Source organism: Dermacentor silvarum, chromosome 5, assembly GCF_013339745.2.
Source record: "Dermacentor silvarum isolate Dsil-2018 chromosome 5, BIME_Dsil_1.4, whole genome shotgun sequence".
Lineage (NCBI taxonomy): Eukaryota > Metazoa > Arthropoda > Arachnida > Ixodida > Ixodidae > Dermacentor > Dermacentor silvarum.
Genome location: NC_051158.1, coordinates 132,837,610 through 132,898,557, shown reverse-complemented (window position 1 = coordinate 132,898,557; position 60,948 = coordinate 132,837,610). Strand labels below are relative to the sequence as shown.

At 45.4% G+C, this 60,948-nt stretch overlaps 1 long non-coding RNA gene across 1 annotated transcript; it reads left to right on the top strand.

The window, feature by feature from the left end:
* Positions 1-20,977: 20,977 nt before the first annotated feature.
* LOC125946013 (uncharacterized) lies at positions 20,978-27,286 on the top strand. Its single transcript, XR_007467316.1, has 3 exons — positions 20,978-21,081; positions 26,266-26,425; positions 27,174-27,286. It is a non-coding gene; the product is annotated as an uncharacterized LOC125946013 (long non-coding RNA).
* The last annotated feature ends 33,662 nt before the right edge of the window (positions 27,287-60,948 follow it).

The window sequence follows — 60,948 nt, the reverse complement described above, 5'->3', positions numbered from 1 at the left end:
TTTTACACGCAATAAACCTCTTCAAAATTGGTGCAGCGGCTGTCCCCGCCCTGAAAACCGAGTTTGGTGTCCAGCCACTCTGGAATATATGGAGGCGCCGGAGGACCAGTGGAAGATGTAAGTTGCCTCCTTTTTCCCCCCTCTACCCTGATGAATCCACTTCCTTGATTGTTATTGTGAAATAAACGTTTCAGCAACAGCATAAATACATGAATCAGAAATCCGGAAAGTGTGTTTCACGATTACACTAATTTCGATCGTGAAACCTGTACCTTGGGTTAGCCCACATTTCCTTGAAGTAGGCAACTGCTTATGAGGCGGCGGCGAGCGAAATGCTGCCGCCCTTTTCGCCCGCACAAAAAATGTTTTGCCTACAAATGCAAAAACGCCATTGGGGGCACGTTGAAAAACCCCTAGGGGTCAGGATCAATCCAGAGTCACCCGCTATCTCGTGCCCCTTAATCAAATTGTCGTTTTGACACGTAACATTCCCGAATTCAAGGAGACAACTGCTTAAATTGTGAATAGCTGGTTATTTGCGATATTCCGCATATAGCAATTGGTTTATGCAGCTTTTACTGAAGATATGAAGTGCTAAGATTTAGGTCTCTCTGGGGTGGTTCTCATGCCCTTCGAAAATTGTCCTCTATAGCCCAATTATAATTCGTAAAAATGGAATTTATAAGGCATGCCCTCGGACTCGAGAATGTGTTTGATTGAGCTGTAGGTTTAATTGAGAAGGTTGCAGTGAGTCCAATAATTTTTTAATGCTTTCTCAGTAGGAGTGTCAAAGTGTAAAAAAAAAGCGTATGTGTGTGTGTAAATTGTTGAAAGCGAGTCATGTGGTGCAGTTGTGCGTGTGTGTGCGTAAGACTTCGCTCCTCGAAAGGACAGGACTTGTGTAAAGTGACTTGTTGAACAACACTTTGCAAATGTGGTGAACATGGTTTAAATAATGGATTTGAGACCTGCAAGGAGTTGCGACATTCTAACGCATTCCTCTTACATTTACCACGGATTTGCCACTGAATTGTACAACACTCTGGTGCTGTTTGGCCAGAAAAGGCAAGGAAACAATAATTAATCAAATTTGCTTCATTCACACTATTTATAGCCAACTTAGTAGCCCAAGTCACTAGTGTGATCGAGTATATATTTGCAATGTGGCACTAAGATTACTCATTACATTCAACTTAGCCGCTTTCATAGCTGGTAATAAACTTAGTGAGCACTAAAAAAATATTAAACAATAGAAATACCGCTGGCGCAGCACTGGCAACAGTGTATGAGCAGGCAAACGTATATGTGTGTGGAAATTTCAATGCAATGAACTTTCACTACAACATCTGTGGTATGAGGCTTTTTTTTCTGAGTAAGCTGTACCGAGTCCATACTTTGATTTTTCTCTTGCCAACCAAAATCACCTTTATTGCCAGTGATCTTGTCTCTCGTTCTGGTAGCATTTTTTATGTGGAACCAAAAATGTCATTTCTTGCAGGTCATCCAGATGACAGCCTCACAATTCGCAGCCTTTGTGCTCTCCATCAGAAACCCATCAGGGGCAAGCCACTTATGTTTGTCTTCAGACAAGACAACATTGTAAGTAGATATAGGCGTGTAGTCGAATATTCTGAAACAAGTGTCCATTTAATACTGTGAGGCTCCTTTGATAGCCTTAGGTTCATATTTTGTGCAGTTGTGTGTATGCAGTTTTTAGATATTGCCGATGGCGGAGTGCACATTGCAGATATGACGACTATGAAGTATATACTTGCAATTTCATCATTGCCTTTCATAATGAAGTTTTTCTTTTGTGCAAGGTTATTCAGAGATTGGGGCATTTCAGCATCATATTCTGTATTGTGCATTCAGTGCTAATTTCAAGTTACCCTCCTCCTACCAATTTATTTGCTGGAAAAGAGTATTTGTTTACCCTCTGCAATGCGATTCTTATTTGCTCATTGCGTGCGTCAAACCCCTCTACCTTTAATTATCACATAATTATCACAACCTCAAAATTTCGGCTGTTATTGTTTTGAAAACAGTATCAAAATCAAAATGTGCTAGATTGCTATCAAGACTGCAAGGGAATTGATGAAATTGCAAGAAACCGTGGCTTCTTATGGCAGTTGAAAACCTCTTTTCAGCAAACCATGTGCCTATTTCGTTTACTGAGCTGCTCATGAAATTCGCATGCATGTTCGATTTAACACAGTCGTTACAGGAGAAGAGAAAAAAAAAGATTAACAGGAGCACTTTTCATGAGGATGCAATGCTTTTGGATATTCTCCAGGTGGCAAAATGTACATTTAGGAGAGAGAGTGACCTGGAATCGGAGAGGGTGGGGCAGGGAGCCAATTTGCAGCCATTGTGACTCATGCATGTAGTGGCAACACACGATGAGAAATGGTTGTGGCACTGCGGTCTAGTAAATAGGTCAGCACTTACATAAACTCCCCCACAGTGAGGGAGAAACGTAGGATATATTGTCCATTAAAGATGGTGCTTTTAGGAGACAGCAGGAAATTTTAGGCTCTAGTTGAGCAGCTACAATATGAAGGACCACGTAAATTGTAGGAAGCCAACATAAACTGAGTAGAAGGACATACGTCACTGTTGAGAGCACGAAGTAGAAATTCGGAGCATCAGGAAGGATTGTAAGTATAAATAAGGGAATAGTACTTGTCAGCGTATTGCCTAGCTAACAAGGGCAAAAAAAAGTTGGCAGGACGTTCTATATTTTCCAGGGAAATGTGCTAAAACACTGATTCTTACTCAGTCAGTAAAGAAATATACAACAATAAATAAAAATAACTACGTATACAGAAAAGGCCTTATAGACTGCAGTGGAGAGTTGGACATTGTTGAGCTAGATGCAAGTACTGCTTTGCTACTTTAATGCAGGGCAGGTGAGAATGCAGTTGGGGGTTTCGTCATTTTCGTCTGTTGTGCACTCTCTCTGTACAATAGTGCTCTTCGTCTCGGAGTGTATAAATGTTGCGTTCAAAACAATTCTCATGCCTTGAGCACAGCAGTCTTATTCTGTCTTCTCCCATGAAGTCTTCTGCTGCAGTGCTTCTGAAGTGTAATGCACAACTACATTGCAGATTTTATATTGTGAGTTTTATATTGCGGTCACATTCATGCTCCTGGAGAAATGCCCATTGCTAAGAGATGTCGTTGGTAGAGTCTACATTTTATGCTCTTATTTTCCATAGTGAAAAGGCTACTGTATATTCATTTTTGCTTCTATGCATTTTGTATTTAAGATGACTTAGTGATCGCAGTTTCTAAATTTGAAAACTGGAACGTTTGCCCAATTGAGTTGTGTTCGGTCACAATAATTAGGGGTGTTGTTTTCAGAAGCTTGTTGCCTTATCAAATTCCCCGCAGTGTATAGGATCGTAATGAAATGTAGAGTCAACTTTCATGATTGTGTTATTTTGCTATGCAGGGAGCAGGATTCCAGCACAGCATCTCCTGCACTTATGGTCAAGATGCTCAGACAATGGAGTCCCTGTTCCTTGTGGTTAACCGTGAACAGTATTCTCGCTTTTATGAAAGCTAAAGGTGATTTCCTGCATAAACTAGGATTTTGTAGCTCAAATGTATACACTTTATTCTAATTTGAAGCAACTAATATAGGCTGTTTAATACTTTTATACTGTTTGATACAATCATTTCTTGTTGGAAAATATTAAGCATGATGTTTAACATTTATTCATGCATTACTGGCTGATGCATGATGGCCTGTGTTTAAAAAATGTGAACTCGCACATTCGAAGCTTCATTCAGTAACCAGAGTATGGATGATTTAATAAACATTATTTGCTCATTTATGTACAGGCCCTAATCTTCCATTATCGCACCAAGTACAAATAATTTAGAAATTGGCAATGTATCATCCGAATGTGGCCAGTAGAGTACCTTAATGAACAGTGGTTTGTTTTTATAAGGCCGCCATTGATACGGCACTTCGCACCTAAACAGTAATAAATCTGGCATATTTAGGCTGTCTTGCAGTAGAAAAAAGACCTTTTCAAGCAACATATTTTATAACAGACCATGCATTGCCTTCGCATTACAAAATTTAAGGAAACCAGAATTGTAATTGGAAAATCTGCTACACAGCATTTTTAGCTCAGAGAACTCTATTTACATTTAAAAAAATGATTTAGGTGGGAAAAAATTTTCTTGCTCAAGGAATCTTGTTGAGGAGCGAAAATTCATCTTGATGCTCCTGGATCAAACCTTATTTAAAGCAAGTTTATGTGTGAAACATACGGTGTTTCAGTATATCAAAAATGTGCGCCAGTCAAGCTTTATATTGACTTTCGAAATCAGCTTTTTACAATGATTTGCCATGACATTGGTGTACAAAATAACAGGGTGTGTTTCTTGTGTGCTTGCTCTGCATTTCATGTACTTCCCTAATTGACCTTTGCAATATATATATTTTTTCAAGGCCACCAAAACTAGAATTTTTGTACCTGAAATCTAATATTGAAAATTTATTCCTTTAAGTGGCACCAAACAGGCTGTTTTAGGGTTACCATATATACAGGTTGTTTCAGTTAACTTAAGCTAAACATTAAATAAATGCAAATGCTACGTAGCTGGACAGAACCAAGGTAATGTTGTTCGCCGTTGCTTGGAGATACTCAGACTATTTTTTGTACTCGGCCTAATTCGATAATTACACCTAATTATTTATTCAACTTCTGAATTATAATTAGATGAAAAGTGTCAATGAGTAAATTGTAGAGCAACATGAGAAACTCCCAATACAGCTTTCTGTTGCTCAATACGTGCAACATAAAATGGTTTTTCCGAGCGTGAAAGAAGCCCGTGAATATACGCAAAATTTTCGTTCGACTGGCCGCTCGACGCACTTTATGTGTACTCGCGGGCATCTTTCACGCTCGGAAAAACACTTTTGTGTTGCACGTATTGAGCAACAGAAAGCTGGATCGGGAGTTTCTCATGTTGCTCTATACAATCTTCTAATTGACACTTGTCATATAATTATAATAGTTGAGAAGTTGAATAAATAATTAGGTCTAATTAGGCGGAGTACAAAATATAGTCTGAGTATCCCCAAGCGACGGCAAACAATATTACTTTAGTTCTGTCCACCTACGGAGCATTTGCATATTTTTAATGTTTTTCCCAAGTTAACTGAAACACCCTGTATATAGGACAGATTTGATCAGTTATATTTAAAAAAACATTTTTGTAGGAAATGTAAATTTTCATGTACTTACAAATGTATTTGGTGATTGCATATTTTAGGTTGTTATGTATGTATTATGTAGTTATGTATTCGAGCATGGAATAAATATATTTACTTTCCTTGAAAATGCAGTATCATATATGTCTTGCTGGTTCGTATTGTATTTTACATGAATATGTAAAGCGTAATAACCATTGATGTAGATATACACGCTCAGAAGTTATAGTTTGCTAGGTTGCATTTGTGCAGTGAAGACAGGTTTGACCCTGAATTACTAATATTTATTGTCATCCACACGTATAAATGTTGTGTACGCCTATCGAAACTTCAAGCTTGGCTATCGGACGCCGTCCTTGGTAGCTGAACTTGAACCTTCTGGCACACACGTCGTGACACGAGTTATGCCTGGATCGCTCTATATAGTCATAATTCAAGGTATGTACAGCTGAGCCTGCCTTCCCTATACTGTAGAAATAAAGGGTGTACACCCTTTCAACACCTATGAAAATGGGTGTTAATGAGGACTAACACCCTAACACCCTTCATAATTTTTGCTGGACAACCTTCCTCTAGGGTGCTATAATAGCACCCCAACTGTAGGGTGTAGGAAACAGCACCCTTAGGGCGTCCATCTGGCGACAAACTGATTTACACCCTTAAGGGTGTTAAAATGTTTAGTGTGTGTATTCGTAAATTATGCACTGCAATAGCAAAACGGCCCCTGTTAACCAAAGAGGCAGCTTGGCAAGTCCGAGAAGAAACAAAATTGGAAGACGAGGGGTAGTGCTGCGGTGAAGCTCTATAGCACCAGGCTCACTGTGATGTCTTGAATTTTGACAAGACCTACTCGGGTCTACTTGTTTATCTGGTCAAGCATGACTTCATTCTAAAGAAGCGAAAAAATAACCTTAGGAACTTTTAAGTACTTCCCCTGTCTTAACACATCCTGAATATGAGGGAACACACTGAAATCTTTTATACTACCACATTGATGCACCAGTACGACATTAAAAAAGAAAAAAAAAACCATTTGGCCTTTATATTCTGCAGTAAAAGTCAACCTAAGTCAGTCTAAGATGACTTAGTTTTGCTCTTTAGTGTCCCTATGCTACGTATACTGAAAGGCAGTGGTTAAGCTGTTGCTTCATTCATAAGGGGCATCATGTCGAAGATGACATGTGCATGACAACTATAAGGACATGCCATGACGCATCACAGATACAGTAATTGTGCCATCTCTCATCTTCCATGGCACAGCTTGAGATAATGTAAAATTGAGTGTGGATTAATGTGGTGCTTCCATTGTGCTAATGCACACGAAAAGGCTGCTCCAGTGACAATGTGCATGCTGCATGCATAGGTGCAGATTTATATAATGTGTTCACGCTAGCTTTCCACATGTGTGGAAGCAGCCAGGGCTGCTTCCATTAAGATGTGAGGCTTAGATAGGCAAGGTGCTGAATCATGACCAACCTGCCCTATTGTGTAGTCACTGTCAGGCTTAGCCCCAAATATGTTGCAATTTAGGCAGAACTACATTGCTGCACCTCACTGCAGCTCATTTTTCAAGCGTTAGGCATGTTGTTATTAATGTCTTGAAAGAGTGCTGCATTCACTCAAATGAATAGTTGTCAGCAAGGGATTTGTTGCCTGGAAGCTGATGGGCATTTCAGTAGTGCCACTGATGTGGTGGCACAGTGACTGTGAAAAAAAATGAGATGGGCAGCAATATGCACGTCAAGGTGATCACAACAGAGAAGAATAAACAACGAAATAATCTAATATTTGTGCATTATTGCACAAGAAAGTAGAGAAGGGGCCCAATGTGAATCGACGGTTTTCAGCACACAGCATTCTTGATGGCTTCTGTAGCCATATTGCAAACCAATTCAAGGGTGGCTACATGACAAAATATGGCGCAGAGTTCACATTCCACAGAATTAATTTGCAGAGCCCTTTTACATGTAGCAGGGTTTACATTCATTGATCAGCGCATCAATGATAGAATGCATGAACATTGCTTTTGCTGCCCATGAGTACACAGGTTGTCATTTATTCTTTCATTGTTGTGAATGCAGCTATACCTCCAGTTTTTATGATGTGCATGAGATGGGAAAGGCATGTATGTACAACTCTTGAAAGTGAGCTTCTGGAAATGTACTAATTAAGAAACACAGCTCCTGACATGCAAGCATGACATCTGTTTTTCTCACTGATAAAGAACGCATACATTTAGAATAACCTAGGAACCTTGTTAAGGTGAGATGTGGCTGCAGGGATCACGCACATACAAAACATACAAAACATTTAGTTGCGATATATCCTTTGAATAACCCCAGAAAGCCTAAAACCCATTTTGCTAAAACAAAACAAAAAACAAACAAATAATAAAAAAGATTAAAAAAACAACTTAAACTTTGTCACCTAGAAAGTACATTTGTATCCTCCCTCCACCTGAAAAAAAGTCTTTATAACTTAGTAATTAATTATAAATTGATTATCTGAGCTACGTGCAATTTAAGCTATGGTTCAGTGTGTCGAAGACACTAGCGTGAACTTTGCAAACTTTCCCACCCTTACATCAGCATTTCGAGCTACCGAACTCTTGTGTGTCAAAAATGCCATGTTGGGCATTGTGAAGATAAACTAATATCTCCAAGTCTAACTCTTGTTCTGTCACTTGTTTTGCTTCTGTCCTCCTGGATTTTATTCTGGTTTCTGTTTTAAAACAAAGCAGCTCTATTTAAAGCATGCCAATTACAGAAATGAATTGCGAATATATTTGAGTCAGTTTTGAGAATATATTAAGCTAGCAGAAACAGGGCACTTATCACTGGAAAACACCAGAATGGTGGCGCTTGTTCTCTTGAGATCGAAATGATGCATTCGTCCGTGCGGCTGCGTGAACTTTGGGAAATGTCACCGTGTTTTCAATGTGCTGCCCTTTTTGGTTGCATCGCTCGCACGCAAAATAGCCCCTGTGGCCAACAATACATTTGACGTAGCTCCTTGCAGGAGCATCGCAAACCATGGCTCCAATGCTCACCCGAACATGAACATCTCCTATGCTTAACCCCTCACAGGTTAGGTCGGAGACTTCTTGCACATAAGGCTCTAGGTAATCCTGCAGACATAGCGTCTTCCCTGCACCACAGTACACACTGACAAGAAATGGCGGTGATGCATCCACATTTGTATGCGGCACAAAATGGACCAAAAGGCAAGCTGGCTACTTTTGTAAAGAGGGACTCCGTCAATGTTGCCTTGTAGCTTCAGTTCACTTAGAACTATTTGCCCCGGCTGCAACACTTGACGAATTCTTTCTGCAAGGCCAAAGTGACACAAATGAACCATTTTGCTCCACCTGAGCTTTGCGCTCAGTTTTAAAAACTGTCCTAGCATCTTTTGGAAGGTCAGAGATGCCTCTTCGCCGCCAGAAATCGAGGACATCGTTAATGCATGCATGCGTCATATTGTCACCCAGCTAGTATAGCTAGAACAGTTGACCAGCAACAGATAGGCAAAAAACACGTCAGCCTTTAATAATGGCTGGACCTCGGAGAGCGCACGCGCAACCACGAACTTCGTCATTCTCGCCTCAAGGGGCCAGTGTCACCACGTGCCAACTTATTTCGCGTCATTGCTCCCCTCTCGAAGGCGACCGACCCGGTCGCTTCAAGGGCATGGGGCGAGCAATATGGGCAAGAGTGCCAACATGAAGAAAAAAAAAAGACATACAGGAATGTACACAATGCTGAAGCGGTTTGTGAGGGTTGCTTATCCCTCGCGTGCGTAGTACGGCTTCATCCGTACTACGTGGACGACTTCAGCACGGGGACGGCGTCGGTTCGAACTAGGATCAGAGCTTTGAGGCACCACCTCATAGTTCCCATCACTGAGGCGGCTTACAACTTCGTAGGGGCCGAAATAGCGGCGCAACAATTTCTCCGAGAGCCCACGGTGTCGGATAGGTGTCCACACCCACACGCGGTCACCTGGTGAGTACTGGACGTTCCGTCGGGTCCGGTTGTAACGGCAGGCGTCGGCATTCTGCTGGGTGCGGATGCAATTCCGAGCAAGCTGGCGAGCTTCCTCTGCTTTTTCGACGAACTCTTCAGTGGTGTCATTCCTTTGTGGTTCCGTGATCTACCGGGAGCATGGCGTCTAAGGGGGTTGTAACGCGACGTCCGTAAACGAGCTCGAATGGTGTAAACTCGGTGGTCTCTTGCACAGCGGTATTGTAAGCAAACGTCACGTATGGCAAAATTTCATCCCATGTCTTGTGTTCCACATCAATGTACATGGATAGCATGTCGGCCAATGTTCTGTTCAGGCGCTCTATTAACCCGTTAGTCTGGGGATGATAGGCTGTGGTCCTTCAGTGGTCAGTATGCGTCAGCGTGACAACTAGTTGCAACAACTCCGCTGTAAACGCTGCACCGCGATCAGTAATGAGCACAGCGGGTGCACCGTGACGAAGGACGATGTTGTGGACGAAGAAGCTGGCGACTTCAGCAGCAGTTCCCCGCGACACAGTTTTTGTCTCCGCATAGCGAGTTAAATAATCGGTTGCCACGATTATCCACTTGTTTTGCAAGGAAGACGTGGGGAACGGACCAAGAATGTCCATTCCCACTTGCTGGAACGGCGCCGGAGGCGGATCCAAAGGCTGAAGGAGGCCGGCAGGCTTGACGGGTGGGACTTTACGCCTCTGACAGCCACGGCACGTTCGCACATAGCGCTGAACCGACGAAAATAGGTGTGGCCAATAGTACTTCTGCCGTATGCGCGCTAATGTCCTCGCGAAGCCTAAGTGACCGGCACAGGGATCGTCATGACACGCCTCTAAAACTTCCTCGCGCAGCGCCGTCGGAACGACGAGAAGGAACGTTTCTTGGCTGTTCTCGAAATTTTTCTTGTACAGGACATCGTTCCGCAGGCAGTACGATGTCAATCCTCGTGAAAGTGGGCGTGGGACAACAACGTCAGCTCCCTCGAGATGTCGGATGACTGGAAGCAGTTCAGAGTCTGCACGTTGGTAGTCAGCCATGCCCACCACGTCTACGACACCAAGAAACGGCAAACCTAGCTCCAAGTCGGAGGGTGTCAAGGGAATAGGAGAACGTGACAAGCCGTCAGCGTCGCTATGCCTACGGCCCGATCTGTAGACAACAGTCATGTCGTATTCCTGGAGGCGGAGGCTCCAACGAGCGAGGCAACCTGACGGGTCTCGTAGATTGGCAAGCCAGCAGAGCGAATGGTGGTCACTGATCGCTCGAAATGGCCGGCCGTATAGGTAAGGTCGGAACTTGCTGATGGCCCACACGACTGCTAAACATTATTTTTCGGTGGTTGAATAATTAGCTTCTGCTTTTGTGAGACTACGGCTCGCGTACGCAATTACACGTTCTGCTCCGTCTTGCCATTGAACCAGAGTAGCCCCGAGTCCTACGTTGCTTGCGTCTGTGTGAATTTCAGTTGCCGCGGTGTCATCAAAATGCGCCAGCACTGGAGCGGATTGAAGGCGTTTGCGCAATTCGGTGAAGGCCTGCTCTTGGTCTTCTGTCCAGGCAAAGGGCACATCTTGTCGCGTCAGTCTCGTGAGAGGTTGAGCAATCCTCGAGAAGCCTTCAACGAAACGGCGGTAGTAAGCGCAGAGGCCCAGGAACCGCTGAACAGCCTTCTTGTCTTTAGGGTGAGGAAACTCGGCAATGGCAGCGAGCTTTTCTGGGTCTGGTCGTACTCCTTGGGAGCTGACCACGTGGCCTAAAAACTTGAGTTCCCGGAAGCCAAAGTAACATTTTTCAGGCTTGATGGTGAGGTTTGCCTTGCGTATTGCGGTAAGGACACTTCGTACTCGGGTGAGATGTTCATCGAACGTGCTGGAAAACACAACAACGTCGTCTAGGTACACTAGACACGTCTGCCACTTTAGTCCGACGAGTACAGTGTCCATCATTCGTTGAAACGTAGCAGGAGCGGAACAGAGACCGAAAGGCAGGACTTTAAATTCTTATAGCCCGTCGGGAGTCACGAAGGCGGTTTTTTCACGGTCACGCTCGTCCACTTCGATTTGCCAGTACCCTGACTTTAGGTCTAACGAAGTAAAGAACTCAGCATGACGCAGACGGTCCAAAGCGTCATCGATCCGTGGCAGGGGGTAAGCGTCGCGTTTGGTGACTCGGTTAAGCCGTCTGTAGTCAACGCAGAAGCGGAGCGTGTTGTCTTTCTTTTTTACTAGTACGACAGGCGACGGCCACGGACTTGTCGACGGCTGGATGACGTCATCATTGAGCATTTCTTCAACTTGACGCAGTAGCGCACCCAGGATCTCTGCCAGGGGGGGGGGGGGGGTTGACAGTTTGCCAATACCATCTAAACAACACTAATTTCGATTATTTCACGGGAAATTGTCAAAAAATGCGCTCTTTGCGAGTGTGCAGTTGATTGCGCGTCTTACATCTTAGTTGCAGCACTCAAGTGCGTAAGGAAAGAAAGGGGGTTAAACAAAAGGGGGGGGGGTTAAGTCAGCCTCAGGGGGGGGGGGTTACAACCCCCGAATCCCCCCCCCCCCCGTCGGTGCGCCACTGACTTGACGCTTAATCGCCTCCCGCTCCATAGGTGATACGCGGTACGGGTGCTGACGAACAGGCCGCGCTGACTCCTCTGTAACTATCCGGTGTTGCGTAATGGAGGTGCGCTGGACTTTAGATTCCGTGGAAAAACAGCCAGAGAATTCTGTCACTAGGTCCAGTAGCTGATCCTTCTGTACATCTGCTAAGTCAGCATTGATGTGGACGCGGGTACTCAGGCTGGCGTGAGTTGTTGCATCCGTTGAAGTCACTTGTAACGTGCCGACATCGGAGAAGTCAGCAATGTCGTGCAGAAAGGCCACAGCTGTACCTTGAGGGACGTGCTGATACTCATGGTTGAAGTTTGTCAGCAAAACATGCGAGCACTTATTCTGTATTCGAACAGGGCGCCGGGTGATGCAGGCGTGTCTTTCGAGCAACAGCGGGAGATTTGCCTCGGCAATGCCCTCATAGTCGTCGAATGCGTCGCAGGTTACGAGGGTCAATACGCTGCTCCTTGGCGGCACCGTGATGTTCTCGTCGACAATCCTCAAGGCGTTGACATACGTGTCGTCAGTGCTGCTCCCTGCTAAGGCCTGCGCCGTTGAAAACGTTACCAGCGACTTTTGTAAGTTTATGACGGCTCCATTAGCCTGCAGAAAGTCCATTCCCAGAATTAGGTCCCTCGAACAGCTTGGGAGGATAACGAAATCTCCGAGGTACGTAAATACACGAATGCTCACTCGCGCTGTGCATCTTCCTACCGGTGTTAGCAGATGGCCTCCTGCAGTGCGAATCTGCGACCCAGTCCACTCGGTAGAAACTTTCTTCAGCTTGCAGGCAAGGTCCATGCTCATAACTGAGGTGTCCGCTCCAGTGTCGATTAACGCTGTTATTTCTCCGTCGTCTACGGTGACGGGAATGTTCGACGTTATTACCTCTCGTACGGTGTTTGACTGCGTCTGTACGTCTGCGTCGTTCTGTTTTCGTCGTTGTCGTCGTAGTGGAGGATCTTGCGCACAGTCGACGTCAGCGGCCTCACCTCCGGAGGTGGCTGAACTCAGTTCTCCCGAGCCGCCGGGCTAGGCGAGCGCCGTCTGAGAGCGCTGCGAGAGAAGGCTTGGCTTGGTGATGGTGACCTGTAACAAGCAGGAGACGACGAACGGGGCTCGTGCTATCGTTGATCACCATTGCGACGATTCGCGACGAAACTGTCTATTTCCGGCGGCTGCTCACCAGGTCGTGGACGAGGTGCATTTGGGGCGAATCCTCGGAGCCCCACATGACGATAAGGACACATTCTGTAGATGTGCCCGGCTTCGCCACAATGGTAACAAAGGGGCTTGTAGTCTGCGGTGCGCCAGACGTCGCTCTTCCTAGTTCTTGCTGCGGCCATGTGCGGTGTGCTGCGAGGCCTGAAGCTAACGTCCAATTGCTGAGCGGGGTGCACCATGCTATACGCACTTGAGGGTGGTGGACGGCGTACTGCGTCTGCGTAACTCATTTCAGGACGCGGTCTCTGCTGTGGTGCCTCGCACTGTTCAGGAACATGGACGGCTGTCGGACCTCGGCGCGCACCATTTCCGCAATGGAAAGTTGTCCCACAGAGGCAGCGGTCGTCTGCATCTTCTGCAGTTCCTCCTTGATGACAGCCCTGATGAGTTCTCGCAAGGCGCCGACGTCGTTGCTGAGGGTAACGGCAGAGAGCTCCCTTGAAATCACGGCGTCGCGGTTGTATTGCCTGGCCCGCTGTTGAAGGGCCTTTTCCATGGTGGTGGCTTCGTCGTGGAACTCTGCCACTGTCGTCGGCGGATTTCGAATGAGGCCAGCAAAGATGTCCTCTTTGACGCCGCGCATTAGGTGGCGCACCTTCTTTGCTTCAGTCATAGAGGGGTCCGCACGTCTGAAGAACCGATTCATGTCTTCTACGTACGCCATCACTCGCTCATTCGGGCCTTGAATTCTCGACTCCATTGCTAACTCCGCCCTCTCCTTCCTGTCCGCCCTGGCGAAGGCATTGAGGGACTGCTGACGAAATTCTTCCCATGACGTTGACGTCAGTGTCGCCTCGTGGTTCTCAAACCATATTTTAGCGGAATCTTCAAGAGCGAAGTACACGCAGCGAAGCTTACGCTCGTGTGTCCAGTCGTTGACGTTGGCGACCCGGTCAAAATGGTCAAGCCAGTCGTCGGCGTCCTCTGAAGCACTCCCGTGGAAATGATTCGGCGCCCGGATCTGATTGACGACCACGTGCGATGTTGCAGTAGCGGCAGGAGGTGGTTGGTTCGTCATTCTACTCCGTTCGGGTAGCAGGCCGTGCTGTGGCTGGAGTCCTTGGAGACGTCGGCTGGTACGTACGTGCACAGGGGTAAGCTCGGCCGAACTACTCGCCGGGCTTAGGTGTGGGGTACGCTCCGGAGATCTTAACATCGACCGTACCCAGCACCTCCACCAGAAATGTCACCCAGCTGGTACAGCTAGAACAGTTGACCAGCAACAGATAGTCAAAAAACACGTCAGCCTTTAATAATGGCTGGACCTCGGAGAGCGCGCGCGCAACCACGAACTTCGTCATTCTCGCCTCAAGGGGCCAATGTCACCACGTGCCAACTTATTTCGCGTCAATATTATGTTTGGAAGCAATTACAGCAAGCTCTTCACTTGCAGACAGTTCGGAAAGTACATGAGAGAGCGTTGGAGTACAAGTGAAGGCTATTCCCTCATCTGGCCCAGTGAAGCTGTCTGAAGCGAGAAAGTCATCAGACTCATCACTTGAATCGCTACCTTGGGGACCTCCTTTGTCACTTGAGCTGCTATCAGTCGCTGTGCTCACATGAGGACGTACCCGCACTATCTGATTGGCTTCTTGTCTGCAGACGTCGTCAACAAAGGCTTCACTTCTCGAACGCTCGTTCAACCGTTTGAACGGAGGCTCACCACCGTCATCCATGGAAATTGAACTTCACAATTGTCTGCTGGTTCCAGGCTTCGGAGGCGAAAGTCGCTCTACACGAGAACTGTCTGCAGAGGTGAAGCTTGCAGCTTCGTCGTTGGACAAGGAAGGCCAACAAGCTGCGCGAGTCCTAGCTCATTCAATATCTTGTTGTATTCCTTTCTTACGACTCGACATTTCCTCCACTTGGAGGGCATGATGAGCGAGAGGAATGAGTCAGATGCCGAAACCGCAACGCTGTAGCCCGTGCCGAAAAACGCAAGACGACGGCGAGGCGAAAGCGTGGACAGCAGCAGTGCAGTGGGGCAGTCATTCACAGCAAGGAGCAGCCGACCTGCCAACGCATGAGCCGAATTGAACAGAACCATGGAGGAAGAAAATTTTTTCCTGGAGGAAGAAAAATTTCTTCCTCCATGAAGGAAGTTTTTATTGCGATAGCAATTACATGGACACTTCAAGCAGATTTCTGCCGTCGTCGGCGTGAGGTTCCGTATAAAGTCGAAGGGCGATAAAATCTTGCAACCGGGCGCAAGAGGAACTGGCGACGCAATCTCCCACGCGAAAGGAGCAAAGCGGGAAGGAAGCGCGGAAGGGAGGGGGGGAGGGGGGTGGAGGCGGCTTCTACTCTGCCAACAAATGCGCTCATGTACTTTGCGCTTTGCGCTTGGTTCTTTATTATGTTTGCGCCGGTACGGGCTGCCGGTTTTGTCGCGCACACCGTATCTTGCAAGCGACCTCCAAACGGCTCTACCCTTTGTATGCTGTGCATTCGGCCGCTCAGTTTTCCCTTGAAGTGATAAACCGCACGAACCTTCGCTCGCTCGCTGCGGCAGCTGCGCTTGCTGCCAGCGTTTTGACAGTGGCTGTCAGCGGTCATCGAGTGTGATCTATTCATGTGTGCTTGTGCGCGCGCTGACACCACGCTTGTTAATTCAGTTAGTAAGTGAATGTATCCAACTTTATGCAGCCGATAAAGCTACTATCCCTACTCCGAATAGCTCTCTGCTAATTCGCTATCGCCATTGATGCTTCGCCTTTCGGGCGAAACTGCGACATTTTTTTCCCGTTCTTCCATGAAGCGAACGGATTTTTTAAAGGCCCTTTCGATTCGCCTGCACCACTGTGAATCAGTTCGCGCACCAATTCACGAAAAGCGCGGCACACGAAACGAATGCCCAAGTGCAGACCCGGTGCAGGTGTGTGTTTTGTCCGACCAATGTGCACGGCTTGCGTTAAATAGGTCTTGAGCTGCTGGTGTAATCGGCTTCGGAGACGTTATATACCCGCGCTTGCCTAGACACGGCAGATAGCCGTAAGCTGGGTTTTAACGGCGCTTGTGCATGTGTGTTGTGTCGTCAGCTGCGCTGCTGCTTCGCACCTGTACCACTGTGTATTAGAATATAAGGTATGTGTACATTCTAGGACACTGTACCTGCACGACTGCACAAAGTCGGCACCGACAGTAGAAAGGGCGCAGCAAAATCGAGAACCAGCCCTGCACCTTTCCTGTATATTTTGAAACGAAAGGCGGATTTCTCATAGGGTGTTCAAAGGCGCCATTGCTGCACCGCTGAAACGAATGAGCTGTTAATACAAGTGAATAGAGCATGTCAAAGCTACGTTCGATTCACCTACACCACCTGCAAACCGTAGCGAAGCAGCCACTAGTACACTCTACAGCCACGGAAAGCCAGATTGCGGATCGAATTAATACAAGCATTAATATACATTTTTGTAGTTTTTGTCATTCAATGATTCTGGTGCGACCCACGCGACTTGAACGCGCTTCCGGTATGCTTGTTTTTATTGCATATCATCCGCCCTAATTAATGAAATAATAATGTACTTTTGCACTGGCGATTCGAGAGGTGACAAAAAAAAGAGAGCGTCGGTTCCTCGATTTCCTCTCTCTCCTTTCGTCCCGGAATTTGCGCTATCGCCATCGCCATCGACGACAGCCTTGCCTTGTGCGCAACGTGGTAACCTAGGAGACTGAAGTCAACGTGTGCGTGAGTATGCATTTTTAATACGATAGATTTCTTGTCGTGATTGTACCTTATGTGCATTCTCATCTACGGGTCAACGTCGTGTGCGAGTATTTGCGTAGTTAATGGCGCGTGCCAAATATGCAGCGAGCGCACGTGTGGCTAGGCCGATCGGTCGCGTACTACGTGCGCTCGAGATGAGTTCAATCATGCGCGCATGTTATATACTCCGGAATGGCATTGACCAGACCGCTTTTTTGATGCACAGAAAGACGCTGGGCGTAGATTTCATGCACGACTTGCGCGATATAGCTACACTATATATAGATCTTGAATGAGGTCTGTCGGGGATCTATGCGCGTGCTACCCAGCCACAAGCACTTCATCTCCTGCATCGTTTAGGGCAGCGGAGTCTACACGCAACCGTGCCGGCCAGGAAATAAATTAGCCGTTTTCGGGAGAAATTCCGACATCACTGCTGCGGTGGTGCCAAACAAAGCCATGTGGATTCTATGCGAACATTAAAGCACACGAAAAATAATCTAAGAGACTTCTTTAGTGCTCGGCGTGGCCTAATGGCTCCCTGTTCGTCCAGTACGAGTGGTGCGTGTTAGTGCCACAATATGAGATCATGTAACACTTCGCTTCAGCCACGTGTTGTTCACAACTTAGCGTAAACTTTCACCGCCTTCCGCTAGCTTTGCTCTCTATGGGAGACGAGCTTAATTGTACCTCGTGCAAAAGGATACATGCTCTAATGAAACCGCCGACTTCGCATGCTTGCACAGAAAGCTCCAGCCTTATGCAGTGGATCGACCACATGAATCAAACGGCGCATGTAAATAGCGGAGCGCTTGTGGCGCACGTGGATCTTTAGCAAAACCTCTAAAACAGATTCGGTGCATAGAAAAAACTTCTCAATTGCAGCGCGCCCCGTACTAGCCGCGGAGACTAGGCGCAGAATGGCTCCTTATACGCGCGGCGATTCTGATGTCATGCCAGCTTCCTTAGGCAGAAATTATGAGATAATGTGCAGCAGTCAACACGCTTCTCGGCAAGTCATGAGGTGGTTTACGTCAGTAGTAATAGTTCTGCACCTAACTTTTGCACCAATTGCTTATTCGTGACAGTCGCGTTTCCACACATACGATTTTTGTTCTTCGTGAGACCGAAATTTCATTACATATAAAAAATTCATGGGTGTTAAGTTTCGTTAAGCAGCTGGTCAGGGAGGTTTGCCGCATGTTGCCTGCTCCTGGAACATGTGGCAAATCTCCCTGACCAGCTGCTTTCTGCAGCTGCCAGCAGGCAGCGACACAAGTTTATGCTAGTGCTCTCGTTGCAGCAGGTCACATTACCCACAAGTGAAGGCAAGTTTTCACTTTTTTTCTTCTAAAAACACCAGGCAATTAACTGTGGTAAGTGTCATACTCAACGAAGGCGACCCCAAATTGTGATCGTTCTGCAAAATTTGAGCAAGAACAGTGCAGTGATGAGTGCAAAACCTTTTTTCGAACAGGTGCAGCGAAATTATTCAGCACCCTGTAGAAGTTTGACGTACATATCACGGCTAACCTTATGCTCGGCTGTCTTAACTGACTGTTGAACTTGTACCTTGAACTCGTATATAGCAAGTAAATCAAAAGAGTAGTATTGCCATCTCATTCAAACAGTTTAAGTTCAAGATTATGAGTTTATGAGGGCAGTAACTGCAATGTATTGTTGCAGCCCTTTCACTGTCTCATGGCTGTATTAAGTGCTCATATGCTAAATGTACCAATTACTGTACCCCGCTTTCCTTTTGTTTTGACCTAATATTGTGTCGTATTAATACGGTTCTTTTTTCTCGTATTACTGCAACAGCTAACATTGGATAAGTAGGAATGACATTGTGTTGTACCTAATCCTTGTACCTGTGACCACTACCCTCTGTAACAAAAAAAAAAACCCTGATGGTATAGTGTCCCAGCTGTTATGTAACAAGCTTTAAAAATACACAGATAATTTTACATAAATAAAAACCAGTGCATGTTATTCAGAGTCCAGTTGAGAGATGGCCAGTAATTTATTAGCCCTTGGCACCTAATTAGTTATAGCTAACTCTTTTAATTTAGTCATCTATCTGTTAGCGTGTTGATCAGGAAGTTGTATGATATATTAGAGTGAGATGCTTTTAGCAAGGTCCACATCATGTTTTTTTTTCTCTCGTGGAGAGAAGCCTGCAAGTATGAAAACTGACATGCGTCAATGCACCCGTGTGCAAAAGGTTGCTGTGCCATCCAACAGTCTCAGCGGCGAAAGTTAACTGTCCTTTCTGGGGTTTTACGTTCCAAAACCAGTTCCGAGGAGCTGTTGGGGAGCTGTTGGTGCGTTGTGTTAAGAATATTTCTGTTATTGTCAATGACTGGGCCAGCTTGTTTACCCACTAAGACAGTTTCAGGGCCCTGCAGTTCCATGCACATGATCTTTTTCAAATTTCATGGGGTGGGGGGGTTCATTGCCGGAAAAAATAAGCAAACAATGTGTTCCTCGCTGGAAACGGTTTGTTTTGGTGTCTCTTATGATGCTCATCTCCCAAATTAACATCTTGACAATTAGAAAAAATAAAAAGTTGGCTCATTACTTTGCTACTTGGATGACGTGCATCATGAATACTAGCACTTTTTCAACCAAACTCCAAAGAACATGCACTTTGTTTTGTTTGTGTAGACTGAACAGTAATTTACTGATGCAGAAGTACTTTTCTCTTTAGTGTCCCTTTAAGACCACGATGGTCAGGACCAACACAGTTCGTTTGCCTCCCCCCCCCTTTTTTTCTTTAAAGTTTATGTAAGATGCACTCTGTATAGCTGTTGAAAATGTTGCAATTATTGTTGACAAGCACCATTGTTGCACATACAGGAAAGTAATCAAGCCTTTGCTGTTTATTATTATGCATAATTTTCCCCCGCCTAGCTTGCAATGCCTACATCTGTAAAATTAGCAATGGCTTGAATATTAATAGCACTCTTGTCATTTTATGGCTGATATCTTGCAGGTGTAAACCTGCCTTAGAAGGTTGCATAGTTTGGTAAACATATAACTTTAAAAACTGTGCACCAAGAGGCTTGCACCTTTTGGCCGGTTTGAATGTTGCCATCCCAAGTTATACCAAATGCAACCTGCATTTTTGCATTGAAAGGGGTATGTAATAATAAATGATTCATTGTTTATTGAGATTTGCAGGTGCTTGACTGTCTCCGATATGTCATAACATTGACTGTTGGTGGCGGTGGGTGCAACTGAAAACTTGCAAAGAATATAAAAACAATGACAAACTAATTCTTTACTGTCATTCTACAGTTCCTGACTTATGTTAACTTGTACCACTGATACTTTGACGTCATCAAAGCTGTGCCAGCTTGTTCACAATGTCTGCGCAGTTTGCTGTGGGCATTCACAGAGGTCACAAATATCTTATTAATGACATTTGTCCGTTGAATGTAGCCTGCACAGCTTAAAAGGTTGCTTGTCGTTCTAGTGTCTATTATAATGTGTTTTGAATATTTTTACTTTGTTCAAAGGCACTTTGACAAGGCAAAGGGGAGGGCCAAGAAGGCGGAATGCGAGTTGGCTGTGGACACCACGGAGCTGTCGGCTAATTGCTAGTGTTTTTTTTTGTTTTTTTATGCTCATGCTTATGTGAAAGGGGAAGGCAAACTTGGAGCAGGGTTACATTTACAGAGCAGTCGCTCTGCCAACTGGACTGACCAGGAAGCTAGAGGTGACAGCTTCAGCCTAAAGTGGCAAGTCGAAGTGCATGCAACAAACGTTTTTTTCTGGAAAAGCTGCCGGTTTGAGGGGTTGAGTCTTTTAAAAGATGCGACTTATAGACCGGAAAATATGGTACTCCCCATTAGACACACTAGAATCGTTCCACCTCTCCTCCTATTGCAGGAAGCACCCTTGAAAGTCTTTAAGTACCTATGAATTTTTGTCACCGAGACCTGTACAAATCCTGATACTTTGCATTTGCCAGAGTGCTCTGAAACAACCAAAGATGCCATAAATCTACCGCTTCTGCTGTGAAGTAAATATTTTTGTGTTTCAGCGATGCTGCTGCGGGTGCAGCTGGAGGTGCGGCAGCAGAACAGGGACGTCCTGCATGAGCTGCAGCAGCTGAGGCATGAAGTACGGGTCGTGTATGAGAGGCTGGATGAAACTGAGCCTCTCGACAAGACCCGTGCAGTGTCTCAGCCTGGATTGTCGACGGTGCCTCCAGTTCTTCCTCGGCTACCTGCCGACAGTATTGAAGAATTAGAGGCAGCCGTGCGGGATGAGGCTGTGGCTGCCCCCTTGGTTTGTACTGACCTTTTATTTGTAATTATAAGGCTATGTAACATGTGGAAGTTCTGTGCTGTTTCATGAAACATGGTGTGGGTTCTATGTGATCTACTTTGCATCGCACACACTAAAGAGTTCATGGAAATAATTTGTTCCCTGCTGTATAGTTTCTAATGACATATTTGGACTGGACCTTAGTTTCTTTAACATGCATCTAAATCTAAGCGTACACTAGTGTTCTTGCAATGAGACCTCATCGAAATGTGACCCTGACTGCCAGAATCAAATCGTTGAGCTTGAGCTCAGCACCGCAACGCCATAGGCACTGAGCTACCATAGTGGCTTGCTGAATCGGTGATTTCCAACAGCTCTCCGTAGAGATACATTCATGAAGCAGGATAAAATCGTTAAGTTAATAAAAATCTATTGCTGATATAAAATGCAAACTGTGGCAGCTTTCTATAGAAGGACACAATGTAGAGCACTTGTGAATAAATTCGTTTTGTTAGACGAGTTGGCACATCGTGAATGATAAATAGCAGTGCAAACAATTGGGACACAGTACAGGAAAAGGGGTGCAATGATGTTCTGTATATACTGTGTTTACCTCATTTTAATCTACAGTTTTGTTTTCTAAATAATAGAGTTTGAAAATTGCATTGCAGTTGGATATGTAATGAAAACCACATTTGCAGCAAGTCTAGTGTACCTGTTGTCGAATTGCCTCATTGCGCTAACATTTTTTTTCTTGTGCTACAAGCCCATGAAACAAACTCCTAAACTATCCAGTTTCATGCAATGGTTCAAGGCATTTTCTAGAGCACTAGCAATTACTTTAAAAATGTAAAGCCACATAACATGTGGCCCCTGTTACTTTTTATTCCACTACTCTGATTTTTCGGTGCTTTGTTTTATCTACCACTATTCTACATTATGTAAGAGAATTTATGCCCTTCATATTGAATAAGTGAAATACCCTATTTACTTATGTAATGGACACGCTCGCATAATGAACGCACCCGCAACTTTCGTCGTCAAAATTTCAAATTTTTTTCTCCCGTGAAATAAACACACCCTGAACTTGCTGCCGTGAAGTAGGAGAGACACAGTACGATTCGGCGTCCGATATGGCATTCAGTGGGTACGATTGTATCAGACGCAGAATTGTACGTGTCTCTCCTACTTTTATTGCGGTAGCATAATATGGACACTCCAGGTGCATTTTTGAAGTTGGCGCCAATGATCGCGGCTTTATCCCGCGTTGGAGGGAAGAAAGCGGGTAAGAAACGCGCCGTATTTCGTCGTGTGCATGGCGCCGTTGGGAGGGGACGGAGGCGGCACAGCAACTGCACATTGCACGTCCGGGCGTGCCCTACTTGAAAACGATCTGCGTCGGAGGCTGAGTCTAGGTGCGACGGCGGCTTATACTTTTGAGCGTACTCCGTTATCGCCGCTCAATTTACGTTGAAGCGATACATGGCATGAAGGTCACTTCGCTCGCTGTTGCTGCAGCGCTTCCTCACACCAGCATTTCGACAGTGAGTGTCCGCGGTCATCGAGTGTGATTGGATCATGTTTGCCTGTGCGCGCTGACACCATGCCGGTTAAATTACTTTGGAAGTTTATACGGGCGATAGAACTACTATCCTTGCTTTGTATAGCTCTCTGCGCATTTGCTATCGCAATCGATGGTTCGCCTTGCGGACGAAATTGCGGCTTTCTTTAGAGGTGGCCGCGGAAAAACAAATCGTTCAAAATTTTACCCTGCATAATAAACGCACCCCCCCCAACTTGCGCATATTTTCAAGAGAAAAAAAGTGCGTTCATTATGCCGGTAAATACGGTATTGTAATGAGGGTGCCCCATTTTCCATGCCTTAATGACAAGGGTTGGGAAAGTTGGTCAAATTGCGAACAGCTCGAACCATTGCATTGAACATTCATGGCAAAAACAGATGCTGGCCATAGAGAGAACACGGCCCACGAGAAAGGGAAATAGCATTGTTTAATGTTTTTTCACCTTGGTTGCCATCCGTTTTGTTTTTCGACATGCTTTTTCCCACCCAGTTTAAACCCACAATAAATGTAATGCAGACCAAAATAGTGTTGTTGAAGCGGTTATATGTACTGCCTTCCCCATGAAGGCTTGTTCACTGACATAGTCGTTGGCCATGTGCCTGTCGTAGCTAAATGAAATCAATAATAGTCAGTGAACAAGGCTTCTGTGTAGAAGCCGAAACATCCTTTCGACAAGCAAGTCGACGCAAGTGTCAAACCTTCCGATGTCTTACGTGGTTGCCTTCTGTGCCATGATGTTATGAGAGGGAGAAAGCTAAACGAAACCTGGCTGTAGAAAAACTAGTATAAATGAGGTATTTAGTGCACTCTGGGGTTTGCCAGTATATTTCTGGGGTTTTAGAGTCCGGAACCTTTACGTAAAGGGACAGACAACTCCTCGGAACATGAATTGAGAAAACCGCTTGTGCAAAAATGACCTATCCTACTGGTTAAAATAAGCCATGTGTTTCTCATTAAATGTGGATTTATATTTTTAATTCTTCCCCAAAAGTTGCGAAAAATGACCCTTGGCGCCCCACATGGCAAAAACATGAAGATGCATAAGTGGCCTGAAGAAGAGGGAAAACTGGTACAACTTGGTATTGATTCATGGTAAATAAGGAACAGCGCACTGAAAACGTAGACGAAGGGAGACTTGACACACCACAAGTGCTGACTTTCAACTGGAAAACTTATTGAATGGACGAGTTTATGAACACTTGAACTGTGCATGCACTTGCAAGGCAGTGAACAATTCATGACATGCACTCGTGGTTAGATCAGGTGATAGTAAACAAGAATGAATTAAAAGAAACATCACACTGCTCGGCTGTCAACGATTTGCGGGGTCTAAAAAGGAAATTTCTCTTTTTTGGAAGACTATTGTAGGCTGACTAATGCACCTTGGTCCTGCTTTCTGTATTCTATAGGCCTCGCAAATTTCATGAGTCAATTGGTCTGTGTGGCGAAAAAGAATCTCGGTCTGAGAGAATTCTGCAGTGCACCTGAATTGCCAAATGCGAGGTGCAAACAGTGCATTTTGGTGCTCCCTGAGGCGCACGTTTACACACCGCCCTGATTGTCCCACGTACACTCGGCCACAGGTGAGCGGGTTGCTGTACACGATTGCAGTGGCGCAAGGCACACGCATATTTAGTGTGCCTTACAGGGCAGACTTTTTTTGCATTAGCACCTTTCTCCACACATTTTGTAACTGCTGTGCAGATGCACAGCTGTTACAAAATGCACAGATGCACAAATGCACAGATGCACAACAGTTACAAACCCACTTTCTGGCTGAAAAAAAAAATCTATGGCATGCCACGATCCCCCCGCCCCCCCTACCCCTTTTTTTGTTTCAACCTGTGCGAACGCTAGTGGTTATAGCATGTTTCAATTCTTGCACGAACTTTCCACAAGACAGAATGCTATTGGCGTCTTAAGAAAAGCTTGTGCGAAGAGTAAAGTTTGGAGAGTAAAGATGCGGCACCAAGAAGCAAGCCGTTAGCCATACATCCACTAGCGTTCGCACAGGTTGAGGGGGGGGGGGATCGTGGCATGGCATAGATTTCTTTTGTTCTTTTCAGCCAGAAAGAAAGTAGGTAGCATCTGCCCTGTAAGGCACACTAACATCTGTGTTTGCCTTGCGCCACTGCAATCGTGTACAGCATCCCCCTCACCTGTGGCCGAGTGTACGTGGGACAATCGGGGCAGTGTGTAAACGTGGGCCTCAGGCAGCACCAAAATGCACTGTTTGCGCCTTACATTTCGCAACGCATTGCCATGACTGCGCGTGCACTGCAGAATTCTCTCGGACCGAGATTCTTTTTCGCCTCACAGACCAATTGACCCATGAAATTTGCGAGGCAAATAGAATACAGAAAGCAGGACCAGGTTGCATTAGTCAGCCTGCAACAGTCTTCCTAGAAGAAATTTCCTTTTTAGACCAGGCAAATCGTTGACAGCGGAGCAGCGCGATGGTTTTTATTTTTGTTAATTCATTATTGTTTAGTATCACCTGATCTAACCACGAGAGCATGTCATAAATTGTTCACTGCCTTCCAGGTGTATGTGCAGTTCAACTGTTCATAAACTCGTTCATTCAATATACTAGTTGAAAGTCCGCACTTGGGGTGTGTCTACGTCTCTCTACGCTTTCAGGACACTGTTCCTTATTTACCATGAATAAGAGGCCTATCACATGGCTTTCTATTATTGTAAGGGGTTCATGGAAATGCAGTCCACATTTTTCTGTTATTTTTTTACCTTACAATATGCTGATAAGCCTTCGTTTGTAGTGAAAGTGGCACTGCCTTTGTTTTTGATGAGTTGGCTTGGTAAGTCTAACGACAGAATAATGATAACTGGGGCCAGCAGCCATGATGTAGGTGTGTATTTGGGGGAAAACGCTGTACAAATGTAATAATATCTGTACGACAATGCAAACTTATTGTACCAGCTTTATATTTTCAAAAGTGGTTGAAAAGGCCAAAATGTAGGCAGTTAACTGCAGTTGCACTGACTCCTGTGAAAGCAGAATTATAGGCTGCTTTCACAATTTGCGAAGCTGCAGGTGCAAACATTGCTGAGGGTTAACTTTTGGTTACCACAAAACTACGTCTTTAAAAACTGGTTGTCAGTCGCTTTAACGCAAAATGTGAAGGTCTGAAAATATTATGTCGGTATGCCTTTAAGCTGTTTTGTGCCACACGTATGTAGATCTGGCTTTCCTGCACTCTAATGTCACATCCCCTAATTATGCATTGGGAATTTGCATGGGAGTAGAATTGGTGCGCTTACAAATGATAGTGAAAGCTTGGAGAGGTAGTTACTATGAAACATAGTTACTGTGCTAAGGGTTATGAAACACAAACATGAAGTTTACAGAACAGACAAGACCTGATGCACTTCGTGTTTGTGTTTCTTCCAGTAACGCTTAGGTGTTGTAGAGCACATTTACAATTAAAGGGCATTGCGTCACAAACCTCTTCCAGCAAAAATGTTTTGCTTTGCACTCAGCTAAAAATTCACTTCACTTGGCAATAAATTAAATTCTGGTAGTATTGGGTAGATTTTTCAACTTGAAAACGTTGCCGCATACAATGCTCATTTCCACATCTCTGGCAATTTTTTACTTTTGCAGCGCAAGCACCTCCTGCAAATAGGAGGGAAGTCACTGCGCGAGGTGGCATCGTATGCCATGAAGGCTGTAATGGCACACTCCGTCCAAGTGCTTTACAGCCTTCATAGCAGGAAGGGGAAGAGGGCATTCATCAATTTGAAGTTATGCCGGATAGTCACAGGTAAAGCTTCCTCAGTCATCCTTTTGCATTGTTGAAGTATTGTGCATACAGCCGAACTCCTCTACAGCGAAATGGCTTGCATAACAAGAGGTTGTCCTTGCCAAAATCGTGTCTTTCATATAAATTGTCAACTTCTACAACGAAGAAATTTGGGCGTCCCTGTCGGCTGATTTTATTTTTTACTATGAAAGCCACATACTCAGTCACCACTGCCCTTGCAGAAATTGCGAAAGTGTGCTCTGCACTAGCACCAATGGCAGCTTAGGTGAATTGCTTGACGAGCATGCCGATGAATTGCATCACACCAGGCAGCTTACACGTTTACCATCAGCGGGTGAGGCAGTTGAATATGTCTCGGTTAGTAAAGACATGGTGTGATCATCACTGATGACGTTAACGCTATGTTAGGGTGGAAAAACAAGAATGTCAACGAAGGCAACAGGGATGAAGATCCTGTAAATGGATCAAGAATTTTCATGGCGGGGAAGGCGATAGCATTTAATTATCCGCAGCATTACTTTGCGTATCCCGCATTTCGCCGCTGAGCATGCTGTGAACCTCGATTCAATAAGGTTGGCTGCGGTTGCAAATTCTGTCGGATAAACTGTGTGCTAAAGACTTAGCAACTTATTTCACCAAGTTTCTTGAAGGTTTTCTTTTGTTGAATGTGTTTGCCTGCTCTATTGTGGGTGATCTTTACGGTGCATGCTGTATGTACTAATTGTGGTCTTTGCATGTTTGTGTGCAGATGTCATCTGTGCGAAAGGGAGGGGGGGGCGACCTGACACAAGCACAGGACTTCATTAAGTGGTTGCCAGGGTCTGTGGACAGCGGTGGTGGCAGGCAAAGGCGTTTCGAAGAAACGTTTGCAGCATAGCAGCCCGATGATGCCTCCCTTCGGGGCAGGAATCATTGCCTGCCCACTGCTGCACTCTCCCTGCCCCACCCTTGCCCTCAGGTTCCTGGCAAGTCCACCGTCGGCCCCTCCTGTGCGGCTGCTGCTGCCCCTGCTCCTTCCCCTGCTGCTGCCCCTGGAGCTGAGCACCCCTACTGATGCCTGCATCAGTTCTAGAATTGTATTGTAAATAGTAATGTAAATAGTATACTAAATAAATTATATTTTCGTTTACGCTTTGCGTCTGTCTGCAGGATGTTTCCTTCCCGCACTTATTTCCATCACGTTTTCTTCGCTACTAATTGTATAGGCGGTAAGCTAGCATACAAGCAACAGGATGGCTGAGTACAGGCTATGCTTGAAACATACTGGATGCAAAATGGCTGAGCACTGGATATTCTTGAAACTCATTGGATACAAAATGGCTAAGCACTGGGTATTCTTGAAACACGTCGGATACAGAATGGCTGAGCACTGGATATTCTTGGAACACGTTGGATACAGAATGGCTGAGCACTCGATGTTCTTGAAACATGTTGGATACAGAATGGCTGAGCACTGGATGTTCTTGAACGACTGGATACAGGATGGCTGTGCACTGGCTCTATGCTTGCACTACATTGGATTCTACAATGGCAAACTGTACGGCCAATCTTGGCTCGAACAGTGGGTGGACCTTGGATCGGGTTGCACTTTGCCATGATGCCAGGATTGGGCCAAAATTCTTACCAATTTCTGCGAGCATTGAACCATGCTTGGCCCAGTGGTGTTGTGCTGCCTGGGTTTGACGTGGTGAGTTCTCGCGGTTTTGTGACGTCGCGTGACAGACAGGCAAAGTGGGCGCAGGCCTAAAGCTTTTGGCCAATAACAGAGGGCTAATGGTGAGAAGGCGTTGAATCAGGAACAATTTTTCTTTTGTTCGGTGCATAATCAGTGTGCACACGTCATATCAGATGGGGAGCTATCGCGGTATTCGTGACGTCGCGTGACGGACAGGCGAAGTCGGGGGTGGCCCGAAAATTTTATGACCAATCGTGGAGGGCTCATTGCAGAATTGTAAAAGAAAAGTTTTGAATAGCTTTACGTTATGCCGCCCCTGCTGTAAATATTTTTAGGAGGTGCGAACGGACATAAGCCCATTGAAACCTGCATAACCCTTTCAGTTATGCAGCAATGTTGACCCAAACCTCGTGAGGAAGTCGTTTAAAATTTGGTGGTTCAAGCTTGGTTCTAATGCCAAGAATCGGTACATCCAATATGTGCATTGCGTGAATATTGTAATACATGCAATACACTGGCAAATATCATTCACGCGCCGAAAAAGCATTATTTTACATTGCCTGATAGCACAATATCGGTCGGCAAGCTTGGAAGCTTGAAACAAAAATGTGAAATGAACTTCTTTTCGCGACTAAGACGAACGCATCCGGTTTGGTGTATATTTGCAAGTATATTGCAATACACGCAATATACTCGCAAATGTCATCATACACGCGCAACGAACCCATTATTTTATATAACTTGGCAACACTACATAGGCCGGAATTCTTCAAAATATATGTGAAATGACTTTGTTTTCCGCGACTTAGACACACGCATCCGGTTTGGTGTACATAATCCTGAAAAACACACCATTATTGGAGCTTTGACGGTCCCGCACGTTTCCGGATATCCTTCGTGCAGATGTTCAGTGCAGAAGGAATAACAACTGTAGCAGCTGATAGTTCTACTCGCCCGACACCCATGTAAAACGTGGATGTTCCATTTGAAGTAGAAATTGAGGGTAGAGAACTTGTGTATTTCAGATCGTGGGCTGGGATTTCAAAGTGCTTGCAGCAAGGAGTAAGCGAAGGTGAGTATTAAATTAGCTAAACGTATGGGCTGTCGCTTACAATTTAACTTGCTTTCCTGTACAGTGTTCTAAGTTTGAGTTATTGGCTCGGGAAATCTGCAAATACAGTCGCATAGTAAATCGTCTGCTTCTTCACGCGTGACATGCGCCTACTATTGCAGTTCCGCACGATATAAGATGAAGCGTTTGTATAAAAAGGCAATACGTTCAAAATACGAGCAATGGAAATTCGCGCCTTTTCAGAATGTCCCATGAACAAGAAATTTTGTGAACTCCTCATTTGATCAAAAACGCGACGAATTCAACCAAAACATGGCACTTTTGCCTTCATGTGGCTGAGATTTAACAGAAAGAGTTCCTCTTCTCGATTACTTTTGTGAATCTGCGGCTTGTTTGTTTCAAATACAAGAAAATCTCGAGGACGCTAAAGCTTCACCTTTAAGAGTGAAACGTGATAGCATTCTAAGATCCCGGACTGCTTGTCATGCTTCCCGGCAACTGCAGCTTACGTAACCGTAACGTTTACTGGGAAACGCTGGCAGCGAACGCTATGCACGAAGGCCATCTTTCTGGTCGAAGCGCGGCTTCTTGCGTGGGCAGATCTTCTGTTATTGTTTCGCAATTTTAATATTTCACTCTGAGAAGATCCACAATAAAAGGCATGCGCTGTCGGTGTTTTGTTTCAGGACATTTGTTTGTGGGTTGTCATTCACAAAATTACGAGGAATAACTTTCTAAAGAATGTAAGACAAGGTATGAGGAACTACAGCGATAGAACAACTTTAATGTCTATGAAATATATGTGGGAAGTTTAGCTCGTGAACAGAAACCAAACACCTGCTACGACACCAACACCAGTTTTTCTGCGACACGGGGCCCTTAACCTAACCATGATCGGTCTGTCGAGGAGACTCTCCGAAGTCGAGGGTATTAATCACACAATATAGGTAGACGACGTCACCATTTGGTGTACCGGAGGCAGTGACTGCGTTGCAGGAAGCCGTCGAGATCACGGAGAAATATCTCAATCCGACCAGCCTTCGGTGTTACCCTCGGAAATCAGAACTGCTCATTGACAGGCCCAGGCGAAGGGGGCACAAACCGAAGGGTTGGAAGCCTGTAGATGATGTCGACATCTCTCTACGGACAAGTGAGGACCGTGTCATCCCCAGGGTGGACTTCGTCCGGGTCCTAGGTATAACGATTGAATCGAACGGCTCCAATAACCTGAGGGTGTCTAAACTAACCAAGAAAACGGACAGCGCCACCGTAATCATACGGAGAGTTGCCAACCGGCAGCAGGGCCTTGGAGAGGAAAATCTTGTGAGACTGGGGCACGCCTTTGTGATGTGTCATTTACCTACGTGGTGGTCATGCACAATTGGCAAAGGTAGGAGAGGGACAAGATCAATACGATGATCAGGAAGACTATCAAGAGGGCCCTCGGCCTCCCCATGTACACAAGCTCGGAGAAACTGATGTGTCTCGGCATGCACAGCAAGACCGCGGAAGCGCAGGAGAGGGCGCAGTACGCCATGCTGTCCACCACCCAAGCGGGTAGCAGCATCCTGCGGGAGCTGGGGGTTCCTCCGGCGCAAAATCGAGTCCCGCTTCTGCGATCTCCCTCGGGAACAGAAGGAACGCATTTTCGTCGCTCCAATTCCACGCAACGTTCATCCCGAACACAACGTGGGTCGGAGACGAGCTAGGGCCAAGGCTCTTCTGGACAAGGCTCGGGATTGCTGTTTTGTTGATGCTGCCCGGTACCCCGACGGGACGGCGTTCGTTGCGTGGGCATCAATCACGATGGGAAAATCATGAACTCTGCGTCTGTTCCAACAAAGTCGGGCGACGTGGCGGAGCACGTGGCCATAGCCCTGACCCAGCTGGACGACAGAAGAACCACGATCTACAGCGACTCGCGGACGGATGTCCGAGCTTTCGCCAAGAGCACCGTTTCGGAGCAGGTCCTGCGCATGCTGCGGGACAAGGACATCACGTCTCACACGATAATCTGGTTCCCCGCACACATGGGGCAGATCGAGGGCGCCCCACCCAACCTCAACGAGTCGGCCCACAGAGCTGCGCGAGGAGTCGTTGACCGCGTAGCTACCGGGTCGCGCGGCGCTGAGCTTATCGACAATCGGGACCCTCCCTCTTTATATAACGAACTTACCAAACATTTTTACATGGGACGGAGACGATATCCTCCGCCACATAGGAAACTAGGCAGACCACGGGCGTTAGCACTGAGATTACTCCAGGTTGGGGCATACCCTAACCCCGCACGTTTCCACAGAATCTATCCATAGATACAATCGACCAATGTTTTCGAGCTATGCTCAGACCTAGCTGACTTGGAACATATGCTCTGGCGGTGGCCCGCGTTACGCGACGGCGACGATGTCACGTCGTCCAAATGGGAGGCTGCCCTAAGCAGCCCCGATCTTGAAGCACAGCTATGGGCTGTCCGCCGGGCCCGCGACGCAGCAGAGAGGCTCGGCCTTTCTGTAACGACGTGGGAGCGTCCCGCTACGTGCTGACGCGCGTTCCGAGAGACCGTAATAAAGTTTTATCATACCATATGGGGCGCTTAACGCTATCGCGTTAAAGAGAATTGACCAGTGTGCACGACCCTTTATAGAAAATGCTTTTCATCGTGGTGCATGAAGTACTGCGAGTGGGGGTTCACTCGAAGCTACTTAGCTCGAAGCCTGAATATACAGACAAATACAGCTAACGAACAGTTTGTATTTCATACAATTATTTATGGTTATTTAAAATTGTGGTTATAAATGTTCAAGAAATCATAGATGTTGGCCCGGATGATCAAAGTAATATCCTGAAGAACTGAAATATCCAAAAGAACTGAAATATCTTTGCTAAGCACGAGGTTGCGGGATGGAATACCGGCCGTGGCGGCCGCATTTCGATGGAGGCGAAATGCAAAAACGCCTGTGCGCTTGCGTTGTAGTACACGTGAAAGCACCCCAGGTGGTGAAAATTAACCGGAAGCCCTCCACTACGGCGTGCTTCATATTCAGAAGTGGTTTTCGCACGTAAAACCTCAGAATGAAGAAGAAGAACTGAAATACGATGGAGCCTATGCGGGAGGAGCTTGCAAACTATGACTGGTATCTTACCGTTAAAAGAATAAACGTCTGTTGATTGCATCCTCTCAGTACTAGCCTACGTTACGGAAACCTGAATAACACAGAAGCGTGATAAAATGCGCGATGGAACGATAACTGTTGGCCGTAACATTAAGGCAACTGCATAAAGTGGCACGGATTTTAGAGGAAGCTGTTGTAGCCTCTAGTAGAGCACTGCACGGGCTCGGGCTTACCCGAAAGCCCGGGCCCGGCCCGGCCCGTGGGGCGGGCCGGGCCGGGTAGAACAGTTTTTTCACGGGCTCGGGCACGGCGTGTGCTTTTTGACCCGGGCCCGGGCCGGGCTCGGCTTTCTGGTGGTGTGCATGCAACGTGCAGCGAGTTATTCTCGGGCGTCTCAACTCTGAAAAACATTATTTTTCGGTCTCGAGCCGGGTTCGGGCCGGTTTCGAGTCGGGCTCGGGCCTAAGGTAAAGGGGTGGCGGGCCGGGCCGGGCGGCTAACGTAGACTATTTCCAGGCCCGGGCCGGACCCGGGTCTCACCATAAAAGTTTTCATCGGGCCCGGGCAGAAAAAATCGGCCCGTGCAGTGCTCAAGCCTCTAGTACAGTGGAAATTATGGGGAAGGTAGCATTTTGCGGGTCACTTAAGGCGTACGGGAGGTAACCAGCGATTTGGTGAAGAAGTAAAATTATTGTCACACTTGGGAGGAAAAACACAGTCAACGAGGACAACGAATAGGCAATGTAATGAATATAGAAAAATTTCAGGTATAGAAGAATGTGAGCTAACGCAGAACAAATGCACACTTGAATAAATACTTTGATTCAATTAAAATTGTATTTGACTGGGAGATGTTTTTGCCCTACACAGGACATAAACTGCGCTGATGATAATGATTGTTATCATTATCGATAACAAAGCTACAAGCTTCAGTGCAAAGTTTCAGGGACCATGACAGCCAATTTTTGAGCTTGAATTTGGCATGGCATGTTAAACAGTACCCGTCCGACAGCAAGCTGGCAAATCGTTTGCGCATTTGGTGGGAGAGAAATTTGAAATGTTTATAGCAGTCTGGCAACAATAACTTGTGTTAGTGTTGCCACAGTGTCATAGACGAATTGATTCATCGGTGACTCGGTTCACTTCGAAGAAACGAAAGCCAATTTGGAGGAGACGCTTTTGTGTATTGCAAGCGCAAGAAAATATTGGAGGAGCCCGAAATTAGTTATGGTCCCCATGCAATATTTTGTTTTCGCATTGGTGTTTTGGTGGTCAGGCAAATACAGTTTCGACAGGCGTTCGCTAGTTTGTGCTGGTTTAACTATACGAGTGAACCAATTTGTGGGACAATTCAACTGTGACAACACTGCTGCGCCGTCGGGTAGCAGAACTTGCGGAGCAGAGCGTACTATGTACATTCAGATTATTTCGAAGCCGTTGACAAAGCAGTACCCCACAGTACCTGACGTCATACGACACATGCCTATATGGTCGTCGTTGTCAGTGGGAGGGGCTTGAACGGATTCATTTCCAAATGAAACTTCCATTTGAAATGTTGGCTGAGAACAGACTTGTTTTTGCTTGTGTATATGGTTATTCATTCAATGTTTGTCCTACGATTTGGTAAAACAAAACATTACTTGGTTATAATTGTCCTATAATGTTACTGGTCTTCTTCAGAACAAGAACGATATGGCGAAGACTACAGCGCAACACATTCTGGTGGCTATCTTGCTTCGTAAGTCTGAACACTATACATATAAACGGTGTATTCAAGTTTTATTGGTGACTGTCTCTGTGAAGCTCTATTATTAGAATACTCGTGCGGCCATCCAAAGCAGGGTAAGGGAACTCTTACCCCTCCGGAGGGGTAGTAGCACTAGGGCATTATTACACTTTAAAAATAGTAAGTGCAGAAGCGCAGTTTTACTCTTGTGCAGCTGGGTAGTGCCACGACAGTCGTCTAATTTTATTCCATCGCCGTTTGCGATATAATAACGCGGTGGTGTAGTCTCCGCTGTGAAGCAGCTGGTTGAGGTAATCTCGCCCCTTCTTGTAAATTTATGGTAACTGAAAGCTTGTTTCAAGAATTATTAGTGCAGAAATGCGCAATTTTAAAGGATTTCCCGTATGTCTATGTGCATGACACCGCCCATTCCAGTGCTGGGTTACGATGCATGTCTATAAAATTAAAATGCCAGTGATTGAAATAGTGCAAAACTGTTGTTGTGCTTGCGTCTCAAAACAGTTATTAGTTCTCGAAATTTCGGCATCATCCGTTCATGGCACAGTATCGTCTCGTAGGCTGTCCCTAATATTGAGTACCTAAAGAAAGAATGCATTGGCCGTGGCAGAAGTGGAGCTCTTCGTGCGGCTTGATATAACTGCGGCTGATGCTTGAGGATATTCTTAATCGTTTCTTACAGCCAATGACGAAATATCTAGCAGTAAGTTCATCTGCGTTGTCCTTATATAGTTACGTAGTGACGCTGATACACAGTTCGTAGAGAGCGAATGTTGCCAGGTTCAATGAGCAGCAAATTTGAGAGCGGTGCTTATAAGTCCGTGTAGATATTGCTAGCCCATAGTTAAAAAAATTATGGAAAGCGGATGCTCACTAAATATTTCATGGACTCACTAAATGTTTTCAGATGCATATTTCAGATGCTCACTAAATATTTCAGCCTAGATATGAATCATGCAAAGAAAAAATGCGAGTGCTGAAATCATGTCTGGGAGGTTAACTGGCGATGTACGTGCACGCTTTCCACTTACAAAATTTTATTTAGGCGGTTCACGCGCATCTGCGCTTTTAACTGCAACCTCGTGATTGCCAGATGTGAAATGTTTTGGTTTGCTAACATTACAAAATTTTTAACACTAAAAGCAGAGTATGTGCTGTTTTATCAGGACACCATATTATATTTGAATACACGGAATCGATAAATGTTTGTTTTCAATCGAATATAGAAAATGAAAACACGTAATGGAGCCTCCAGAAAGACGGACTGATGAAATGAACGTTTTTAGAATGATGTTGCTCCAGGTACTCGTCGGTTTTTCTGCCAGAGCAGCAGTTCTTGAGGGAACGCATGGTGCAGATAAGCTCTGGTTAGTAATTTTAAATCATTAAAAAGGAGTCGCTCCTTTTTAGGCAGCCGATACAGTCGAACCCGTATATATCGAACCTACATATAACCAAATATTGTGTGTTGAAGCTGTGAAGTCCCCTATAATATTTCTGTTTAGACTTTTTATTTGAGATGTCGAATTACATACATATGTATATTTTTGTATCCCCACCAGATTCCATATATCCGCGTTCGACAGTATACAAACTTGTTGTGCCGAATCATTCGGTGCATTTGCTATTTGATCAGTCTCACCAGGCTGCATTCCTTCAAAGCAATGTGCGGTACTATGGTACGACACTTCTTCGCTTCAGAGAACACAACACACCTCACTCGTACAACTTGGGACGTGCTGCGCCCTTCTTTAATTACTCGTATTGTCAATGAGTAACAGATAACTAAAAGCAGTTGTTTCTCATTTACAAGCACCTCCGTTGACTGAGTATTTAGTAGCGAATGCAATTACATGCGTTTCTATAATTATACCCGTAAGCCACATTTATAGCGAAAATGGGCACAGTATTTTTACATTTCACTTTCGCTAGAAAAAATGAGAAAATATTGCACGTTCGATACCTTGAAGTTTGTCTCTTACATATGGTCTCGGATCAGTTTAGAAGTTGCACTTTTACACTTCTACTAAATATGCTAAACGCTGCCCGTACATAGCAGTATATTTAAAAAAGCGCATCCAATTCGGCGGTTTTTCTACGTAAATTTTCCAGACATTTTCCAGAAGCCGCGCCGGACTCTACTAATGAAACCTGCGGGTTGTTTTTGATTGTCTTGTATCAAACTAAGTTCAGTATTTGTGGCGTGTATCTATGCTTATTTTTCTGTTTATTTTGCACTTTCCAGTTGCCGCCCTTACTTTCTCTGCAGAAGCGGACGATGATGTGGTCGGCGAGCTTGGCCGAAAGGCTGCTGAAGTCGGAGCTCGGCTGTTCTTGGACGAACACGCTGAATAACGCCAGTGTATACGAAAATGCATTACTTCTGCCAGTGACAAATCATCGTATGGAATTAAAAAAAACCACGTAAATCCTCCGTTGTCTAACGAATACGCCTTCATCGTCACAGCAAACGCGCATTTGTCGTGAATTCAACATTTCCCCCTATGTTGCAGTGGACGGCCGACTGCGGAAGGAAAATGTGGAGATTCAGCCTAGAAGCACCTGCGCGTAGACGGTTATGTATTCGAGCAAGCTGATTATTTGCTTTTGAATACACCAAGATAGAGAAGTCTGCGGAGTACAATCAACCTCTCTATTTGGCTTTCATGGATTATGAAAAAGCATTTGATCCAGTAGAGATACCAGCAGTCATGGAGGCATGGTGTAATCAAGGAGTACAGGATGAATACGTGAATATCTTGGAAAATATCTATAAGGATTGCACAGCAATATTGGTTCTCCACAAGCAAAGTAGAAATATAACTATTAAGAAAGGGGTCAGGCATGGAGACACAATCTTTCCCATGCTATTCACTGCATGCTTAGAAGTATTCAAGCTCTTAGACTGGGAAGGCTTAGGAGTGAGGATCAACAGCGAATATCTCAGCAACCTTCGGTTTGCAGATGACATTGTCCTATTCAGCAACAATGGCGACGAATTACAGCAAATGATTGAGGACCTTAATCGAGGAAGTAAGAATTCGGGTGAAGGTGAATATGCAGAAGACAAAGATATTGTTCAATAGCCTGGCAAGAAAACAAGAGTTCAGGATCGCCAGTCAGGCTCTTGAGTCTGTAAAGGGGTACATTTATCTAGGTCAATTACTGACAGGGGACCCTGATTATGAGAAATAAATTCATAGAAGAATAAAATTGGGCTGCAGTACATACTGCAGGCATTACGAAATCCTGACTGGGACATACCACTGTCGTTGAAAAAAAAAGTGCACAATCATCGCATTCTACCGGTACTAACATATGGGTCAGAAACTTGGAGGTTAACAAAGAAGCTCGAGAACAAGTTAAGGACCGCACAAAGAGTGATGGAGCGGAAAATGTTAGGCGTAATGTTGCGGGACAGGAAGAGAGCGGTGTCGGTCAGAGAACAAACGGGGATAGCCGATAATCTAGTTGACATTAAGAGGAAAAATTGGAGCTGGGAGGCCATGTAATGCGTAGGATAGATAACCGGCGGCCCATTAGAGTTACAGAATGGGTACCAAGAGAAGGAAAGTGCAGTCGAGGATGGCAGAAAACTAGGTGGGGTGAAGTTAGGAAATTTGCAGGCGCAAGTTGGAATCAGCTATCGCGAGACAGGGGTAATTGGAGATCACAGGGAGAGGCCTTCGTCCTGCAGTGAACATAAATAGGCTGATTATTATGATGACGGTCACACCAAGATGGAAAGGGCTGCCAGAGAGTTGGCCAGGATAACCCACCTGCTTGGTGGCAAGGGGATGTTAGCTTTCTCTTTATACCTGAAACTGCCACCGTGATTGTACAGCGACAACATTTGCCCAAGGTCGTAAAATAGGCACTGAAAACTTTTGATAGCGAGGAGAGAGCAGTTAGCACAAAGAAGAAATAATAGTGGCTGCAAAGGGTTGCTTGGTGCTTTTGAAAGTTATCGAGTGTGAGTGTGAAGTAGCTTTTGCATCCGTAGGAGTAGGAACTGAGGGTGTTGGTCTCTGGCTATCTGTTTTATAGTTAACGATGTGTTTAGACGTGTTTGGAAACGTAGCGAGAGGAAATACGTATTAGGTGGGACATTTGCCCGCCAACCGTATTTTCACATTCAGCTTCAGTGTGAGAGGCGCCAAGTGTTGCACTCTCAATTGACGAAGTCAAGATATCAATATATACTCACCAGAGGCTCCCGGTTCTTCTTCTTCTGCGTCCGCTGAAATTGAAGTCTTCACCCTGTGAGCACTAACGCTGTAGCAGCATGATGTGAAGTGGAGCACTTTTGCCTACAATGTGTAAGCCCTGCCCTCACGCTGAAAACTCTACGCCGTTACGGCAACGATGATGCAGGTTGTTTCTAATAATTCTATTTCCTTTTTGCCATTTGTCAATGCTTCAAGCGGCGCTCTACCCACGTCATCACAGAGATCGGCCAGCCATGGACGGTGGATGATTAAAAAAAAATAATCGAGCCAGAGAAAGCCATACATTGTACCGGACCTAGGATGATGTCATTTGCTGAAGTAAAAGAAGAAACTCCGCTTACGACAGTGTTCCTTTCCGGCGTTTCTGATTGCGTCGATAGGTTGAATGTGTTGCGTTGCTCGCACACTGAGCGTTTTCATTTTTTCGCAACTTCTTATTTTGTGACGTCGCCAGCTTCTACGATTTGTAAAACTGCATTGTCTACTCTAGTAGAACATCCTTCTCGCACAGTAGCCGCACGCGCAGTTTCCTGCGTCTGTTTGAAACGAGCCAGTGTAATACTAAAAATATATCACAACCCGAATAATTACTCATTTACACCTTTTCCTCGACTTCATATAGAAACTGTCCGAAGGGCTACGTTTTATCTGAGACGGTAGCAAAAGAGCTACCTGATATGCAGGTTTTTCGTCTCGTCTTAGCGCGATAGTATTCCTCAAACGCACTGATAATACGGGTAAACGTCGACGTCGATCTACATATCCAGAAATTGTTGTCGAACCGATGGATGGCTTTGTAACTCATGCGATGCCTGAAAACTACGGCTTCCTAACCTGAGGTTGCCTCTTTTATAATAGTAGTAGCTTTCTCACGTCATTTAAATAAACGTTTTCTGTTCTTCCTAGCCACTTTGAAGAGCAGCCTACATTGCCCACCTCATGCTTCCGATGCCGGAGATTTTGCTGCGAGAACGCTCACCATTTCCTCCCGCGAGCACGCTAGTACAAGTCCTGGCATGTATCTAACGTCCAAAAGTTCATCAAATCATAATTTTATGGCACGTAGACATCACAGACTTTTTTTAGAACGATATAGTACAGTACGTTTTGTTACTGTACATAGACTGCTGGCGACTTGATAATGTAAGACATGACAATACCATCTAGCCTGGAATAGAGAGACTATCATTAGGAAATGAAAAGAAAAATTCAAGGCGTTACCCGGTGTGAGCAGCTATCTAGGCAACGATGTCCATTGTTAAGTCAATCTCTGCTTACTTTCTCGGAGTCGTCTTACGCCGATGTTGCTGCGTCCATCTTGACAAAAAAAGAATAGAGCGTATCATTGTTAATTGTCATCAGATATTCCAGATTGCGATGGTTAGTATATCGTTACCACGCGGATCGCCAGCATGAACGGAGGCATTTTGAAAGGCGGCCTGTGAGAAAATTAGAAGCCAACCATAGGGATTGTCCAAGACAGCGTTAGTTTCATTAAAATCATCGCTCATCGTAGACGCGTTTCTCATTGATGATTAGAGTAATGATTTCGGGGACATTTTCACTGATCTTGCATTTCCTCTTCACTCCTAATTGCACTTAGTTGATCAGTTGTCTCCTACGTGATCGAGCACGTGCAAATTGAGTATCTTGTGACATAGTTACGCACACTCGGAGGTAAGAGGAACTGAGCTGACGCCGCAGATCCAAGCCGAGCTCGCGCTTTACCATATGCATGCTACGCCATTTACGCTCGAAGCAATTCTTCGGTAGATTAGGGAACGGTTCTCTGTCCTTCTACGTGTGTCAGTTTGTGTTGAACAAAGGAGTAAGCAGAGCGGAGCGTCCCCGTTATAACATTTCTGAGCAAGTATATGTTAAGGCAAGCATTCTTTGACCATCAACTTCGCGTTTAATTGCACACATGTATAAAAGCATAACAAACAAAGCTTAACTAACTTCAAGCTCAGATCAAAATATTCCACTGGTACCTATAGTTGGCCACTAGAAAGTGGTCCCGCCACGCACGTTCACACAGGTTCACATACTTGGGAATCGCACGTGCTTTTACGATACATGCACATGCGGTTGCACATGTACATGCGCCTGCACATGGGTATACCGTTTCACACGTGTATAGGGAGCACAGAGTGAAAGAAAATATGCAGCTCATCTAACGAGTTGGAATCTATATACAGCGAAGTTTTATGTGAGTGCACAAAGAGTTGAAACACGAGTACCCGCACGCCTTCACGCACGTACGCACGCACGCGCCCACAAATTATAGAGAGAATTTTGTTAAGCGGAGTTGCTGACTACTAGCGAGTACGACGGATGCCTTGAACGCGTCATGGTTTCAGAGGCAGTATGCGCATACGCATTCTCTGCAAGAAACGTTTACTTCGTCATTATCGTGCAGCCGCGGATGCGCCAAGGCAAGCTTTCTAGTTTTTTGTTCTTTCCCCCGCACGGCAGGCGCCGCGGCTGCGGTTGTGATAATTCTGATGATTTATTGGCATTCCCTTTGAAACGGGGCGCTGACAAATAGTTGCGTGGCCTGCTTGAGTTACTTAGGTATGCTATAGATGCTTTTCATTCTATCGTTTTTCTATACATATCTTTATTCCTTTTTCCCTTGCTCAAAACTTCTCTGTCTCCATTGTACCGCTACTTATGACTGTAACGAATCCGATCGTATCAATCTCTTCCCTGCTTTTTTTTTCCCCAATACTCTAAACATCTCTTGCTTATCTCGACTACTGACCGGTTGATGCTTCCTTCCACGTTAAATCCAAGCTCTTCTGGGAGGTTTACATTACCTACAGGTCTCACTGGGTCAATCTCCTCGCATTCCATTAGGATGCTCTGAGTGGTATCCGGATTCTTGCTGCAGCATACACATGCCTAAGTTGTTGCGAATATTTGCGAATATTTATTGCGAATATTGCGACATCTTATTGCGACACCTTATTGCGAATATTTGCGACATCTTTGCGACATCTTATTGCGACATCTTTATTGCGACATCTTATTGCGAATATTTGCTCCGGTGTGTTTTTGTCCTTAGGCAAACCGCGCGCTCAGGTGCGCGGAGGTGAGTGCCATCCGATGGTGGTGCAAGGAAACTAGCGGCGCGCGGGGAGTGCGTACTTCGCTTTGATTGGTTGGCATATTCGGCAAGGGAACAGTCAGGCCGCCGCCGCGTTAACGAAACCCGAGGAAGTTCGCAAAGAAATGGTTCGCTTTAGAAGTATGAGAGCGGCCCACAGGAACTAGTGCTGTAAAATGTACTCCTCAACTCCTGCTTTTCTTAGTTCGCTTAGCGTTCGACGTCGTCTACTTAAATGTAATTTTTCCAAATATGTTATTGCCTTGTTCATCTCTATCTACTTTCTATGATTAACGCACGCAGCATTTGATAGTATGCTACCCTGTTCGAATTTTCACGGTGATAAAAGCATCACATTTTTTCCCGAGTGTCAGTGTAGTACAATGTAACCAAGCTTCGCCCTCTCGTAAATATTGTAACTCAGACATCCAAAGAAATAATAACACACGAAACTGAGCCTTGATCCTCCTCTTGGCCATATAGCGCTCTTTTTTTAAATTTCAGTACAAAAAGGGTAAATTCACAGTTTGAAGGGCTTGCTGAAGCTTTCAACAAGAAGTAAATTTACCATTGCACACTTGGGGGCTAAGTTTTTCATAATTATTCGACACGGAAGGACAAGACGCTAAAGAGCGATAACGACCTTCGATAACGACCTTCGGTTCTTGGCCTACGCGACACAATCAAAGAGGAGCTGTCCTCCATGACATGCGCTGCGAGTTGTGCCTCTCCTTCGCGGTCGACCTCGTATGCTCACGTTGCGGCTTGGCAACTAGCGTTCGTTCAGACAGCGCCTTCTGCTCCTGCTGCCGCTCCCAACCATCTGGAGACTCTGGCACACCGCGCGCCTGCCACAGCATTTTATACTACCCGTCCTACCCCAGCCCCATTTGTTATTATTGCGGTGTTCGCGGGCACATATCGCGTTTTTGTCGAAGACTACAACAGGACGAACGCCGTGGGTACGATGTTTACGAGAGAGACCCGTTGCTTCCTCCGAGTCCCTACCATCGCCGGCTTTCCCCACGCTCACTTTCTCCGCCTCCAAATCCCGAAACGCCTCGTAACTACCGCCCAGGGCGCCGCCGCTCACCCTCCCCTCTCCGACGCTCGACATCACCCCTGCAACCGGCCACCCCCACTCCTGACTACCGATCGAAAAACTAGATGCTGCAATTTTTGGAGGGAAAGCTGCATGGGTCGCACAGGCTACAATTCCTCCAGGGTGCCAGGCCAATACTTTATCAGTGTGTGTAGAATGTGTACCAGTTCCAGCATTGATTGATACGGGAGCAGCTATTTCTGTTTTTTACGCTGACTTGTGCTCTCGTCTACGCAATGTTACTACACCTTCATCACCATCATCATCAGCCTATATTTTTTATGTCCACTGCAGGACGAAGGCCTCTCCCTGCGATCTCCAGTTACCCCTGTCTTGCGCTAGCGTATTCCAACTTGAGCCTGCGAATTTCCTAACTTCATCATCCCACCTGACTTTCTGCCGTCCTCGACTGCGCTTCCTTTCTCTTGGTATCCATTCTGTAACCCTAATGGTCCACCGGTTATCCATCCTACGCATTACATGGCCTGCCCAGCTCCATTTCTTCCGCTTAATGTCAACTAGAATATCGTCTACCCCCGTTTGTTCTCTGATCCACACCGCTCTCTTCCTGTCTCTTAACGTTACTCCTAAGATTTTTCGTTCCATCGCTCTTTGTGCGGTCCTTAACTTGTTCTCGAGCTTCTTTGTTAAACTCTGCCCAATAGTTTCTGCCCCATATGTTAGCACCGGTAGAATGCAATGATTGTACACTTTTCTTTTCAACGACAGTGGTAAGCTCCCAGTCAGGATTTGGCAATGCCTGCCGTATGCACTCCAACCCAATTTTATTCTTCTGTAAATTTCTTTCTCATGATCAGGGTCCCCTGTGAGTAATTGACCTAGATAAACATACTCCTTTACAGACTCTAGAGGCTGACTGGCGATCCTGAATTCTTGTTCCCTTGCCAGGCTATTGAACATTATCTTTGTCTTCTGCATATTCATCTTCAACCCAATTCTTACACTTTCTCGATTAAGGTCATCAATCATTTGTTGTAATTCGTCTCCATTGTTGCTCAATAGAACAATGTCATCTGAAAACCGAAGGTTGTTGAGATATTCGCCGTCGATCCTCACTCCTAATCCTTCCCAGTCTAAGAGCTTGAATACTTCTTCTAAGCATGCAGTGAATAGCATTGGAGAGATTGTGTCTCCTTGCCTGACCCCTTTCTTGATAGGTATCTTTCTACTTTCCTTGTGGAGAACCAAGGTAGCTGTGGAATCCTTGTAGATATTTTCTAAGATATTCACGTATGCCTCCTCTACTCCTTGATTACGCAATGCCTCTATGACTGCTGGTATTTCTATTGAATCGAATGCCTTTTCATAATCTATGAAAGCCATATAGAGAGGTTGATTGTACTCCGCAGATTTCTCGATTACCTGATTGATGACATGGATATGGTCCATCGTAGAATAGCCCTTCCTGAAGCCAGCCTGTTCTCTTGGTTGGCTGAAGTCAAGTGTTGTCCTGATTCTATTGGAAATTATCTTGGTGAATATTTTATACAATACTGAAAGCAAGCTAATGGGTCTGTAATTCTTCAATTCTTTAACGTCTCCCTTCTTATGGATAAGTATAATGTTGGCGTTCTTCCAGCTCTTTGGTACACACTATTGTTGCAATTCGGCGGCCATCCGCGCAATGCACCGTTCGAGTTTTCATTGACAGCATACGTCACCATATCCAGTTTGCTGTGATGACTTCCTGTGCTCACAGCTTATACTAGGGTGGGACTTTCTCTCTTCGGCGTCTGCTTTCATCTCGTGCCGTCAACGCCTCGTTAACTTGACAGAGACCGACAATTCTGATGACGTGTACAAACCGCGCCTTCGCTTATGAACTGCTGACGGTTGTATGGTGCCACCTGGCCATGAACTTCTTGTAGTTAACTCTGACATCACCGATGGTGACGTTTTATTTGTACCGTCAGCTCGTTCTCTCTGCAAAGAGATTGCTCTGGCATCCAGTCTTGTTCGCTTCACCAACGGCACGGCCACTTTGGTTGTACTCAACACAACCAATGAGCCAGTACTGCTTCCTAAAGGCGCTGTTGTCATTTGCGTCTTGGACACTTAGGCTGTCTCTGTGGTTACCTCTACTACTGCGGTTTCACAACCATCCGCAGCTATAGATGCGGTCCCTGTTTCTTTTCTCGCTAGTGCAATCAGCACCGATCTAACGCCACAGGAGAGGGAGGAGTTACTGGCGTTGTTATCCATGCATAACGACTCCGTCGACGTGCACTCTCCTCTTCTGGGACAGACTTCTGCAACGGCTCATCGCATACACACAGATGGAACTTCCGTCGTGCGCCGGCATCCACATCGCATTTCTTCCGTCCAACGCCAGATCATCGATACCACGTTGCCGACATGCTGAAACGGAGCATAATCCGCCCTTCCTCAAGCCCTTGGTAGTCACTTGTCGTTTTGGTGCGTAAGAAAGATGGCTCAGTGCGAATTTGCGTAGACTACCGTGCCTGGAACAAAATAACCCACAAAGATGTATATCCACTGCCCCGAATCGATGATGCGTTAGATTCATTACAAGGCGCGGAGTATTTCTCCCGCCTTGATCTACGATCCGGATACTGTCACATCCGCATGCACGAAGCAGACAAGAAAAAAACTGCCTTTGCCACACCCGATGGACCTTACGAATTCAACGTAATGCCTTTCAGCCTGTGTAATGCTACCGCTACATTTGAGCGGATAATTGACAGCGTACTACGGGGCCTAAAGTGGAAGACTTGCTTATGCTACCTTGACGACATTATCATATTTTAGTCGACCTTTCATCAGCACTTGCAGCGCCTCGACGAATTCCTGACATGCCTCTCAGCTGCTGGCCTTCGGCTGAATACAAAAAAGTGCCACCTCGTCAGCAAAACCACTAGAGTACTCGGACACCTTGTCAGCAACGAGGGCATTTGACCTGACCCCGATAAGATTACGTTGTCCTCCGCTTTCCCAGGCCTCAACGCGCCAAAGACTTGCGCAACTTCCTTGGCCTAGCTTCGTATTTCCGGCGCTTCATACGTAACTTTGCAAGCATTGCGGTGCCACTCCTTTAACTTTTTCGTTATGGAGCTCCCTACGAATGGTAGGACGAATGCCTCACGTCCGCACCTGTGCTTTATCATTTCAACAACACCGCACCCACTCTTCTACATACTGACGCCAGCGGCCACGGTATCGGCGCTGTTCTTCTGCAACGTCAGCGAAATTCCGAAGAACGAGTGGTCGCATACGCAAGTCGCACGCTAACAGCTGCAGAGAAAAAAATATACGATTACCGAGCAAGAGTGTCTCTCTGTTTGGTCCGTCCGGAAATGTCGGCCTATCTGCACGGGTGCCACTTGACGGTCGTTACTGATCACCACGATTTGTGCTGGTTGGCGACACTAAAGCATTTAACGGGACGTCTCGGCCGTTTAATATCACTGGGGATAGACACAGGTACACAAAGTATACTGGGACTTCTTTAGTCTTGACTGTACCAAAGAAAACCTACGTTATAAAAATAATGCACATATATGTTCAAGGTGCTATAATCCTAGAATAGTTTTCATATATAGTGAACAGGTACTACAGCAAGTATCTATAAGAGTAAGTGCGGTGCATATGGCAATATTAGGCACTGCGCAATATTAGCTCATCTTCTATTTGTGTTTGTTTGTGTTTCCAGGGTCGAAAAAGAAACCATGATGAACATGCAGTTCAATAAAGCAAAAAGCTCACATGACATCTGAATTTGACAAAAGCTTGGCCACAACAAATTACTCCTTTCAATGTAAAGAAAAAATAGGCATTGTTATCGTGGTACAAAAAAATAGAAATAAAAAATGCACAATTATGAAAAACTAGGTGGTACGACAGCTTAACTGCTGTATGAGAAACACAGTAAACATACAACTGGTATAAAATGTAGTGCAATATTGTGACTAGATTCTGTCACACTTTTTAAGGGATATTAAACTGGCCCCGCATTCACAGCTCGCTAAATATGGCTACAAGTACAGACAACACAAATGCCATCAAAGCCTGCAGCCAAATTCAAAATCAAAGGAAGAGGACCACCACTGTAATAATCTGGGCCAAACTGCATTATTTCAGAGGCACACACCCGCTGTTTTCAATGCATCACTTCAGGAAATACAGCACAAATTGTCTAGAGTATATGAACATATGGCTGCACCATATATGCGATAGTAAGATCTTCATACCTCGAATCACCTGAAGAGAGCATAACGAGATCAACTTGACATTATAACTATAAGGTTGGCAACATTCACTGCAACAGATGAAGCAAATATACCGTAGTTCAGAAAAATAGAAAGGTATTGAACCAATCTGTAGAGAGCATACTTCAGCATCTTAGAAAGTCAACAATCTTAGCACATTATAGTTTCGTCAGCTTAGCACAGATTCTTGTTTTTCAAGACCTTGAGAAGATTCTTCAAGCGGTTTGTGAGCAGTCCGTGAGGCACTGTTGTGTCCGACATGGAAATCATCTGCAGCAGGACGAGCACTGGTGAGAATGCGAGCGGGTTCTCAAGGTTTTTTATATGTGAGCAGGCAGAAGAGGAGGGCACACTCTATGTTTCCATTTGAGTTCCAGTTGACTTGTTCAGACCTTCCTGCATAAACACAAGTGTGTTCGGTGGACGAATATACATACTGTGCGGTGTTCTCCAGATCGCTAGGCAGTGCAATCTGTGGAAAGTGACATTACAGCCATGAGGAAACGCCCATCTACAAAGCATGGCGAAAATTCTCACCACTGTGAAGTGAGATTCATAGAAAACACAACGTGAATTTTGAGCATTCGTTTATTACTCAGACTTCATTAAAAATCAATTTAAAATTGTGAGAAAGCATTTGATGCCACAGTAAGTGATGGGTACATAATAATCATTCCACAAACCATGTTGATGAGTGCGAGACTTGAATAGCCTTGTAAGCGCTTGACAATGTCGACGAATGTGCCTTCACGTTGTTCTTTGCATGAAAACGCTTCCGACACTGCTTTCAGTGTTCTCTCTAGGTCACCAATGTTGCTTTTAAACCGAAGCTCGACTTCGATGCAATGCTGGAGAGCATTGCATCGAAGTCGAATGAGAGCAATGCTGGAAAGCATTGCAGCATTGCATGCTGGATAGAAAAGTAAATACAATGAAGTAGAGCACTGCACGGGCTCGGGCTTACCCGGAAGCCCGGGCCGGGCCGGGCCGGGTAGGGCATTTTTTTCACGGCCTCGGGGTGGGCTCGGGCTCGGCATGTGCTTTTTGACCCGGGCACGGGTCGGGCTCGGACTTTCTGGTGGTGTGCATGTAACGTGCAGCGAGTTATCCTCGCGCGTCTCTACTCTGAAAAGCCTGCTGCCCCAGCGTGGCTGGAAGCTAGCAGTGCTACTCCTGTGCACTTCCCTTTTCTGCTTCCGTCGTATTTTGCGCTGTTTGAACAGAATGTAAAAGTTCAGAAAGACCGAAGTCGCCTCAACCCCAAAGGATGTCATTCTATTTTTTTACCCAAATCAATGTAATTAATGCTCTCAGCGTGGTGCAAGCGCGTTCAGGACTTGCTGATTCTTCAAAGGCGAATTGGTAAATCCATGACTGGTGAGATAATTCGTCACGCCGCTTAAATATGGCACTGCGTCCATCCATGATTGCACGCATGTTCCCAACTGGCTGCATAGCAGCAGCGCATTACGCTGCATCATGGAGGAACGAGAAGCTTTCTTTCTCCGTTTACTCCATCCATGCGCTGCGCTCACGACCGGTCGTGGCCAGGTCGTGCCTGCGCTTCGGCTAGAGTGTACTAGAATACGGTTGAGTGGCACGAGCGGCTGCGTCGGAGCATGCTTTGCAGTGAGGCGCCCGACGCGGAAAAATACTGTGGCGGCGCTGCGATAGAAGTGGTTTGGTCACATAAAGGTCGTGCCGTTGGAAACTACTGGCGATACTACTCGGCAGGATCATTCGTACTAATTCGCGTGCTGGTATTTGCGTTCAGACCGCTCAAATGGTGTTCGTAATTACATATGACATGTATTTGTGCCTTAAGAATAAATTCCTTTCATTCTCTTCTTGATTTTATTTTTTAATGCCGCTCGGTGATCTTTTTCGGCCTCGTGCCGGGCTCGGGCCTAAGGTAAAGGGGTGGCGGGCCGGGCCGGGCGGGTAACGTAGATTATTTCCGGGCCCGGGCCGGTCCCGGGTCTTGCCATAAAACTTTTGGTCGGGCTCGGGCGGGCAGCCGAACGTAAGAACGGGCCCGGGCCGGACCCGGGCTGAAAAAATCGGCCCGTGCAGTGCTCAACAATGAAGCAAAACTAGTCATTAATATGAACCACAGAAAGTTAATTCTGATATCCCTCATGCCATCAGCACCTAAAGCAGAGGTTCTGTAGCTACACAAATATTTTTACTCAAGCCCGGAGTAAGGCGCCAAAAGCTTCGGGGCAGAAATAAATACACAAGCAGCGAAAAAGCGCACAGAGTTCTAGAAATCAGTTCGAATACTATTAACGCAGCAGCCGTACATTGGAAGCGTGCGCATTCGTGAACATACAATCACATCATAATGGATTGCACACACATCTAAACAACCAATACCGGCAGGTGAGGGGCAGCAAAATAATATTCTTTTGACAGAAATTTAACATTGCCAAGTGTGCTGCGCCCAATAACCTTTGGACTAACCAAGCTGGGAACTCTGCTTCGGCACTTCGACAACTCACTTTCTTGTTCTGTACCACGCACGTACAATACGAAATAAAATACGCGACGGAATCATTTTATAACAAAACGTGAAATTTTGTCAAGCTATTCATGTCGCCTGCAAGCCGTCTATATGTTGCACTGAAGCGTCACTCGTGCATGTTTGTTTACAGGTTGCATAAAGCATGTTTTTGTAGCACCACATACTCATGCCCGAAACGTAGCGTCAAAAGCTTACGGCGCACAAACCATTTCACAAGCAGAGGAAGCACAGAAACTAATACCGCACTCATGCCTTGGAATCGTGCGCATTCGTGAACATACAAAAGCATGCACATCACCACCACGCGCCCAAGCATATGAGAAACCGATTTATAATGGGCGGTGGATTATCACCGTACTCCCCAGAGATTGCGCCTAGCGACACTAGGCAGCTGCAGCAGTACTTATCTAAAAGAGATACCACAGATAAGCAAATATACCGATACAAAGTGCCGCGAGCTAGGTCATGCACAAGGATAAACCGACTAAAGCTCACCTAGGTTAGAAAAGCCCCCAAATGAAAGCAGCGAAAAGACCCGACTTCACAGGCATTAAACTAACGAAGACCTCGCATGCAGTTAATGCGTATCTGGAACAAAGGCCACTTACCCAAGGCCATTATGCGGCCGTAAATAGCTGGACAGTGGTTGCAATAGTAGCAATGAATTGCGCTTGCTGCGGAGACATCCGGCGAACAAACAACGACGTAGCGCCGACAGTCGCAAAATGGTAGGTTGCAGCTGCCACGCCGCACACCCCACAGGTTCTTGCTGCTTAGCGGCATTACCGATTTCGCGGTGTGCACATAAACACAGACTTACAAATCGCGAACAAAGCAATTAAGAAACGCCGCCACAAAACAGCGTGGATCACGCGAGCGGTTTGGACGATTCGAACTGTAACGAACGGCGCTCGACAGGCGCCTTCCCACCTTCCAGAAGCGCCAAGTAGCCAGGAATACTCACTCTCACAGTCGTGGTCTTGCTTTCACCCATGCTTTCACCCTTTCCGTGGATGATCCTTTCTATTTTTTACGCGAGTGAAGCGCCGGCGTTTGTCTGCGCATGCGCCTCTAGCGCATATCGGAGCGGCTGTCGTCTGATATTTTGAGGAGCTCTCTATACTGTTACTCGTTCCTTGCCTATACCCGCTGTTCTCATCTTAACTTGTGTTCGACTCCCCACCTCGATCGATATATTGAAAGTGGAGGCGCAATGTCACAAGACAGCGCGTCAAGTTGTACACTCGGCAACGCGTGGATCCTGTCATCACCGCTGCTGCCCTCTCGGGTGCTCTCCTTCTCCGTCTGTGTTTATTTTTAATATTAACTGCGACCGATTTTCGCGCATTTCGCCCATATATGGGGAAGGGGACACGGAAGCTCTATCGCAGCGCGCCTCGAAATTACGTGTGATTTGAAAGAATTGCGATTGGACGTTTATTCGCGAAGTAAATCATCTGGTGCCGAAGTGAGAAGAGGCTCAAAATAGCACATGACCTCGTTTTACAAATCACTCAGGGACCGAATAAACATGTGCTTTAGCATATTGAGCCGCACAATGCTGTAATTGCATTGCATGTCCCCACTTCCTTCGACACAAGAGAAATTAGACATTTAATCACGCGTAAGTCTGCTGGCGATTGCAACCCATAACGACCGTACCAAGCCAACGCGATAGATACTCAGCGTTTGTGTTATATAAGAATCTGTCTTCCCGCCAACCACAACCGCGCTGCCGCTGAAATAAATCTATTCCCTCGCTTTAAGCACCAAACGTCCGCTCCATATGCGCAGCTCCTGACTTGTAAAAACATAGGTTACCACGTTGCTCATAGGTTACTACGCAAAGGTTTGACACACAACAGTGTTTAATCAAAGCGCGCGCCGCGCGTCACGCAAGCCAGCGGAAGAACACGCCGGCCCCACGGCAACTTCAACCGAGGGGGACAGCGGATATGCCTCAAATAGCCGACGCGACAAACGGCGCTTAGACGTCTAGAAGAGCATCGACGAAGCGACGGTACCAAGCGAGAGAGAGAGAGCACACGCGCGCGCCGAGACAACTTCTCACCCGGCGAGTCGAGAGTGATAACTAGAGCGTGAGCGTGCGCTGACAGCATGAGTCATCAACCCCCCTCGACAACGCTTCTACGGCGGCGGTCGGGGGTACGAGAAAAGAATAGGAGCTTCCCAGGCTTGGGCCATGCTACGAGATCACGACTCCGATAGGAAGATTCGAGAACCCCGTCGGGGGCTATATAACCGCCGTGCGAGAATCGGGAGTGGAGTTCAGTCCGCACCGGTGAAGTGATGTAACGTGAAGACCGAGCGTCTGAGCAAGCTAGTCGACGAGTTCATCGAGCGTCTGCATTTCCGGAAGAAGTTCCTTTTTCGAGATTTGCCCAGAGCTACGCCCAGATCGTCTGACTCCAGGACCAGCACAGAGAATACGATTGGGCACTTAGTGTTCATATTCATTTTGTAATTTACGTGTTGGACTCTTAGTGCTAGTCGTGAATTTTTTTCTTGTGTTTGTTAATACCCATCTGATTTGTATTGTGTTGTGTCTAGCCTAAGTTTGCAAGTGTGTGTGTGTAACTGCCTTGTGTGAAGAATAGATTTTGTTGTGTTTCGACAACTCTGGGCTCTGACTCGGTCTTTGGACAGCAACCGGCGTTCGCTGGCGCCCCAGAGGGCCCATTCTTAATTGTCCTTGCTTTCGTGGGATTATTTTCGGAAGCTGATAAATCGGCTTTGGAATTTGGTCCGGCGTTTGCGCCTCTTTCACGGGGTCTGTGACAAGGTTACATTGCGTAATTTGTAATGGTAACCTTTATATGGCTTGCATTTTTGGTGTTGTAACCTTTAGACCCCAGAAAAATAGCGAAAACATGAAAATAAGCCACTTGTAACCTTTATTTCAAAAGTTACTCTTGCCAAAGAGTTACTATATAGTTTACCGTGTTTCGAGTGTAGTGACTCCTACTGCCATTCCGTTATGGAACGTATTCGCGGATCATCTCGCACACCTAATGCTCGGCTGGGTCGGCAGTTGACGAACTTCGAGATCGAAAATTCGATCTTATACCGGTACGTGCTTCATCCCGAAGGCCACCGTTGGGTTCCTGTCGTTTCCCGATCACTTTGGGCCTAGATACTCGAGAACTTTCACGACGATCCCACTGTCGGTCACTTTGGTTTCCATAAAACCTATCAGCGAATCGGCAGCCGCTTCTCTTGGCCTGGACTTGCAACCTTGGCTTCCTGTTCGCTCTGCAACACCGCAAACGACTGACCTCACCTCCGGCTGGACTGCTCAAACCTGTCTCGTGTCCTGAAGCTCCTTTCGTAGTCGTTGGTATCGACCTGTATGGACGACTGCCGTTATCGGCTGGCGGTAAACGATGGATTGTGAAAGCTGTAGACCGCTTGACACGCTACGCTGAAACAGCAACACTAGCTTCAGGATCCGCAGCGGAGGTTGCAGCCTTTCCTTGGAAGCCATCTTTTTACGGCAAGGAGCCCACGTGTGCTTTTGAGCGACCGCGGCAGAACTTTTCTGTCTAAACTTCTCGACGATGTCCTCCGTGTGTCCAATAACATCCATAAAACGACTTCCAGCTACCACCCTCAAACTAATGGCCTCACATATGCTTTTATCGCATGCTTTCCTACATGATATCAATGTACATCAATTCTGAACACACCAATTGGAATGCCATTCTCCCATTCGTCACTTTCGCATACAACACGGCTTTCCAATCCACTACGGGATACTCGACCTTCCCTATTGAAAACTTTGTACGTGAATTGTGCGAGAAATGTGCGAGATGTATGCATATCCCACAGATTTGACGAGAAGTGTGCGATGTGCTACGCACATTCAACGAGATATCGTAGAAAATGTGCGAGATCTGTACGCATGAGCTGCGTAGACTTCACAAAGTGTGCGAGATCTATGCGAGGTGCTACGCGAATGCATGTGCGAGATGTACGCATGTGCGAGATGTGTGCGATGTGCTGCGCCAGTCTAAGGAGATTCTGTACGAGGTGTGCGAGATAGTGTGTGATGTGTACGCACTGTAGTCATATGAGCAAAGAGATCTTGGCCGATGACTACGAATTGCATACAAAGTGCATCCACCTAAGTCGTAGTGTATACAAAAGCTCGTGAATGACAGCAAGATTTTATGATGAATCGTTTGTAGCACATGCAAGGACATAATCAATGTGCTGTATGACGACGTCGAACCATTGTGCCACATATAGCAGCATAAACTGCAGAATGAATAAGAGCGCCAGTGTTGAATTTCTGCAATTTTATATAATGGACACACACATCTCCATCAAAGCTCATGTCAGTCCTAATGATGCAATGATTTTCACTTGGGGACATATTCTCGGATAACCACTTACGGCAATACTCCTGTGCCTTCGTGTGACGCATTGCTCAACCAGCCAATAAGCGCGCACTGACAGTGATATAGCCAAAAGCTGTTGTCTGAGAGTACGTCCCTTGTTCAGAGTGGATCACCCGAAGCTTTTAATGCAATATAGGGTTGAGTACCTTCACAGTTTCGGAAAAAAATGCTATAGGTTTGTTTTTATGCACAATAAAAGAAGCTGGCAATGCGATTATAGCTCACTGAAAACACATCCAACACGGACAAGTTGGCAAATGATTTTATTGCATGCAGTTTGATCAGTAACAGAAGATGCACGCGCTTTGTCACAGCCTGATCATATTGCTTGCGTCAGAGCTGTCAGTCAGAGGTAGCAATGCAGAAATTTCAAGCTGCACATTTTCCAAACAGCTAAGTGTGCCCCCCCCCCCCCCCCCCCCATAAGACGAGTAATTCACGAAGAAAGTTGGGTTAGTTGGTGTTGATGCAGTTGCTGTGACTAGTGCGCACAACGGAAAAAAAGGTGGGACAGGACAGAGCCCTCTCTCGAATCCCACCTTTTTTCCGTTAGTCTTGTTCGCGTTAGTAATTTGTCACAGCCCCCACAAGACTATCAAATCTGCTAGTCACTTTTTATTGACCATATTTTAAGAGGTTGTTAGTGCCTGTTTATGCCAAACTGTAGCAGGCAGGCATAAACTGGCCATGCATGCCCACATGTCAAAAATAAAAAGAACCACAAACTCAGTGTAAATAAATTGGTGAATAAATAGCCAAAATAGCAGCCAAAATCTATCGCACTTTGACAGAAAAAAATTACGAAATTACATAACCATCAATCACTAATGCTGTCATACGATCAGCACATTTTGCCCAATTGCTGCTTGAAAAATTATTTGCACTAAGTCTTTCACAACTTGTGCACTGTATGCTGAGAGAGCTTGACGTAGTAAAAAAACCTCGTATTTGCCGCGCAACAGCGGCAAATACGAGTTTAGCGTGGCAATGGAGCATTATCTGTGTATATACTACACAAAACTGAATTTGAAATTAACGGAGAAATAACTAAGTATAGTTCGTGCAGTGATGGTTCAGAGCAAGGCAACGCTTTGCGATTCGTTAAAAGCTAACCTCGAAACGACCAAAATGTCAATGTTCCTACATTCAAGCAGGGTCGTTAAATTACGAACATGCAGCATATCCTGGCGTTCGCGCACGCCGGAAACAAACTAAAAAACACTTTTGCAAATCGCTGACACAATAACGACGCACATCAGACACGCGCACGCACGCACGCACGCGCACACGCACGCGCGCGCACACACACACACACAGAACACAAGCAGTGTCCGAAAGCACTCGCGACAGACAGTGCGGACGTTCTCGCTCGTTGGCAAATCGAGCCGGCGTGGCAGCAGCGTCCGATGCACAGACGGCACTCTTCATGAACTATACACATCCGCAAAACGGCACACAAGCCAGAACAAAGTGCGTCGACGACGCCACTCGACACCAAATGCGTGGTCGATACCGCCGCATAAAACACCAACACCCTCGTAAGAATTCACAAACCAAACCTCGATATGCTGCGATTTAACGGCCCTGACCGGTTGATACGGCTGCTCCGCAGGTTGCTGTCCTCGATGTTGAAAGAAACGTTGTTGAAACACGCCGCATCACTCGCATAACATGTGAATACCAGCCGCCACCATCGATGCGATCACGATTACCATGGAGCACCGTGCCGATACAGTGGTGCCGAGGAGCCAGAGACCAACGTTGCCTGAGACGACAAAACGGTAGACGATGATGTAAACAATATGGCCGCCATGACGTTTATCCGGCTCTTGCAAAGCTTCCCGTGCCTCTATCTTGACGAAATGACATCATTTTCCCGTGTTCGGCTGTCAAAATGTTACCAGTCTAGAAACGTTGGGCTGTCGGTATGTGAGCGCAGCATGAATATTTTCCTTGCGGACGGTCGATGTGGTAGCTTAATCATATTTACGCTTTGCCGAGAGAAAATGTGCTCTTTTTTGTGCGCATCAGCGATCGCTAAGCACCTGGGCCTGTGCAACGCTGCTAGCTAGCTGTATCTCTCGTGCGATGCGGCGTTGTTGGTTATCGTAGTTCGGTCCATTCGTGCTCTTTGTTCCCGGCTCATTAGCAGCCTCTGGTACTCTCGCCGATCTCGCAGCGGTTCACAGTGCACGGAAGAATGTGTTGGAAATTGTACTATTACGTTCATCCGCAATTTAACAGTGTTTATGCCGGAAGGACAGTTCGTGCAGTCGATGCCGCCGGACCTGACACGAAGGAGCGTTTGCCGAGTATGTCTCGAAAGGTAAGTCCGGCGCTTGGCGCATTTTTATAGTTCGTGTAGTGTGCCTTGTTAGGCGGAGCACAAGATGATTAGTACAGCGACAAAAATTATAAAAGTGATTTCCTAATGTTTGTTATTAATCCCGTAGTACACATTTAGCAAAACGTTTTATGAAAATTACCCTCAGACAAGTATAGGATGTTGCCAAGAGCTTCATATATTGTTTCTTTGCTTTCTGTTATGAAATACACTAGCGCCGAGTATCGTTTAGTCTGAACGGGCACAAAAATTGATGCCGCGAATGTCACTGCTTCTGTACGTAATTTCTCAGCAAGAAATGGTATATGTGGTGAAGTACGTTGACGTGTTGTCTTCACAGCTAACATCTGCGCGAGACGGCACCGGATTGCTCTGTCTGACTCATGAGCACATTTTAGCTTGTATGCAAATTTTTCTGCTTATATATTGTCAAGACAACCTGTGTTTCTTGTGTTGAGTGTTCTGTATGTCTTCGTCCATTTGACAGGTTAAATAACTGCCCGTGATGTCAGAATGAGATATTTGCACAACCATGTAGCTGGCTGAGGTCTTTTCACAATTTAACGCGGTGTTGTTAAATCACAAGTTTGCAGTTTCAGCAGTAATTGCAATAAACTGAACATTTCTTATTGTTTAGGGATGTCACGATTTCGTGAGACGGATGCAATCTCTGCACCACATGGGAGCCTGTGGCAAAATTCAGTGTGAGCAGCCCGACAAGGAATCTGATCTGCTTGCTTTGACAAGGTGTGTACAAAACAGTCACTGCCACTTATGAGTTCTAGGTTCTGTTGGTATAATTCGTACGTGCCATCGGTCCTGAATCTTTTGGTGAGATTTACGAATTTGGACTCGTTCTACAATTTTACTATTGTTGCATTGAGTTATGAGAATGAAATTCTATTGGGAATATGTTGTAAGAATCTTGAAAAATGGGGTGGTATGAGATTACAAAATTGCATCTAAAACAATAAATTGTGATGGCACTTGTGCTGCTTTATTAGCAATGCAAAATCCCTAACGAGTATACCAGAGGGGCACTTCCTACCAAGCCCGATTCAGATCAAAATTAGCTACTGCAATTGGCTTCCTCGCGCAGCTTGCACAAAAGAGCTAATCACAAGTGAGAAATTCCATCCGGATTGGGCTTGATCGCAATGAAAAGTGCACTGTATGACACCCGTATTAGACGAGCTTATTGAGATAAGTTCGTAAAGCCGGCTATATCGGCAACAGCAAAAGCACTGAAAAAAAAGCACACTGGTCTAAAAACAATGTTGTCAGTTTTTGCTGTTCCAAGTTAATGGTTAATAATGTGTCTCTATTGAACAATGTAGGCACTGAGAGAAAACTAAGAAAATACATGCTGACTTTCCAACACAACATTGTGTCTAGGATTTTTGCAAAATATAAAGTTCACAGGCTGGCAGGTTTGGCATAACGTACAACACTTTTGCTTTAGATGCCATATTCATAACTTCCAGTTTCGACATAATATTCGAGTACTACTTGAACTGTATATTTTAAAAAATCGCCTACCTTCAGTTTAATCAATATACCTAAGTAGCCTCCTCTGAGTCAAGTATAATTGGGGGCTTGAGTAGATATGCATGATATGCTACTTACTGACTGTATAGTGACGTATTGTTTTTAGGAACTGTGTTTTGAGGCACACATATCCTTTTATGTCTTGTTATGAGTTGCCCGACGAAAGCAGAAGGGCATTGCAAGTTATTGCATATATTACTGCACTTAATTCCTTACATACATGCCTGCACATATTCCGTGTTCCTAGATTTATTTCTCTAAGTAGTCAAAAATCATGTATTACACTTTTTTTCTCTTTTTTTCTTTTGGGGGGGGGGGCTGTTCATTGATTCCCATTCCTAAAGGGACGTTGAAAGAAAAAACCACGAAAGGTGGCTTGAAAGTGTTTGAATTTTCTGTTTAACCTCTTATTATTTATTCTTCTAAAGCACTACCAGCATGAACACGTTTCTGTTCACTTTTATAAGCTAGCTGCCAGATAAGAAACCACAGTGTGAAAGAGTATTTATTTCTTTTTTTTTACTTGTTTTATTGTATGTTCTTTATTTGGCTCACAATGTTCTACCTACCACCTTATGCAGTACTCCAGCTGGAGCCTATGAGGTATGTTTATAAATGAATAAGTAAACTCCTGAAGCTTGCAATAAACCATGAAGCATAACATTTAAATGTAGTCAGTTCATAATACATCCCTAGAGCAGCATAGCATCAAGCTTGAAGCTGATCTCTGATGTCCCATAAATTGCAGGTTTGATAATGTGGTATCACAAACTGCTGGTTACGCATGTCAGTCAGCCTGGTGCAGTGGTCGCAGGTGAGAGTGTAACCGAAAGCTGGGTATGCTTTGCCCTTCCGCATTTGACATGGGAGGGAGCTTGAACTCTGCTATTGCTTCTCTTATAGTTGGGACCATCTCTCTCACCTTCTCCTTATTATTGTCAACTTGCTAATATGCACTTCTACAAGCTTAGTTATGATGTTGACTGCTGAACTTGGATGATGTGCGTTTCAATAGTTAGTGGGACCCCCAAAACCATGCTGTACTTTGTGTGCATTTCAAATGGTCAATTTGAAATATGCGATTGTCTGACATTCTCAGGGAAACAAGGTTTTTGTTCTGAATAAGGCATAGGCTGCTTCCCGAAAGAGTACCAGAAACAATACTTTCTCACCTAACAAAAGTGTTTAGGCACGCCGTGCTCAGGCCATGCTGACCTACAATAATTAGATCATAATGTGCTATATCGACCGTTACATGTTATAAAAAGTGGCAGACAAAAGTCATAATGCACTTGAATTTCACTGTTAAAATGTGTGTGGCTACCTAACATTTAGCCTTAGCCCCTTTGGCGCAGACACCATTAGTGCAAAAGGGGCGTATGTCATTACCAAGCTTTTGGGATAAGTACAGACTAGATAAGCACTTGTCAAGATTTTGAGTAGTAGTATAACCTGAGACCCGCCCAAAGTGTGATTTTATTTTTATTTTTTCATTTAGACCATGGAGTCACACTTCTCTTAAGCCTGTGCAGATACGTCACGCTAGGCGAGGCCCATTTATTTCTCCCTTTACAGTGAATCCTGTTTTTCAGTTTCATGTTGCATGACACACAAAGGCACTTTAAGCAAGGCCAAAAATAAGTGGTTTGAATGTGTACAAAATGACTCCGGACACATTTTTTTGTTTGGAGACAGTTTAGACGCATCATGTATTCTTTCTTTTTGTGTTAGTTTTGTGATGAGAGGTTATTTATTGCAAAAAGAAAATGAAGGTTAAAGTGGCACTTCCAGCCAAATTTTGTGGCGAAACATCGTACGTTGGAGAACATCATGCATTCCAGAGTATTTTCGTATATTTTGGCTGTTGCGGTTCAGTACACTTGCTCCAAAATTGCTAAGTTCAGTTCTTGCCTCTTTTAGAATGCAATATAGTCAATTTTTGCCAAAAACAAATTAACTAGGCCTTAGCAGACAGCCAGCAGGTGTGGGAACTTTATTGTGGTTTGACCACCTGTACATCGTTCTTGTGTATTTTCTAGCTTATCAAGCCTCTACTTTTGGATAACTGCAGTCTTTCTGGGTTTGCGGAAGAGTAATTCAATAATGCATCTCAAATAATTATTTTTCCCTTAAGTGTCCCTTTAAAGTTTTGTCTGATTGATGTGGCATGAGACAACACTGCCCGAAAGTTATCTTGCATGTCAACAGTTGTGTTGCCATGTAATCACCAGTATTGTCTTTGAGGTGCTCAGAGATGTCACTGCACTTACTCTTCATTACCCAAGTCCCTAAGAAGCCATAAAGAGGATCTGAAATGTCCTGCAATAAGTTATATAAGACTGTATTCACTGGGGCTCTGTTAAATGCTTGCAGTTTCTTCTCCAAAACATGCATAGTGTGTTGGGAATTTGTCAACGATTCTTTTTACCTCAACAGTCATGGAAATATTGATTTACCGTGTTCACTGGCAGATTTATATCAAGCTTGATCTCTGTAGCTGACTAGGTTTTTTATTACACAAAAATTAAGCTGGTTTTCAATAATACCACCTTTTCACAGCACTGAAGCACCAGTTAGCAAAAATAATAGAATAAGTTTAACTCTATTTTTTGTAAAAGCAAGCTGTTGTCTTACACAGCAACTTCAGTGAGTTTTTTAAGCGCGGCAGGCTTAGGATGTTGGTTGAAAATTAAGTTGCTTAAAGACGTGTTGCATCAGAGAGCATGTTTTCTTTTATCTATTGTAGCATTATCTGATCTCTTATGTTCCTTTCCATGCTATTCACAGTGCACACTTTCTAAGGAGATAAGGGACACATAGAGTGTGAAAGAGGACAGTTATTTTTCACTGTCGGCCTGTCGCTTATTCTTTTGGCATGTGTGTGCCATGAACACCATCAAAATGAACTGTTAACTTGCCCAAGCTTCAGCTCTTGCGCTTGGTGTTTTTGTATACAAAATGTCCATATGGCAGTAGTAGTGTTGCTGATATTTGCGTGTACGAAAAGGGGATGCTTACTTGATTGCAGAACAATTTGATTGGTTCTACACATGGTACTGAACTTACCAATGTCATTTTAAAGGTGGGATTAGGTAGGAAGCTATTGTGGTACTGTTTAAAGTGCCCTTGTGCAGATGCAGAAGCTTGTCTTCTGTTGACAAAAATTGGGCTCAAGCCGTAGGAGGATACTTGTCAAAGTGTAATGAAAGCCTCCTGGTAGACATGCTGAGTTATGCTGCTGGGGACACTTATTGGTTAGCCCTATTGGGTAATGCTGCTAGGCTTATGGGTGCTTTAACATTGCAGTGTCTGCAGAATGCATGTCGTGCTATGGTATCAGAATTGGCCCACCAAGTGACCACCTTTGCTTACACTATGTGGCTTTCTGGCCTACT